This window comes from Rhinoderma darwinii, chromosome 1 (genome assembly GCF_050947455.1).
Source record: "Rhinoderma darwinii isolate aRhiDar2 chromosome 1, aRhiDar2.hap1, whole genome shotgun sequence".
Classification (NCBI taxonomy): Eukaryota; Metazoa; Chordata; class Amphibia; order Anura; family Rhinodermatidae; genus Rhinoderma; species Rhinoderma darwinii.
Window position 1 is genome coordinate 628,389,204 of NC_134687.1, and position 72,089 is coordinate 628,461,292.

A 72,089-nucleotide genomic window follows, 5' to 3' on the forward strand; every position below is an offset into this window, starting at 1 on the left:
CAGGGGGGCTGTATGGAGCTATCTACATGGGGGGCTGTATGGCGTTATCTACAGGGAGGTCTGTATGGCGTTATCTACAGGGTGGCTGTATGGCGTTATCTACAGGGGGGCTGTATGGCGTTATCTACAGAGGGGGACTGTATGGCGTTATCTACAGGGGGGATGTATGGCGTTATCTACGGGGGGTCTGTTTGGCGTTCTCTACAGTGGGGGCTGTATGGCGCTATCTACAGGGGGGCTGTATGGCGCTATCTGCAGGGGGGGCTGTATGGCGCTATCTACAGGCGGGCTGTATGGCGTTCCCTACAGGGGGGCTGTATGGCGTTCCCTACAGGGGGCTGTATGATGTTATCTACAGGGGGGACTGTATGGCGCTATCTACAGGGGGGCTGTGTGTGGCGCCTTCTACATGGGGGGCTGTAAAAAAGGCACTATCTACAAGGGGGGGGTCCCCAGTCAAAAGTTTGCTATGGAGCCCAGTCTTTCCTAGTTACGGCCCTGTATAGCACCATACAGCCCCCTGTATATAGTGCCATAAAGCCCCCTGTATATAGCACCATATATTGCCTGTATTTTTACTGGCTTCTTATATCCGACTTTAAAGTGTCATTACAGCTCGGATTCGCAATTTTTTGCATTCTCGAACTCCCTGTTTTCTACCTCCAGGGAAGTTGATTGATATAGTATACAGAAACTGTTCGATTACTATCACATATGGTTTTGTACTACTGAGCATTCTGTCCTGTTTATGTTTTTCTTGCAAAATTAATAAAAATTGAAGTAAAAAAAAGACAAAATTCCTTATTTTTCCTCCAGTAGAACATTCTGCAGCTGCTCTTTCTTTGACCATGAAACCGGGGGCTTCTCCCTTCATGGTGGCATTCTGGTAATCATGGTGTATTTATAATCTTACATCATTGATACTAAGACCTGTTCCCAGCGGCCTCTACCCATGCGAATACCCCACACCGCTTCTCTGGTCCACTATATCACACAGCTGAAATTACATTGTACTTTAACAGAATGATATTTCTGTATATCTGTCCCTGCGGTCCCAGGTGTCATGCTGGAATATTATAACAGTGATATATATATACGCACAGCAGACTGTCTTATTCATGGTCTATTATATTGGGGTCTCCATTTAAATGAAAGACAGGATTGTATCATTTTAGCCACTTCTCTCTGCAGAATTACACAAAGCCTCCATTCAGCTAATGTGTAAGATACAGCAAATCAATCTTTTCTTCCAATTGTTACTGGAATTGAGACGAGACGTGCGGAAGATGCAGAATTTTATTAAAGAATTAATGAAAAAGAAAAAAAAAAACAAAAGTTGAACCCCTGGTTACCCAAATCTGTGGATTATTATTGATACAGAACATTACACTGGGTCTGAAGCGTAATGTCCTGTTATGGGACTTATCTCTCGTCTTCATCTTTTTGTTCCTGCGTTTCGAATGAACTTCTTATGGATGGTAGAATGTTCTTGTTCACTGAAATAAGAGCACGGAAATATGGCAGAAGCTCAATATAGACAGGACACAAATGTTAAGTGTATATTGAAGAGCATGTAACCCAAAAATAGAAAATGTCCGTCCTTGTGTAGAAGAGCAGCTCTGAATAACTGTAGAAGGGCCGCTCTGAGTAACTATAGCAGGGCCACTCTGAGTAACTGTAGAAGGGCCGCTATAAATTGCTGTAGGTCCATAGAAAAACCTAGAGCACTCTAAGAACACTTGAAATATTGATTTTCAAAATTGCTTTATTTGATTCCAAATAATGTTTTTTTTAACAAGCGATTTTCTAGAACGTTTCGGCCTACTCAAGGCCTTTTTCACAATTGCTGTATATAATGTGAACGAAGATGAATGTAATGGCGCCTACCAGACGCTTCAAGGGGATTAGTCATAATAAGTACATTTCTGTAGCACTCTGAGTAACTATAGCAGGGCCATTCTGAGTAACTGTAGAAGGGCTGCTATAAATTACTGTAGCAGGGCCACTCTGAGTAACTATAGCATGGCCACTCTGAGTAACTGTAGAAGGACTGCTATTAGTAACAGAAGAAGGGTCGCTCTGAGTAACTATAGAAGGACTGCTCTAAGTAACTGTAGAAGAGTCGCTCTGAGTAACTATAGTATGGTCACTCTGAGTAACTGTAGAAGGAGCGCTCTGAGTAACTGTAGAAGAGTCGCTCTGAGTAACTGTAGAAGGGTAGCTCTGAGTAACTGTGGCATGGCCGATGTGAGTAACTGTAGAAGAACCACTCTTAGTAACTTTAGTATGGTCACTCTGAGTAACTGTAGAAGAGTCGCTCTGAGTAACTGTAGAAGGGTAGCTCTGAGTAACTGTGGCATGGCCGATGTGAGTAACTGTAGAAGAGCCACTCTTAGTAACTTTAGTATGGTCACTCTGAGTAACTGTAGAAGGAGCGCTCTGAGTAACTGTAGAAGAGTCACTCTGAGTAACTGTCGAAGAGTCGCTCTGAGTAACTGTAGAAGGAACACTCTGAGTAGCAGTAGAAGGAGCGCTCTGAGTAACTGTAGAAGAGTCACTCTGAGTAACTGTAGAAGAGTCGCTCTAAGTAACTGTAGAAGGAACACTCTGAGTAACGGTAGAAGGAACGCTCTGAGTAACTGTAGAAGAGCCACTCTGAGTAACTGTAGAAGGTACGCTCTGAGTAACTGAAGAAGACCCACACTGAGTAATTGTAGAAGGACTGCTCTGAGTAACTGTAGAAGGGCCGCACTGGGTAACTGTAGAAGGGCCGCTCTGGGTAACTGTAGAATGGCCGATGTGAGTAACTGTAGAAGATCCACTGTAACTATAGAATGGCTGATGTGAGAACATGTAGAAGAGCCACTCAGAATGGCTGATGTGAGAACATGTAGAAGAGCCACTCTGAGTAACTGTAGAAGGGCCATTATAAGTAACTGTATAAGGGACGCTCTGAGTAGCTCTAGAAGAGCTGCTCTGAGTAACTGTAGAAGGGCAGATCTGAGTAACTATAGAATGGCCGATGTGAGTTACTGTAGAAGATCCACTGTAACTATAGAATGGCTGATGTTAGAACATGTAGAAGAGCCACTCTGAGTAACTGTAGAAGGAACACTCTGAGTAACTGTAGAAGGACTGCTCTGAGTAACTGTAGAAGGACTGCTCTGAGCAACTGTAGACGATCCTCTGTAACTATAGAAAGGCTGATGTGAGAACATGTAGAGGAGCCACTCTAAGTAGCTGTAGAAGGACTGCTCTCAGTAACTGCAGAAGCGCCGCTCTGGGTAACTGTAGAATGGCCGATGTGAGTAACTGTAGATGATCCACTGTAGCTATAGAATTGCTAATGTGAGAACATGTAGAAAATCCACTCTGAGTAACTGTATAAGAGCCGTTATAAGTACCTGTATAAGGGACGCTCTGAGTAACTCAAGAGGAGCCACTCTGAGTAACTGTAAAAGGGAAACTCTGAGTAACTACGTAAGGGACGCTCTGAGTAACTGTATATGAGCCGGTCTGAGTAACTGTAAAAGGGCAGCTCTGAGTAACTATAGAATGGCCAATGTGAGTTACTGTAGAAGAGCCACTCTGATTAATTGTAGAAGAGACGAACTGAGTAACTGTAGAAGGACTGCTCTGAGTAACTGTAGAAGGACTGCTCTGAGTAACTGTAGAAGGACTGCTCTGAGTGACTACATTATATTTAGCTCTGAGTAACTGTATAAGATCCGCTCTGAGTAACTGTGGAAGGGTCGCTCTGAGTAACTGTAGAAGATCCGCTCTGAATAACTGTAGAAGGACTGCTCTGAGTGACTACAGAAGGACCGCTAGAAATTTCTGTATCAGGGCCGCTCTGAGTAACTGTAGAAGGTCCACTCTGAGTAACTGCAGAAGGTCTGCTCTGAGTAACTGTAGAAGGGTCACTCTAAGTAACTGTAGAAGAGACAATCTGAGTCAATGTAGAAGGGCTACTATAAATTACTGTATCAGGGCAGCTCTGAGTAACTATAGCAGGACCACTTTGAGTGACTTTAGAAGGGCTGCTCTGAGTAACTGTAGAAGTGCCACTCTGAGTAACTATAGAATGGCTGATGTGAGTTACTGTAGAAGATCCACTGTAACTATAGAATGGCTGATGTTAGAACATGTAGAAGAGCCACTCTGAGTAACTGTCGAAGAAACACTCTGAGTAACTGTAGAAGGACTGCTCTGAGTAACTGTAGAAGGGCCGCTCTGGGTAACTGTAGAATGGCCGATGTGAGCAACTGTAGACGATCCACTGTAACTATAGAGAGGCTGATGTAAGAACATGTAGAGGAGCCACTCTAAGTAGCTGTAGAAGGACTGCTCTCAGTAACTGCAGAAGTGCCGCACTGGGTAACTGTAGAATGGCCGAAGTGAGTAATTGTAGATGATCCACTGTAACTGTAGAATTGCTAATGTGAGAACATGTAGAAGAGCCACTCTGAGTAACTGTATAAGGGCCGTTATAAGTAACTGTATAAGGGACACTCTGAGTAACTGTAAAAGGGCAGCTCTGAGTAACTACATAAGGGACGCTCTGAGTAACTGTAGAAGAGACGATCTGAGTCAATGTGGAAGGGCTGCTATAAATTACTGTATCAGGGCCACTCTGAGTAACTATAGCAGGGCCACTCTGAGTGACTGTAGAAGGGCCGCTTTGAGTAACTGTAGAAGTGCCACTCTGAGTAACTATAGAATGGCTGATGTGAGTTACTGTAGAAGATCCATTGTAACTATCGAATGGCTGATGTTAGAACATGTAGAAGAGCCACTCTGAGTAACTGTAGAAGGGCCACTCAGAGTAACTGTAGAAGGGCCACTCTGAGTAACTGTAGAAATACAGCTCTGAGTAACTGTAGAATGGCCGATGTGAGTAACTGTAGAAGGGTCACTCTGAGTAACTGTAGAAGGGCCACTCTGAATTACTGTAGAATAGCCGATGTGAGTAACTGTAGAAGAGCCACACTTAGTAACTGTAGTATGGTCACTCTGAGTAACTGTTGAAGCACTGCTCTGAGTAACTGTAGAAGAGCCGCTGTGAGTAACTGTAGGAGGACTGCTCTGAGTAACTGTAGAAGGACTGCTCTGAGTAACTGTATAAGATCCGCTCTGAGTAACTGTGGAAGGGCAGCTCTGAGTAACTGTAGAAGAGCCGCTGTGAGTAACTGTAGGAGGACTGCTCTGAGTAACTGTAGAAGGACTGCTCTGAGTAACTGTATAAGATCCGCTCTGAGTAACTGTGGAAGGGCAGCTCTGAGTAACTGTATAAGATCCGCTCTTAGTAACTGTGGAAGGGTCGCTCTGAGTAACTGTAGAAGATCCGCTCTGAGTAACTGTAGAAGAGCCGCTGTGAGTAACTGTAGGAGGACTGCTCTGAGTAACTGTAGAAGGGCCGCTCTGAGTAAATGTAGAAAGACTGCTCTGAGTAACTGTGGAAGGGCAGCTCTGAGTAACTGTATAAGATCCGCTCTGAGTAACTGTGGAAGGGTCGCTCTGAGTAACTGTAGAAGATCCGCTCTGGGTAACTGTAGAAGGGCCGCTCTGGGTAACTGTAGAAGGACTGCTATGAATAACTGTGGAAGGACTGCTCTGAGTAACTGTGGAAGAGGCGCTCTGAGTAAATGTAGAAGGCTGCTCTGAGTAACTGTAGAAGGACAGCTCTGAGTAAATGTAGAAAGACTGCTCTGAGTAACTGTAGAAGGACCGCTCTGAGTAAATGTAGAAAGACTGCTCTGAGTAACTGTGGAAGGGCAGCTCTGAGTAACTGTATAAGATCCGCTCTGAGTAACTGTGGAAGGGTCGCTCTGAGTAACTGTAGAAGATCCGCTCTGGGTAACTGTAGAAGGGCCGCTCTGGGTAACTGTAGAAGGACTGCTATGAATAACTGTGGAAGGACTGCTCTGAGTAACTGTGGAAGAGGCGCTCTGAGTAAATGTAGAAGGCTGCTCTGAGTAACTGTAGAAGGGCCGCTCTGAGTAACAGTAGAAGGGCCGCTCTGAGTAAATGTAGAAGGACCGCTCTGAGTAACTGTAGAAGGACCGCTCTGAGTAACTGGAGACAGGCCACTATAAATTACTGTAGCAAGGTACGCTTTGAGTAGCTATAGCATGTCCATTCTTAGTTACTATAGAAGAAGCCACTTAATAACTATAGCAGGGCCGCTCTGAGTTTTTCCAGAGGTCTGGTACCACATGGATAATGACAGGTTGTCATCGCACACTGTGGAGCTACAGCTTCTGACATGTCACAGAGATGTCATCTGTGGAGTCCTGGCATTAAGAAACCTCTATAGGCTTGAACATAAGAAAACTTGTTCCCTTTTGTGCTAGCGATTGGTGGGGAACTGAGCACATGGACTCCGACAATCACAACATCTGATATGTCTCTATGTTATGTGGTACGATGTATAAAGTATGAGCTAAAGAGAAGCTTATATAACAATTCTCAACTATGCTTTAATTATGGAAAGTACCTAAAGGGGTATTCCTAGAATCAAACAGGATCACTTATCCACTAAATAGGTAATAATTGTCTAATCGCTTGCGGCCTCATCACTGGGACCTCTACCGATCGCGAAAACAGGGTTTTCGAAAGCCCCGTTCCTCTTCCCTGCACATCCCACAGTGAGGAGGAGCTTAAGTGGAGTTGCAGTTAAGCATGTGTCCGCCACTCCAGTCAATATCTGTGCAGGTATATAATAAGTTTGCTATGAATACATGTGTGTGTATGTAGGCTCATATGTAGTTAGTGTGTGCATATATGTAAGTGGTAAATATGTGTATATATGCCAGTGTATGTACAGTATTTGTGTATGTGTGCAGGTATGCATGTGTGTGTGTATGTGTGCTCATATGTAGTTAGTGTGTGTATACATATAAGTGGTAAATATGTGTCTTTATGCTTGTATATTGCGACTGTATGTACTTATATCATACTTGTGGATTGCTGTCATTTGTCAGCCACAGCTTATTTTTGTTCCCAGTCCGATCCTGGATACTGTCTGATGTTGAGTTTCCATATGTGTGAGGATCCTGATGTGTGATGTCTATTTGTAGGGATGTAGCTATAGGTGATGCAGTGGTGGAAGTCACACCCGGGTCCTAGAGCCTAAGAGCCCCTCTGCCAAAAAGTAGAAGGGGGCCCTGCCACAGATTTTGCATTGGAGGTAGAGGGACAACAACATTTGAATGCCCCCTCCCGACATTTACCAGATCCATGAGAAAGTTAGGGTGAGGGCACACTTGCGGCTGAGTTGAGGTAAAATAACACAACTTGCTTGGAAGTACAACTCCCAGAATGTCCTGACAAATAATCAGAGGTGGGACAATGGTACCACATACTATCAGCCACATAAGTAGAAAATGCAGGAAGGAGGCATCAAGACCAGACTGCATAATTATTATAGACCCCAGACCACAAAATAAAGTCAGACCCCAGACTTCTAAATTAATTTAGACTCCAAACCCCTAAATTAATCAGACTCCAGTTCAAACCCCTAAATCAAACCCTAGGCCCCTTAATTAATACGACCCCAGACCAGACTCCAAAATTAATCAGACCTCAGATCACAGTAAAAAATAAATAAACAGGTATTTACTTACCTCTCTTCTCGTCAGGCCCTGACACACAAGTCACACATGGGCACTATAGCTAATATACTATATTATTATATGGGCCCTATACCTAGTATTACATATTTTTATTATATAGGCACTATAGCTAGTATTATATGTTATTATATAGGCAATATAGCTAGTATTATATGTTATTATATAGGCAATATAGCTAGTATTATATGTTATTATATAGGCACTATAGCTAGTATTATATTTTATTATATGGGCACTATTTCTAGTATTATATATTATTATATGGGTATGATCGCTAGTATTATATGTCGTAATATGGGCACTATAGCTAGTGTTATATATTATTATTATTATTATATGGGCACTATAGCTAGTATTATATGTTATTATTAACTTGGCTCTATGGCTAGTATTATGTATTATTACATGGGCACTATAGCTAGTGTTATATATTATTATTATTATATGGGCACTATTGCTTGTATTATATGTTATTAACTGGGCACTATGGCTAGTATTATATATTATTACATGGGCACTATAGCTAGCATACATGACTAAATGAGCACTTTAGCTATAATTTTATGTTACTATATGGGCCCTAGAGCTAGTATTATATACTATTATATGGCCACTATAGTTAGTATTATATAACATTATATGGGATCTATAGTTATTATGTTATGTTATTATATAGGCCCTAAAGCTAGTATTATACGGTATATTATTATATGGCCACTACTGCCAGTATTATATATTATTATTTGGGTACTATATCTAGTATTATATCTTATTATATGGCCACTACTGTGGCCAAACTGTTATTATATGTTACGATATGGGCCAATAGCTATTATTATATATGACTGATATTTGCAATATGTTTAGTATTATGTAAGCAGTGTTGTTGGCATTAAATATATATATATATATACATGCTCTATGTTGGGTATTATGCCTGCTTTAGGGAATTCTGTGGCAGGTATTATTAGATATACACCAGTCCTGGCTCTATTATTGTTCTTTTGGACACCTCGCTGGAGCAGGAGAATCACTGACGCTTGTCATAGGGCCCTATGATTTCTATATATGTCTCCAGACTATATTTCCCTTGTTTGAATTACATGTGATATGTTTCGTAAAATATCAACCAAATAACGTCAAATAACTGCTACCATCTGTGAATATCTGCAGACTTAGGGTATGTTCACACGGCAGCGTCCGCTACGGCTGAAATGACGGGGCTGTTTTCAGGAGAAAACAGCTCCGTAATTTCAGCCGTCATGGCATGTTGAGGCGCTTTTTCGCTGCGTCAATTACGAATGTAAATGGAGCTGTTTTTCCATGGAGTCAATGGAAAACGGCTCCATTTTACGTCTGAAGAAGTGACAGGCACTTCTTTGACGCGGGCGTCTATTTACGCCCCGCCTTTTGACAGCGGGGCGTAAAAAAAATGACCGTCGGAACAGAACATCGTAAGACCCATTCAAATGAATGGGCAGATGTTTGCCGATGCTATCGAGCCGCATTTTCGGACGTAAATCGAGGCGGAAAACGTCCGATTTACGTCCGTAAATAAGCCGTGTGAACATACCCTTACACTTGGCTCATGGTATAAAACAGATTCAGGTCAATATACAGGGTTCTGGGTGGTAATAAATGTCATTATTTGATTCCTGTAACTTTGGAGTATTGGGGGTTCACGTACCCACCCCCCAGGAGAAGGCTGCTCCCTAGCATCCAACATGTCCACCTGACCACCGGGCAATAAACGCCTAATATAATGTGACACTAATCATCTGAATATGAGAAGATTATTTGTCATATAACAGACTTGTATTCTGAACTGTGGATGGCGGATCACAAAACATTCATTTCCAGCCATCTGTCATTGATTTTTTTTATTTAATAATGCAACTTTCTAGTTTCTGGATTTTGCTGTTTATTATAATGATTTTATGCGTCAAAAAAACCTTCCATTGGAGCAAATTCTCCATTGTAAAATCCTGGACCATCTGGATATGTTACACTGAATAATGGGGTCAAGGCAATTCCTCCAGCTCAGAAGCCTCATTATAGAGACGTCTGAGGATTTAGAGGGGACCACGATCACGAGACATTGAATTGTGAAGAATATACTATATATTGTTGTTAAATATTCTGCCAGTTCCAAATTTGAAGACAACAGTTGTTGCTGCCACTAGTGTATGGGCATTAAAAGGGTATCGGTACCCATAGTGTCTGCTACTATGTAGGCACTGCTATACATCTGGCACTAAATAATGGCCCCTGCTATATGGCTGATACTATTTTATGGGTGCTACTATTGTATGAGCATTATGTCGCTGTTTTTGTTTGGGCACTGCTTTATTCCTGGCATAATATTATGGGTACGACTATGTAGCTTGCACTACTGGTTTAGCATTATTGAGATTGTGAGGTCACTGCTATGCAACTGGCACTATATCATGGGCAATGCTGCATGGGTGGTACTATTTTATTGCTGATACTATGCAGATGACACTATTATATTAGCATTATGTGGCAGTTTTTGTTTGAGCTATATTATGGCCACTGCTACATGGTTGGTACAATTTTATGGGTGCTACTATGTGGCTGCCACTATTGTATGATCAATATGTATTTGTTTTAGTTTAGGCACTGATTTTTTTGCTGGCATAATATTGAGGGTACTACTATGTAACCTGCACTACAGGTTTGGCATCATTGTTATTGCGTGGGCACTGCAATTCATTTGGCACCATATCATGGGCACTGCTACATGGCTGATTCTATGTGGCTAATTGTTTGAGCATTATGTGGTTTTTTTTTGTTTGGGCACTGCTGTATTGCTGCCATTATTTTCTGTGTGGTACTACTACTTATCGTGTTATCGTGTGGGCACAGCTGTGTGTCTAACACTTTGTTATGGACACTGTTACATGACGAATGCTATTTTATGGTAATACTATGCTTGAGCTATAATATGGACACTAATGGGTGCTAGTTTGTGGTTAGCACTACCACGTGGCTACTATTAGACAAAACCATAGCACTAATATTTGCCTACTAGATACCAAATTATAGGTAATGGATTTTTGGACACTACTACAAGGTGGCACTAACATTTGTGCACGGTGTGGCCCTGCTGTGAAGACACTGGAGTATGGGGGACATTACTATGTAGGGACAATTTGACTTTCCTGGACATGGTTAGGTCACCCTTCAAGTAGTTTGAAGCCAATGTATATTCATGAAATGTAGCCATCAGGGAACAGGTGCCTTCTCCATTGGCACTGCTATCATTGGACTTTACACCCAATAATTCTTTATCCTTCCATGAAAACAATGTTTGGGTTAATTTCCAATCACTTTTGGACAACTTATTTGAGGCCCTGATTTGACCTTGACTGACCTCTAGAGAGATTCAGAGCATCTACATATAATAATCCAATAAATATCTAATAAAAGCCTTCTCTACACTTCATATATTTCTCTGTAATTTTGCAGCCGCGCTTGTTTACTGCTGTACAAACAAATATGTTAAAAGATGATTCTGAAATAATAGCTCCTCTCAGGACGATGACACAACAACTCCCACCGTCTCCAGGTGAATTAGAAGAAGAAACAGACATCTGTGCTTTTGATGGACCATTAGGGAGAGAGGTTATGCTAGCTCCGTGCCGTACGGCGGGACGGTGATTATCAAAGTTCATCAAATATTTAACATTCTGGTTGCATTAATATGACTGGCGAAATCCATCCACAGGGATAATATCCCCGGCTCCGGCAGGTGGATTCTGCTGATCAAAGCTAGTAAATATTATCAGTGACATTACACAATGTGAGATGAGAAGATCAGTGCGCGCTCCTCTGAATACCCGTCGTAGCTTCTGCTTATATCTGAAGGACTTGAAAGAGATTCATGGTCATGTAGTGTATATTTTGACTATAAAAAATGGAACATTCCCAACTGCGAACATGAAATGCTGAACATTGTCTTGTATTTGCTTTAACTTTTATCCTACGCACTCAATGGCGACACGTCACAGTCCTGTGGTGGAGTGTTTGGGTTTATACAATGCTCTCGAGTCACTTTTGCCTTCCGTACATAGAGGATTATATCTCTAGACTCAAATTTGCTATTTTGGGCACCACAGTGCCTATGGGGCGCTAACAGAGGGTTCCCTAAGACCCTATGAGTCATTCTATCAAGTTAAATGAAAAAACTCTTTTGGTTACCACTAGGAGGGAGAACACTAAATGCGATGGTAGCTGTGTAATCTCTATTATATTATGGCTGTTGAGGCCCCAGTAAAAAAAAATGTAGATGCCCTGTCCTAGACAACCTCTAATAGCCACTTCACCATCCCAACAGGAATATAAGGTTTAAAACCCTAGGGATATTAGATATTAACTCATATTCACCCTACAGCAACAGGGATAAAGGATATCTCTATGAACTCCTTCATTATCTATTAAACTATCAGAGATACTGGGTATTACCAACTAAATCACTGGGAATATTGAAGGAATACTATCACTAACCCCTAAACTCACTAAACCACTGAGTGGACTTAGTAACTTAGACTATCTTGTTCTCTATAGGATCCAGGGCTTCCTGATCTCCTATGAAACCATTGTGATTACATCATTACAGGACTACTTTAACCATCTGTATCAGGCCGCCCACGGCACCATTTTAAACTATATCCACACCCTTAGATCGCGGATACAATTGAAAACAATGGAAGAGGAGAGAGCCATCAGCTCCCTGCCCTGGCATTTACTTTAGCAGGCCACAGGCATCAGTGGCAGGCAGCGCGATGACATCATTGCAGCGTATACCCTGTGCCAAGCTGCTGATAGCACGGAATGTCAGTGGCCCCGTGCAGGCGGTACGAAGCAGTGACATCATCACGCCGCCTGTGCTGGGTCACTGACAGCAAATGCTTACAGAGTTCTCAGCCACTCTGCTTATTGTGAAAATGGGATTAAGTAAGTATTAGTTTTATTATTTTCAGAGCCACTGTGACAGTATGGGGGGAGGGGCCATTTTTGTTGTGTGGGGGTACAAGCAGGGCTAATCATACTGTGTAGGGCATAAGAGGGGCATTGTTACTGTGTGGGGGCACAAAAGAGCACTATCACTGTGTGGAGCCTAAGTGGGGCGCTATTACTGTGTTAGGCACCTAGTGAGTCACTATTACCATCTGAGTCACTATCCATCTGGTACTATGGTTTTCAGGGGCACTATCTGTGTGGCACCGTTATTTTGGGTGCACTATGTGAGTGTCACTATTGTTTTCAGGAGCATTATCTTTCTGGCTCTATTGTTTTTTAGGTCGCTATCTGTGTGCCGCTATTGTTTCATGGTCACTATTTGCCTGGCACTATTATTTTGAGGTCACTAGCTGTGGGGCACTATTATTTATTTCTGCCATACAATATTTGGAGGCACTGTGCAATAAAGCATGTGCAGTAATGGGGAATATGGGGCAAACACTGTCACAGCTTTTGGGGGGTAGCAGCAGAAAGGGGAAATTAGTGTAGAGGGTGGGGATGTGCTGGAAAAGTGGGGAGACAAAGATGTCTGGACAGCAAACTCTGCAGAGACGATCTGTGGCTGGAAAAAGTCTTCATGGCGGTCTAGGCTGGATAGAGAATGAAAACTGACTCCAACCAGAGAAGATGTCTCCTGTGAGTCACAACCTTCTCACTAATGTTTTTAAGAAATTTGTGTCAAAATAGATAGAATTATTCTTATGATGTTTAATTCACTGTGTAGACATCGGAAGATATGGGGGGGGGGGGATTTATAAAACCTACATCATCATTGCTTCCGTGGTGTCATCAAAGTTTCACCCTTTTTTACTAAACAATGTGGCCAGTACCGTCTCACTGTAAAAATGAACCATTAAATAATTATTGAAGATGGTCACCAAAACTATCACAGCTGACTGCAGAGTTTATTGTGTCACTGGAAGTCCATTGGCATAACTTAAAACCAATATATGGTTCCAATGTATGGCTACAGAGAATATCCTCCAGTGTTTCCCCCAAATTCACTCTAGTGAATGGATCCACAATTTGAAAAGTGGTTGTCCAAGCAGGCAACTCCATAAATTGCACATATATTCCTCTATATCCTTCCAGTGCTTGTCACACAAATGCCATTGTGGGTAAAGTTAAACTTGATCTATGTTATGCAGTTAAAAAAACAAATACTTCCACTATTTGCAGAAGGTGTTTTGTAGTGATAATCGCTGGCTGTAAGACTCCTGTCCCTATGGGCTCAGATGTTGCAGTTATCTGGGCCTGGTTTTTGGAATGCATATTCCTCTTCCTGAGCGATAAGGAGGAAAATGTGCAGCTGATGATGTAATTCTCTGAATATCTATTTTGTTCAGTGCTGGAGTAAATGTGATCTGCAGTAACTTGGCAGAAACGTCTACCAAAGACAAGTCGGTCAGATGTCAGTGTGACCGAGATTCTCAGTTCATTGATTTTTATAACTACAGTATTCCAGCGAACAAAACTAAACTGTGTTGTGGTCATTAGATTTAAAAAGGTTAAATCGGCATCCGAGTCATTTGTCGTGTGGCTCAGAAATCAACGAAGGTCCCTGTGACCTGGCAACTGATATGCAAGCAGAATATCTAAATGGGAATTCAAGGTGTGCTTTAAAGATTGTCAGAATTCTCTAATGTCAGAAGATATGTGAAGAGGTTGAAAACAAGTAGAGAAAGAAAAAGAGAAATAAAAGTAGGAAGAAGATGAAGAATAATATTAAGAGAAAGATGAGGAGGAAGAAGAAGAAGAATAGGAAGAGAAAGATGAAGCGAAAGAGCAAGAAGAAGAAGATGAGAAAGAAGATGAAGAACAAGGGGATAGAGCATGAAGAAGAAGGAGTATGAGGAGGTAGAAAAGAAGAACAGAAAGAAAAAGGAAAATAGGCATAGGTAGAAGAAGGAGCATAATACGAAGAGGACGATGAAGAGGAAGATGAGGAGGAAGAAGAGGAAGAAGAAGCAGCTGTAAGAAGAGGTGGAGAAAAAGTAGAAGAAAAAAGAGAAGAGGAATTTAGTTTAGTGGAGTATATTACGGGTGTGACTCCTTCCATTTTGTATGCTATTAATATGCACAAAGAGGAATAGGAAGGAAGAAGAGGAATAGGAAGAAGGCGAAGAAGAAAATAATGAATAGGAAGGAAGTGGGATAGAGAGAAAAGGAAGAAAGGGGAATAAGGAAGGAGAAGAGTAATAGGAGGGAAGAAGAGGAACAGGAAGAAGAAGATAAATAGCGAGAAGAGGAATTAGACGGAAAAAGAACAGTAATAGGGAGAAAAGGAATAGAAAGAAAAAAAGTGGATGAATAGAAAAAGAGAAATAGGAAGGAAGAATAGTAATAGAAAGAAAACGAGAAATAGGGAGAAAAGGAATAGGAAGGAAGAAGAGGAATGGGAAGGAAGCAGGGTTGCACCGTCCATGAGGCGAGATGAGCTTCTCGCCTTAGGCGGTGGCCTGCCGAGTCTCTGAGAGGGCAGCGGCGCCACTGAAACCAACTGCCGCCACCTCCTCCAGCACTATAATTGTATTTGCGTGTATAGGATGCAGATACTATTACATGGATCACTAGCAGTTGCGTCATTGTAAAGGCACTGAATGGCAGGGCAAGGATGTACCTTGCCTTGTCATTCAGCGCCTTTCAATGACGACGCTGCTTGTGTCATTGAAAGGCGCTGATTGGCAGGGCAAGGAACATTAGTAGTTCCTTGTCATGCCAATCAGCTGCCTTTCAATGACACAAGCGCCGCAGTGACATCATTGCACCGCTTGTGTCATTTAGCCCCAGCAGAAATGGTCAGAAGAGACCAGACCTGCCTTGCTAGAGGACGGCACAGGAACGGGATCAGGTGAGTATGTATATATTTTTTTCCTTTCAGATAACAGTGTGAGTGGCATTATTTACAGGAGGGTCTATACACCGGGGGCTCTGGGGGGCAGCATGTACAGGGGGCACTATCTACAGGGGATCTATGCAGGGCACTATCTATAGGGGGGCTCTATGGGGCCACCATCCACAGGATGCTCTATGTGGGGCACTATCTACAGGGAGCTCTATGGGGAGTAGTGTCTACAGGAGCAGTGTCTACAGGAGGCTCTATAGTGGGCACTATGTATGGGGAGCACTGTCTACAGGGGGCTCTATGTGCGGCACTGTCTACAGGGGGCTCTATGAGGGGCACTTTCTACAGGGGGCTCTATGAGGGGAACTTTCTACAGGGCGCTCTCTGAGGGGCACTGTCTACAGGGGCTCTATGAAGGGAACTGCTTAGGAGGGCTCTATGAGGGTCACTCTATACATGGGACTCTAAGGGGGCACTATCTACAGGGTGCACTATATACAGGGGGCACTATCTACAGGGGGCACTGTGTGTGTGTGTGTGTGTTTGTGTATAGTGCTATTTTAATCAGGGACACAGTGTATGGTGCTATTAGAATCAGTGACACAGTGTATGGTGCTATTATACTCAGGGACACAGTGTATGGTGCTATTATAATCAGGGACCCAGTGTATGGTGCTATCATAATCAGGGGCTCAGTGTATGGTAATAATAATATAATAACAATCTTTATTTATATAGCGCCAACATATTCCACAGCACTTTACAATTTAAGGGTTTATGTACAGATGATATCAGACATTACGTAGTGTCAAAACTCATATACAATTTAAAAAAGAGGAGTGAGGACCCTGCTCTCAAGAGCATACAATATATGGTTCTGGTGCTATTATAAACAGGGACATAGTGTATGGTGCTATTATATTTAGGGGTGCAGTATGGTGCTATTATATTTAAGGGCGTAGTGTGTGGCACCATGAGAACTTTATCCTTGTTTATAGGTGCGGAAATGTTTGAAAAGTGAGAAGCTAAAGACATCTGAGCGGCAAACTGCAGAAATGGGCCATGGCTGGGAGAAGTCATCATAGAGGTCTGGACCGCATGGAGAAGAAAAGAGAAAAAGAACGACTAAAATCTGAGAAGACGTCACCTGTGAGTCACTCAATGTAAATGTTCATTCTGACTCTAATCAGTACTGTAGTCACCGTATGATCTGCAGCGAGATAATGGGTGGTATAATTTTTTTATGTGAAACAGAAACTCCCAGCATATCCTTATCATTATGCGGGCCAATCTGGGAGCTGTAGTTTTACACCGTACAAACCTATATGGCAGGGGTTACACTAAATTTGCAAATTATCTTTGTACTGAGCCATATTTGTGCTGGTGCTCTATATATGTACCGAGCTCAATTCTGGTGTTGTATATATGTACCGAGCTTAGTTCTTGGTTCTTGTGCTGTGTTTATGTACTGAGCCTGGTTCTAGTGCTGCATATACATATATATATATATATATATATATATATATATATACACTGAGTTTGGTTCTAGTACTGTATACAGGGGCATTGCTAGGGTCTTAAAAGATCAGGGGCACAAGCCCCGAGACATATATATATCCCCCCCCCCGAAAAATAAATTAATTTTTACATACATATCGGAGACAGCATATCTATAATACTAAGGCTCCTATAGTTACATGATAGGCTTAGATACATGGCCCCACAGACAGTATCACACATGATAGGCTTAGATACATGGCCCCAGCAGACAGTATCACACATGATAGGCTTAGGGCTTATTCAGACTAGCATGAGTCTCGTCCGTGTGCTGTGTGTTGAAACAACGCACAGCATACAGACCCAATGATATCAGTGGGGCTATTCACACATGCATGAGTTTTCACGCAGCGAGTGTCTGTTGCGTGAAACTCACTGCATGTCCTATATTAGTGCGCTTTCACGCACCTAGTCGCCCATTGAAGTCAATGGGTGCATGAAAACCATGGACAGCACACGGACGCACATCCATGTGCTGTCCGTGATTCACTCATTTATTACACTGAAAAAATATAAGTGCTTTTAAGTGCGTGAAAAACACATGCCACATGCAGAGAACATGGATGCAAAAACGCAACGCACACGGACAGATTAACGCACGTTTTTTACGCACGTAAATCTGTCACGCTCATGTGAATCTAGCCTTAGATACAGGCCCTAGCAGTAAGTATCCCTGTACTAAACCTCAGGGGCAAATTTGGAATTTCTGGGGCCCCAAGCAAAGTAAAGTCTTGGGCTCTAATCAAAGACACATGTAGAGTGTTCCGCACACAATGCCCCTGTATACAGTGTCACTACCCCCTGTATGCTTCCACACACAGTCCCCCTGCCATACATCCTCCTTGTAGACAGCGCCATGCAGCCCCCTGCAGGCAGTGCCACATATCCACCTTGTCTCAGCAGACAGTATCATACATGATAGGCTTAGATACATGGCCCCAGCAGACAATGTCACACATGATAGGCTTAGATACATGGCCCAGCAGACAGGATCACACATGATAGACTTAGATACTGGGCCCCAGCAGTAAGTATCCTTGTACTAAGATATGATCACCCCCCCAAAAAATGTGTGCGTGTATTTATGTGTGTGTATATGTGTATGTATGTGTGTGTGTGTGTGTATATATATATATATATATATATATATATAACATCATATCTATAGCACTACGTCCCTATAGCTGTGGATAGGATTAGATACAATGGCTGAGCAGACACTATCACACATGATAGGATTAGATATAGGGCCCAGCTCGCTCACATTGCAGCTCCAGCGCTGGACCCAGGAAAAGTAAGTATAAGAATTGCTTTGCTTTTTTATGTGTTACTAATTTTTTTTGTGTGTTTGTGTTCTTTTACAGGTTCGGTTGTTGGACTACGTCGGATTTGAGGACTACCTCGATTACGGCTTTTTTATTCACAATAAAATGGTTAATGAGGTTGTGTGTTTTTTTTATTTCAATAAAATATTTTTTCTATGTCCTTGTATTTTTTTAAACTTTATTACTACTGCCTTAGTAATGGCCGCTGGTTGATTGGCAGCGTCCATTACTAAGGCGGGGCTTAATGTTAGACGGTGAAAAGTCTAACCCTAACCCCCCATTATTACCCTGGTACCCACCACCACCAGGGATACTGGGAAGAGCTGAGTATGAACCAAGTATCCGACCTTCTATAGTGATGGTCGGGTACTGGGGCGACTGCGGTCGAGTATTATTAGGCTGGTAGAGGCCGGAAACCTTGGTCCTTCCCACCCTGGTAATGCTAGGCTGCTGCTGCTGCTGCTGTGTTGTATCTGGCTGGTTATGAAAAATTGGGGGGGCCCATAAGTTTTTTCCATTTAAAAAAAATAATAATTACGTGGGGTCCCCCCATTTTTGATAACCAGCCAGATACAACACAACAGCAGCAGGCTAGCTTTACCAGGGCGGGAAGGGTCACTGCTTTTGGGCTTTCCCAGCATAAGGGTATGTGCACACGTAGTGACCAAAAACGTCTGAAAATACAGAGCTGTTTTCAAGGGAAAACAGCCCCTGATTTTCAGACGGTTTTTGAGCAACTCACGTTTTTCGCTGCGTTTTTCATGCCGTTTTCGCAGCGTTTTTTCGCCTGTTTTTGGAGCTGTTTTCAATAGAGTCTATGAGAAAACGGCTCCAAAAACGTCCCAAGAAGTGTCCTGCACTTCTTTTGACGAGGCTGTAATTTTACGCGTCGTCTTTTGACAGCTGTCAAACGACGACGCGTAAATTACAGGTCGTCGGCACAGTACGTCGGCAAACCCATTCAAATGAATAGGCAGATGTTTGCCGACGTATTGGAGCTGTATTTTCAGGCGTAAATCTAGGCATAATACGCCTCGTTTACGTCTGAAAATAGGTCGTGTGAACCCAGCCTAATCGTACTACAGATGGTCAGGTACTGGATCGTACCCGGCTCTTCCCTGTACCCCTGGTGGCGGTGGTTACCAGGGTAATAATGGAGGTTAGTGTTAGTTACAGGGCCCATGTGTGATACAGTCTGTTGGACCCTGTATCTAAGCCTACCACATGTTAAGCTTAGCTACAGGGCCCCAGCAGACAGTAATCTTTTACAGTATAAGATTACTGTCTGCTGGGGCCCTGTATCTAAGCCTGCATTGTTGTAGGCTTAGACACAGGGCCCATCAGACCGTATCCTACATGGTCATATGGTAGGCTTAGTTACAGAATCCATGTGTGAATAATAGCCATGATTAAGAACACCACAAGTGTTCGAAACGCGTAGACTCCGAATACCTACCCAAAACTGCCTTATTACCACGTCTGCTTGTTTGTCTGATTTTACTTCTTATACCCACTCAATTTAGGAACATGATTCCTTTTTAAACACAATAACAGTGCTGGATCAACCCTTTTTTGCTTTCCAATTTCTACTTACCGTGGACCATCGCGGAGATACGAGCGAAGTTGGAGTGTCAGACGCTGGACTGGTGAGCTGGAGGCTTCCTCCCCCTCCTTCTTTACTGTCTCTTATATCCTGTATCTAAGCCTATCACAAGGCAGGCTTAGATACAGGATCCCAGCAGGCAGTATTGTTACACTTACCATCCTCTTCGGCTCCGGGTGCAGCGGATGTCATGACACCATCCAGCGCCATGACGTCACGCGCGGCGCTCAGCGTGGGAAGGAGGGTAAGTATTGTGTTATTACTATAGTAAAAGCGGCCCGTGTATTTTATGACATAGGCCCCAGTTACTATTTTTGTAAATGCGGTGCGGGGGTCGCAATATTTCCAAATATCCCCCTGTATGGGTTTTTTCAGATGCAACCAAATCTATCAAATTAACTTTGAAAAAGGTGCACACTATATGCTAATTTCTCATTAAAGGGTCATAGGGTCGGTGCCGCTATCCTGAAGAGTCACATAGTCCTGCCTCCAAACCCACCTTTCCATGCTTGATTGACATCTTCCTGGCTGTTCTACATCACTACCAGTCTCCTCCAACATTCTTAGGTGTGCCATTGCCTTGTACTTCATGGGCAGGCTTTATTTGCAGGCACCGTGCAAGATGTACTCTGCCCGGCTTCATCGCTGCACCGCGCATGCCAGGGGAGTACAAGGCAATGGCGCATCCGCAAGAGTTGGAGGAGGCTGTTAGTGACGTAGAACAGCCAGGGTAATGTCAATCAAGATCTGGCGGGTGCCATTTCAATTTTCGCCTCAGGCAGCAGAAAAGTTAGAATTGACACTAGAAGGAAGAAAAGTAAAAAGAAAAATAAGAGGAACAGAGAGAAGCGGAATAGGAAGGAAGAAGAAAAGGAATAGGAAGGAAAAAGAGAAATACGAAGTAAAGGAATAGGAAGCATGAAGCAGATGATTAGGAAGAAGATAAATAGGAAGGAAGAAGAGTAATAGGAACAAAAAGTTGAATCGAAAGAAAATAAATGAGAAGGGAGAAGATAAATAGGAAGGAAGAAAAGTAATAGGGAAAAAAAGAGGAATAGGGAGAAGCGAAATAGAAAGGAAAAGGAGGAATAGGAAGTAAAGCAATCGGAAGGTAGAAGAAGATGAATAGAAAGAAGAGAAATATGAAGGAAGAAGAAAAAGATGAAAAATTAGAAGGAATGTGAAGAGGTAGAACAAAGTAGAGAAAAAACAAGAAGAGGAAAAGGAAAAAAGGAAGAAGCTGAAGAAGAGGAACAGGAAGGAAGGAAAAAGAAGAGGATTAGGAAAGAGGTAGAATCAGAAGGAATTTGAAGTTGTATAAAAAAAATTAAGGAAGAAAAGAAGGAGAAGAAGCAATAGGAAAAAGAAAAAGAATGATATGGAGTTTATAGTGCCCGGGTTTAGCTTTAGTAACCTTGTGGCACCCGGAGCTAAAAACCCATTGTAATATTATTTCCCCTGATGCCAGACGACCACCTCCGCCCGTTCCTCCCATTCTGCCGCTCAGCCTGGCCATGCCTCGTGATACGACTTAGGATAATTGATTTTACAGTGCAATACATGAGCCCCACAGCAGAGCCTGGGATTTTTCTTTGATTTTCTCTCTGTACAATTTAATCAGGTTCCTCCGGCAATCATTATCATGATCGGAGTTTTTACATTGTTAGATTTGAATTTCTGTCTGACTCACTTTACAGCTATTGAACAATTTGCTTCTATCTCAACTGCTATTTTATTCCCAGGTAAAAAAAAAAACACTAAACCTTTTATCTTCCCTCCCGTGCCTCCGTCTCATAATCTGCTGTATTTCTGCTTCTCCTGATAATTTTGCATTGTACAGAGGGGTTGTCTCTATTTAATGTGTCTTTCCTTTTGATTGCTTTCAATATACGGTAATTAGTCTCTTATTCTTTGTAGTGGACGTGCGCTCTCCTGTCTCCTGCTCTTGTATAAATGTAAATGCCGAGCTCTGAATAGGAATCAACTATTTTGTTGCTTAAATGAGTGTTCCCGGATTCAACATGCATTCCCTATTCATAGGATTAGTGACAAATATTTTGTTGACGGGAGCCCCACTGCTGGGACCTCCACAGATCACTAAAACAGGGGTCCCTAGTCCCCGGTTCCTCCTAACTGCAAGACCACATTGAGGAGAGCTTTGAATGGAGCGGTGGTGAAGCACCACTCTATTCAAAGTCAATGGGACCGATGTAGACAGCTGAGTACAGAGCCCACCTATTTCCGTCATTCCCATAGACATTAAATGGAGCAGCAAGCACATGCTCGCCCTCGGCTCAAGTCAGGTTCCTCCTCACTGCAGGGGGTGCAGTGAGGAGAAACGGGGATGGGGGGCTTGGGACCACCGTTCTGGCGATTGTGGGGTCCTAGTGGTGGGAGCCCCAGTAATCAGACATTTATCACCTATCCTGTGGATATATTATAAATGTTGATTTTGGGAACACCCTTTTAATGTGAATGTCATTGTTGTTTGTACATCCAACATTCTGTGCTGATTCAGTTTTCTGATACGGAGCTCCAAATCCCCTGTATAGACATAGTTAATGCTGCCTGCAGCCACTTCTAGAGGGAGTTTGGGAGCTCACTATGTAATTATTAAGTTCAATGTGTAAGTCATATACAGCAGGCTCCCCCTAGTGGTGGCTGCAGGCAGGCAGAATTTTAAATAGAGTCTATCTTCACATTTTCACCTTCCAAACTGCTAATACTAGTGTATAGGGATAAATGATGGTTTACAAACATACCTATGTTGGCCAAGTCAGTCCATTGCAGACCATAAAAAAAGTCATTTTTCTCCTCCGTATGCACTCTATGATGCTATTATTTTAGCACTGTATGATAGTTTAGAACTCTATGGTGGTATTTAGAGATGAGCGAACTTATGAAAAGTTCGGTTCGGCTGGTTCGCTGAATTTCACGAAAAAGTATGATACGGACCGAACTAGTTCTGACCGAACCTGTAATTTCCGTGCGCCGAGCATGGTACTGCCCAGGGTGCTGAAAGAGTTAATGGGCTGCACTAACTCTTTCAGCAACCTTGACAGTACCATGCTCGGCGCGCGTAAAATCAAATTTTAATGTAATGAAAAAAATAAATAAATACGTTCATACTTACATTCCTCCTGTCCGGCCTCCAGCGATGACGTTTCATCCATGTCGCCGCTGCAGCCAATCACAGGCTGCCGCGGCCTCTGCAGCCAATAACAGGCTGCCGCGGCCTCTGCAGCCAATCACAGGCTGCCGCGGCCTCTGCAGTCAATCACAGGGTTTGTTTGTAATCGGTTACCGTAGAGACACACATTGTGTTTTTAACTGGGCGTGTTTATGTGTATGACGCTGACCAATCAGTGACCAGTCAGCGTCATACACTCCTCAACATCTGCACGCTCCTCTCCTGAAATATTCTGTGCTGCTGTGAACTCTGCTCTTACCATTACGTAGCTCTCAGTCTGTTACCTCTCCTCCACTCCTGTCCTCAATAACACCTTCACATGATTGGCAAGTCACCACCCCACACAAGATCCGCACGCTCATCTCCTGAAATATTCTGTGCTGCCTTAAACTCTGTGGACAGGTCAGGATCCTGTTTCTTTTAAATGCTGCTGGGGAACCCGCTCGATCCACTATATAAGGCTGCACCTCCATCCTCTTCTGCCCCAGTCACTTATTCCCAAGCACTGTAAACTTTCAGATTGGTTGCGCTGTGAATATTCGGAGAACGTGATTGGTTTATGTGCAGGGTAATGAACATAAAGACAAGCAGTAGAAGACTGACTAAGGGCTGAGCATTTCATTGAATTCCGTCTTCTACTGCTTGTCTGTATGTTCATTACCCTGCACATAAACCAATCATGTTCTCCGAATATTCACAGCGCAACCAATCTGAAAGTTTACAGTGCTTGGGAATAAGTGACTGGGGCAGAAGAGGATGGAGGCGCAGCCTTATATAGTGGATCGAGCGGGTTCCCCAGCAGCATTTAAAAGAAACAGGATCCTGACCTGTCCACAGAGTTTAAGGCAGCACAGAATATTTCAGGAGATGAGCGTGCGGATCTTGTGCGGGGTAGTGACTTGCCAATCATGTGAAGGTGTTATTTAGGACAGGAGTGGAGGAGAGGTAACAGACTAAGAGCTACGTAATGGTAAGAGCAGAGTTCACAGCAGCACAGAGTATTTCAGGAGATGAGCGTGCGGATCTTGTGCGGGGTGGTGACTTGCCAATCATGTGAAGGTGTTATTGAGGACAGGAGTGGAGGAGAGGTAACAGACTGAGAGCTACGTAATGGTAAGAGCAGAGTTCACAGCAGCACAGATTATTTCAGGAGAGGAGCGTGCAGATGTTGAGGAGTGTATGACGCTGACTGGTCACTGATTGGTCAGCGTCATACACATAAACACGCCCAGTTAAAAACACAACACACGCCCAGTTGGACATAACGAAAAAAAAACGCCCAGTTGTCCATTTCAAAGCTCATTTGCATATATGCACACGACCGTAAAAACTCCCGTTATTACAGGTCGTAATTACGACCCGTAATAACGGGCTCATAGACTTCTATTGGCCACGGGTACCTTCCCGTTTTCTTACGGGAAGGTGCCCGTGCCGTTGAAAAAGATAGAACATGTCCTATTTCAGGCCGTAATAACGGCACAGACAGCCCATAGAAGTCTATGGAGCTCCCGAAATGACGGGTGACTACGTGTGTGCACCCGTCATTACGGCAGCGTTGCTAGGCGACGTCAGTAAATAGTCACTGTCCAGGGTGCTGAAAGAGTTAACTGATCGGCAGTAACTCTTTCAGCACCCTGGACAGTGAATTCCGATCAGAATATAGAGCAACCTGTAAAAAAAATTAATAAAAGACGTTCATACTTACCGAGAACTTCCTGCTTCCTCCAGTCCGGTCTCCCGGCCGTTGCCTTGGTGACGCGTCCCTCTCGACATCCGGCCCGACATCCCTGGATGACGTTTCTGCCCATGTGACCGCTGCAGCCAATCACAGGTTAATCACAGGCTGCAGCGGTCACATGGACTGCCGCGTCATCCAGGGAGGTCGGGCTGGATGTCAAGAGAGGGACGCGTCACCAAGGCAACGGTGACGCGTCCCTCTCTTGACATCCAGCCCGACCTCCCTGGATGACGCGGCAGTCCATGTGACCGCTGCCTGGGATTGGCCTGTGATTGGCTGCAGCCTGTGATTGGCCTGTGATTGGCTGCAGCGGTCACTTGGACTGAATCGTCATCCCGGGAGGTCGGACTGGAGGAAGAAGCAGGAAGTTATCGGTAAGTAGGAACTTCTATTTTTTTTACACGTTGATGTATATTGTGATCGGAAGTCACTGTCCAGGGTGCTGATACAGTTACTGCCGATCGTTTAACTCTTTCAGCACCCTGGACAGTGACTATCTCCGCCGGGTTCGGTCAAAACGTGTTCGGCCGAACCCGGTGAAGTTCGGATTCGCTGCGAACCGAACTTTTCCCGATGTTCGGACCGAAACCGGGTTCGGTTGTCCCGGTTCGCTCATCTTTAGTGGTATTATTTGAGCACTGTATGGTAGCATTTTTTAGCGCTCTATCACAGTATTAGTTGAGCACTGTATGATAGTTGAGCACTCTATGATGGTAATATTTGATTACTGTATAGTGGCATTATTTTAGCACTCTATGGTGGTATTATTTGAGCGCTGTATCACGGTACTATTTGGGCACTGTATATTGGTATTATTTGAGCGCTGTATCACGGTACTATTTGGGCACTGTATATTGGTATTATTTGAGCGCTGTATCACGGTACTATTTGGGCACTGTATATTGGTATTATTTGAGCGCTGTATCACGGTACTATTTGGGCACTGTATATTGGTATTATTTGAGCGCTGTATCACGGTACTATTTGGGCACTGTATATTGGTATTATTTGAGCGCTGTATCACGGTACTATTTGGGCACTGTATATTGGTATTATTTGAGCGCTGTATCACGGTACTATTTGGGCACTGTATATTGGTATTATTTGAGCGCTGTATCACGGTACTATTTGGGCACTGTATATTGGTATTATTTGAGCACTGTATCACGGTACTATTTGGGCACTGTATATTGGTATTATTTGAGCACTGTATCGTCGTATTACTTTGAAATTGTGTGGCACTGCTAGTTAGGCACTATACAGTATACTATTTTCACAGTATAGCATTGTTATTTAGGCAACTTTATGGAAGTTATTTTTCCAATGTGTGGCACTTATAATTAGACACTGAATGGTTATTTGTACACTGTATGACTGTACACCATATGGGGGGCACCATCAGAAGGAATGGCACAGAGTACAAGGTCTGAACCCCAACAATTTCATATAAACCTCCATGTCCTCGATAATATATTCAAAACACATTTTACCATAAAACCATAACACAAAAAGTTAATTATGCGTCTTACATTCCTCATTAACCCCCGCACTGCCAGCTCTCACAGGACTTTTCCAGGCTGAGGTCCCAGGCTACAGCATTCAGTGGCAGTTCTATTCCGAGAGCCAAACTAAAAGCAGCTTCATGATTTATTGCCCGTGTTCATAGAATCACATTTGTTGCATAATTACATTATGATTTATAGCAGCGGAACAAGATCCCACCGTGGCCTGACAGCTGAGGAATTTCTCATTAACCATACGAGTGTCACCATATCAAATAAATATATATTAAAAAGCCAGCTTAGGAACATTATCTCCGGACCTCAAACCTGCCATAAATCTGGAAGTGTAGAGCAGGTCTGTTGTGTTTTCGTTTAATTCTTGACTTTCTAATCCTAACATGAGGCTCTGCGTGTAGAATATTAACATATTTTCACTTTATTTCCAGTTTATGAACATTGAGTTATAAGATACGTATGAATGATCTCAGCAGCAGCTACAACCCTTGCGTAGAATGGGATTATTTCTATAAGTGCCGTATGGGCCCTGCCTCAAGAATGGATTTGGGCTGGGGGAGGGGTGACAACTCTATCTCTAAGTCACAAATGCACTCTAAGCAATGGTCACTTCCCCTTCTCTATACGGATGTAAGAAAGGGAAGATCTGCACAAGCTTTAAAGGGAACCTGTGATGTCGTCCTATCTGCCAGCAGCATATTATAGCAGGAACTGAGCAGATTGATATATCATTTTATAGGAAAATATTTAGTAGAACTTGTCATTTATTAATGAAATCCCTGAACATTCTGGACTTAGGAGTCAAGTAGGCAGTCCTAAATAACAATTCTGGAACATCTTTTCTTAGAAATTTGCGCTGTGAAGTTCCTCTGTGATTCCTCTAGAAAATGATGAATAAATTAACAACTGGGTCTTACCACTCCCCTTGTCAATGGGGCGTGTCTCTACATAGTCTCACTCTTTCAGTGCTGATTGGACAGTGTTAGACTGTGTAGGGACACACCCTCAACTCGTAACACCAAGGCATTGGTGTAGCGGCCCAGTGCAGTGACTGCCACAGGGTACAGGTGTCGGTGTAGCGGTCCAGTGCAGTGACTGGCATAGGGTAGAGACATTGGTGTAGCAGTCCAGGGCAGTGACTGGCACAGGGTATAAGCATTGCTGTAGCAGTCCAGTGCAGTGACTGGCACAGGGTAGAGGCATTGGTGTAGTGGTCCAGTGCAGTGATTGACACAGGGTAGCTCTTGGTGTAGTGGTCCAGTATAGTGACTGGCACAGGGTAGAGAGATTGGTGTAGCGGTCCAGTGCAGTGACTGGCATAGGGTAGAGACATTGGTGTAGCAGTCCAGGGCAGTGACTGGCACAGGGTATAAGCATTGCTGTAGCAGTCCAGTGCAGTGACTGGCACAGGGTGGAGGCATTGGTGTAGTGGTCCAGTGCAGTGATTGACACAGGGTAGCTCTTGGTGTAGTGGTCCAGTATAGTGACTGGCACAGGGTAGAGAGATTGGTGTAGCGGTCCAGTGCAGTGACTGGCATAGGGTAGAGAGATTGGTGTAGCGGTCCAGTGCAGTGACTGGCATAGAGTAGAGACATTGGTGTAGTGGTCCAGTACAGTGTCTGGCACAGGGTAGAATCATTGGTGTAGCGGTCCAGTACAGTGAATGGCACAGGGTAGAATCATTGGTGTAGCGGTCCAGGGACGCGACTGCCACAGGGTAGAGGCATTAGTGTAGCGGTCCAGTGCAGTGACTGTACAGATGAGTATTACCAGAACCTCCATGTGACTTCCATACACAGAATACAAGCCACCATAGAGAGCAGCTGTACCCTGCGGACAGCACCTGCAGGGATTTCTGTGCTCTATAGTAGGGATGCACGATACATCGAAACTTCGTTACTGTTTCGATAACGTGCACCCTCAAACGGTTCGATTTGACTTATTGTCAGGAGTGGGGCAATGGCTGTATTACACAGCCGCAGCCGCAGCCGCAAAGAAACCTCTCATCTCTGCCGTTATTCCCCTGAATGCTGCGATCAAAGCTGACCACCACTGCACCATTCAGGGGAAAATGAGAAGGAGGGATGCCCCTTGGATCGCATCACAGGAATCCCTTGAGGGACATACCATATATGGCCAGATAGCCCAGGGTCCATTGAAGGACCCCAGGGCTGTCTGACCATATTTCCTGTTGTTAGGGCATGCTTAGGTATGTCCTAACAACTGCCTGTGTACTATCCGTACACAGGCTAATGTACTGGAATATATCTTATATAAGCCAGTACATTAAAGTTTAAAAATAAAGTAAAAACAAAGTAATATAAAAAAAAAATACACATACACTTTTTTTTACAATAAACATTAAAATAAGTTTAATACATAAAATATACACATTCAGTATTGGCGCGGCCATAATAACCTGCACAACAATTTTTTGCATCATTTATGATGTGTACGCTGTAAAAAAATAAAATAAACACTGCTTTCTTTCACTTATTAATGTGAGGCGCGAGGTGCGATGAATTTAACCTCCATGTGCCTCACATTAATAGTAATTAACCCCATCATGTACCTCACACATTAACCCATTATGACTGAGAAACATGATGGGGTTAATTACTATTAATGTGAGGCACATTCAAAATTCATCACACCTCGCGCCTCACATCACAAAATGGAAGAACTTTTTTTTTTATTGCTGTTGGCAAAAGTATCGTTTTGGTATCGAAATCGCAATACTAAACGAAGTATCGGTATCAAAGTCCAAATTCTGGTATCGTGACATCCCTACTCTATAGTGATTGCAAATTGGAGCTAATGACAATAATTCTCCTTCATTGTAATCTTGACTCCTTCTATTATCAGGGATCCCCCACTAATTCCCCCTATATAGATCTCAGTACTGTGTAATCTGTGCAGCTACAGGCTCCGCTGCTGCTTTCACTACAAATGTTTGTGACCCCCCCCTCCCAGGCCAACTAGGATATTTAATATATTCCAGAAACAATTAGGCCTGATACACTGTGCAGGTTAAGCAGCTCTGGCAGAACCTCATTGCAGGTCGTCCAAAGGACAAAGTCAATTTGCTAGAAGTGGTAATGAGAGCCACAGAATCGATGCAGCTGCCGTATCCGGCACAAACATCTCAAAACTGCAAGGATTGTCGACAATCAGGGATGGAGCGAAACCACGAGCCGGACCCCTGACCCGGAGATGTGTCTGCCCCTCATATACAAAACAATACTTATACTCATGTAGTAGATACAAGGGGTCACATGATCGTCCGCCATCAGGATACATCGGCTGCATGGACATGATTCACTCTTGGTGATATGAAGTAAATAATTGGTGAATCGAATCCTTCATCGTTTACTTCTGTCTGATGAATGGACAGATCAAGACAATCGAGGACACAGCAGGGAAGTGAAATGATCCGGGTCATACAGCGAGGAGGTCATCCAGATTTATCTTCATTCTTCTTCTAAAAGACCGTGGGGGGAATTGATCAACTTTCCTACGCGCAGAAAAGTTCCAAATGACGTTAAAAGCGACTTTTAAGGCTGTGTTCACACAGAGTTTTTTGCAGGAGGAAAATTCCTCCTGTAAAAACTGACCCTGGAGGTTTTCATGTTTGATGTGGGTTTTGACGTGGTTTTTGACGTGGTTTTTGAGGCGGTTTTTCAGGCTGTTTTTGCCGAGGTTTTCACATGAATGACATCCTTCTGTCAACGGATCTGTCACCATTGAAATGAATGGTGATGCAAATGGAACTTACTTCACACTTGCCTTTCCGTTGAGGGGTTCCCCTGACTGAAAGCACCGACGGAACCCCTCAGCAGAAACCATGCTGATGTGAACAGGCCCACATTAAAAAAAACATTGTTTTCTGTTTGCATCATCAATGACTTCAATGCTGATGGATCCGTTGCTAATGGGATTCCCTACGCTGCGGTATTGGTTCCATCAAAACGACAGAACCCTTTGCACAACGGGGACAAACAGAAACCATTAGCAACGGATCTGTCACCACTTCACACTTGCCTTCCCGTTGAGGGGTTCCCCTGACTGAAAGCACCGACGGAACCCCTCAGCGGAAACCACGCTGATGTGAACAGTCCCACATTAAAAAAAAAAAGTATACTTACTTCTTGAATCAATTTCCCAACATCAATGTCCATTCGGTGGTACACCTCTGCTGTCGTCATTTCTGTTCCTGAAATGTTACAAAAAAAAAAAATAGATGACATACATGAACAACTGCATAACAAAATGACAAAATTCCCAAAAAAAAATGTAAAAATTTTTTTTACATAAAAATATTTAAAAAAAAATGCACAGCTCCATACATGTATAGCATGTATGGAACATAGGAGCAATTGCACTTACTTGTATTTGGATGCAGGACTTCGGTTTTCTGTATCCCTCAGGGGAGTTCTGTCCACGATGTTTTTCAGCCTCCATGAGCAGACAGGAAATGACAGCCCCTTGCTGGGCTGGACTAGCAGCAGGAGACGACTCCTGCAAAAAACTCCTCCAAAACACTCGGCAATATACTCGTCAGAAAACACCTCACTAGTTCGAGGTGTTTTTTGACGTGTCCCCATTGATTTCAATGCTGTTTTGGACGCGGAAACCGCATCAAGATGGGTCATGTACCTTCTTTTTGCCGCGAGGCGTTTTTTTTACTCGCGGTAAAAAAACGCCTCCGTCTCCCATTGAAATCAATGGGAGTCATTTTGGGTCGTTTTTTGGCGTGTTTTCCGACGCGTTTTCCGCGTCAAAAAACGTGTCAAAAAACTCTGTGTGAACACAGCCTAACTTTTGAGCTATTTACGCCGAACTCCACCTTTCCAAAAGTGGGTGGAGCTTATTAAACGGGGGCGTGTCCATCAGCTGCCCAACAATTTTTTTTATAATTTACGCAAGCAACTGGTGTAAATTATAGCGCAAATCCTACAAAATGTTCCTATTCTTTATTTCCCATGCATTAACAGTACATGTGAATACTTCAAAGTTTGTAATATAACCTGAGTTATTCCTCTCTCCTAAAGTAATGGCATATCACTGACCTCTGGGACCCCGACTTGATCCTGAGGATGAAAGGGCTGCAGCACGAGCACTGTGACCCCTTCACTGTTTTGATAGGGCTGTGACACAGACCTATGCAAAGCCAGTGGCCAAGAAACATTGATGGGGATCCAGTGCTAAAACAGAACTGCGACACCTTCATTCTCAAGATCTGTGGGGATGCCAGAGGATGGATGATACAGGATACCATTACTTTATGAAATTGGAATAGCCTTTTAATAGGGGGAAGTGTCATCTTTCTCACCTCTCGGCAGCAAGTAGCCCCTTCTCCCAGGTCGTAGGATCCCTGTCAATATTCACAAAACGACAAAAAAATCTTTCTTCAGTAATATAGCAAATAGAAGGCGGGGAGAAAAGGAGAGGGAGGACGGGGATGCAGCTGCAGCATCTTCCTCTGTGTGAGACTGCATGCTGTGAGAGAGGAAAGGGCAAAATAAGTAGATAGACATCTCATTGGCTTAAAGCACACAGCACAGCGTTGACATCACACCAGGACGAGCCCGCCCACTCAGCATAGCAGGTGTAGATAAATACAAAATATATTTTCAAAAGGAAAAGAAAAAGAACCATGTTACCCTGCCGTTACAGTGCCCATAACCTTTCCCATTAATGGTAGATTTGGGAACAAAACCATAAATCACCAGTTTACATAGGACTGGAGGTAAATTTATATGAGGTTATCTTAATTTAGGTTCTGAACTCAATGAGTTATAGTATATATATATATATATGTGTGTGTGTGTATATATATACACATATATATGTATATATATACACATATATATGTATATATATATACATACACACATATATATATATATATATATATACACACACACATTATATATATATACACACATTATATATATATATACACACACACACACACACACACACACACACACACTATATATACACTACCGTTCAAAAGTTTAGGGTCACTTAGAAATGTCCTTATTTTTGCAAGGAAAGCACAGTTTTTTTCAATGAAGATAACATTAAATGAATCAGAAATACACTCTATACATTGTTAATGTGCTAAATGACTATTCTAGCTGAAAACGTCTGGTTTTTAATGCAATATCTACATAGGTGTATAGAGGCCCATTTCCAGCAACCATCACTCCAGTGTTCTAAAGGTACATTGTGTTTGCTAACTGTGTTAGAAGGCTAATGAATGATTAGAAAACCCTTGAAAACCCTTGTGCAATTATGTTAGCACCGCTGTAAACAGTTTTGCTGTTTAGAGGAGCTATAAAACTGACCTTCCTTTGAGCTAATTGAGAATCTGGAGCATTACATTTGTGGGTTCGATTAAACTCTCAAAATGGCTAGAAAAAGAGAGCTTTCATGTGAAACTCGACAGTCTATTCTTGTTCTTAGAAATGAAGGCTATTCCATGCGAGAAATTGCCAAGAAACTGAAGATTTCCTACAACGGTGTGTACTACTCCCTTCAGAGGACAGCACAAACAGGCTCTAACCAGAGTAGAAAGAGAAATGGGAGGCCCCGCTGCACAACTGAGCAACAAGACAAGTACATTAGAGTCTCTAGTTTGAGAAATAGACGCCTCACAGGTCCCCAACTGGCAGCTTCATTAAATAGTACCCGCAAAACGCCAGTGTCAACGTCTACAGTGAAGAGGTGACTCCGGGATACTGGCCTTCAGGGCAGAGTGGCAAAGAAAAAGCCATATCTGAGACTGGCTAATAAAAGGAAAAGATTAATATGGGCAAAAGCACACAGACATTGGACAGAGGAAGATTGGAAAAAAGTGTTATGGACAGACCAATCGAAGTTTGAGGTGTTTGGATCACCCAGAAGAACATTTGTGAGACGCAGAACAACTGAAAAGATGCTGGAAGAGTGCCTGACGCCATCTGTCAAGCATGGTGGAGGTAATGTGATGGTCTGGGGTTGCTTTGGTGCTGGTAAAGTGGGAGATTTGTACATGGTAAAAGGGATTTTGAATAAGGAAGGCTATCACTCCATTTTGCAACGCCATGCCATACCCTGTGGACAGCGCTTGATTGGAGCCAATTTCATCCTACAACAGGACAATGACGCAAAGCACCTCCAAATTATGCAAGAACTATTTAGGGAAGAAGCAGGCAGCTGGTATTCTATCTGTAATGGAGTGGCCAGCGCAGTCACCAGATCTCAACCCCACAGAGCTGTTGTGGGAGCAGCTTGACCGTATGGTACGCTAGAAGTGCCCATCAAGCCAATCCAACTTGTGGGAGGGCCTTCTGGAAGCATGGGGTGAAATTTCTCCCGATTACCTCAGCAAATTAACAGCTAGAATGCCAAAGGTCTGCAATGCTGGAATTTCTGCAAATGGAGCATTCCAAGACGAAAGCAAAGTCTGAAGGAGAAAATTATTATTTCAAATAAAAATCATTATTTCTAACCTTGTCAATGTCTTGACTAAATTTTTAGTAATTTTACAACTCATTTGATAAATATAAGTGTGAGTTTTCATGGAAAACACAAAATTGTCTGGGTGACCCCAAACTTTTGAACGGTAGTGTATATATATGTGTATATATATATATAATGTGTGTATATATGTATATATATATATATATATATATATATATATATATATATATATATATATATGTATGTATATATATATATATATATATATATATATGTATATATATATATATATATATAAGATTTAGTAATAAATGCAGCTCGGCGTATAAACCTGCATTGCTATGAATGGTTACCTTCTTCCCTTCATTCATTCTCTCCTACTGCATTGTCTGTGTCAGTCTTGACTGTTGTTCTTGCATTGAATTCATGAACCAGGCAGCTCAGGATAAATATGCCTATAGATCTATAGTGGATGAAAGTGCAGAATAAATGGTAAAATTAATCCGTGACATAACAATGCTGTGTCCGTGGCCAGCATCTATCGGGGGGGGGGGGGGTGTCTTTAAGAAAATAGCATTACCTTAAAGAAGAGATGATATTAGAAAATTGTGATAATACTTGAGGACTTAGCATTTCACAGGGAATCTACTTTGCATATATTAATAGCAAGGAGTGAAGGCGAGTGTCTGATTCATGTGCATAGTGTGACCCGTCGCAGAGCCCCTCGTGACAACGCGCAGCCATAGAACTACCATCATTAATATATTCATAACCGCGTTAGAAGTCGACTTTTCTAATTACTGAAAAGCAATTACTGGATGCCATTAACGATGGAGCGCTCACTGTATCAATTCACTGGTAATTTGTTTTGCTCCCGACAACAACATCTAACTAGATTCCTAATTATAGACGAGGACGCCGCCCTCCTGCGACTCCGGTGGGGCGCCAACGCTTGTCAGCTACAAAACAATGAAAGGATTCCGCTTTTTCATCGTCATTTTAATATGAAAAAAGTTCTCAGCAGACATTCGTTTTGTCATCAAGTAACTCACAAAAAAAAAAAAAGACGGCTCCCCTTCCACTTCTGCGCTGCCGATAGAAGGAGATAAAAGTCATTTATGGTTCTTTTAGAGAAATCGCTGCTTCGCAATAGAACAGCAACGAGGTGGAACGCTGAATTACTCATTCATTAGGTGGCTGCTTCTTCATGGCAGCTCAGGACATGGTTGTTTTTATCAGATTTCTGTTGCAAATTTGCTAAAAAAAATTGAAAATTTACTTCACAAAAATCCTTAGTGCCTCTGACCAGCTCCTATAATTTATCAGGCTTTATAATGTAGGAAAGGAAAAGATAACATGTAAAGATGCTCTGTTATATCATAATCTAGTGTGATGTCATCCTCCATTGCCAGACTCCAATATGATGTCACCCTCCACTCTTACACTCCAATATGACATCAAACTCCACTGTTGTGCTCTATTGTCATATCACAATCCACTATTATATTCTACTGTGATGTTATACTCTACAGTCATACTCCAGTATGAAGTCATCCTCCAAAGTGATGTCACACTCCACTCTCATACTCTATTGTGATGTTATATTTTTATGTGATGTCATCCTCCCCTACTATACTCTATTGCCTTACTCCAATATGATGTTGTACTCCACTGTCATTCTTGTGCTCTCATACTTTACTATTATACTCCATCATGTTTTAATACCGCACTGTCAAACCCTCTTGTGATGTCATACTTAACTGTTATTCTCCATGAACATGTAATAATCTATTGTGATGCCATAATTACTGTCATACTATATTGAGATGTCATCCTCAAGTCTAATGGCATACACCACTCCCATACAATATTGTAATGTCAAACACTTACTGTATATGATTTCATACTCAAATATTGTCATGTTATTCTTTGATGTCATCATCAGCTGGGGTTTTATACTCCACTGTCATACTCCAACAGTCCAACTAGGACTGTGACAGTCCAACCAGGAAATGCCGCTGCTTTGTGGGGATACAGAATAGGAGAGAGAGGACGTCAGACAGAGAGTGAGAGATAGTACAACACAGAATGCAGAGAGATAGTGGATTAGTGTCAGTGAGTGTGTTTCATAGTGAGGAAAAGAGAATAGACACTTAGATTTACAATAATCAGATAGAGGGATAGATTTTAGAGAGACATATGACACAGTGTCAGTGTTTTAGTTAGTCAGGCACAGGCAGCCCTTGCTGTGAATGAGTGCTGCTGCAGCTATACAATTCTTACATTAAATTGTGAATCACCAATCTTTATCACATCATTCACAAATCTTCTTCAATAATATTAATCCTGGAGCTGATAGCGTGCCGCTGCCTTCTGAAACAGACGTCACAGATGTGATATCACTCATTGCTTTGCATTAATCTAATAGTGGCACCAAAAATAGTTGGATTGTTTTGCATCAAGAATTTATACAGCGCCGTTATACTTTAGTCTGTGTCCAAATAAAGTGCTTTAATTTTAAAAAGCATAAAAACATCGGACAGTGCAGTGTGTTTTTTAACAGGCTGTTTGTTACCACCGGCTACCATCCGTTTACCCATAGCCATATATGTTGCTGTCACTTTGACATTACTAATTGTCACGGCACGGGTTGTGGACCCACTGGGCCGTACCGCGTAGTGGGATAGCAGCTGGCCAAACAGGTACAATGCAATGTCTATAGTCCAGAAGGGGTACCTGAGGCAATGTAGACAGTAGCAGTGGATTCAGGCTAAGATGAGGCTCCGACAGTAGACAGACACCCGGCAGGGTGCGACACAATAGATGCAGTGGAGGACACAACACGACTCCAACTCTTGATGGCACAGAGGCACGGTAGTATGGCATACAGGGTACAGGCAGCAGGAACAGGTAACACTGGGAGCTGGAAAACACTAGGAGACCATTTGCAATGACAAACTTAGGTAACACAACAACGCTCAGGCAAGGAACAAGAGGGCAGAGCCACTTTTATAGTCCAGCAGCATTCTGGGCTGATTGCAGACATTCTGCAACTTTGCGCGCCCTGCGTGAGACAGTGTCCGGACCAGGAAGTGAGTGCCGGCGTCTCACACATCCATGGCCACGGCTGTCAGAGGGTAAGTCAGGACGACGGTCCGTGGCCATAGACTTTACAGTATCCCCCCTCTTACACCCCCTCTTCTTGGGACCAGAGCAGGAGAGAAACTTCTTCACGAGGGCAGGAGCATCGATGTTCTCCTCTGGCTCCCAAGACCTCTCCTCTGGACCAAATACCCTCCAATCCACTAAATAAAACATCCTTCCTCCTACTTTCTTGGTGGCCAGGATCTCCCTCACCTCGAAAGTCCCTGACGATCCGCCAGGAGCCACTGCGGAACTAGGAGTCCTGGAGTAGCGGTTCAGGATCACAGGCTTCAGCAGGGAGACATGGAAGAAGTTTGGAATCTTGAGGGTGGGAGGCAGTCCAAGCTTGTGAGAGACAGGATATATTTGCAGCAGAATCTCGAAGGGACCGAGGAACCTGGGGGCAAACTTGCAAGATGGCACTTTCAGCTGGATATTCTTGGAAGACAGCCAGACCTGGGATGGTTCTCGTCTTCTAGTGTCTGCCTTTTTCTTCATGCGGTCGACCGCCAACAGAATAGAAGATCGGGTCCGCTGCCATACCTGCAGAAAGTCCCTGAAAGTAGAGTCAGCTGCAGGCACATGGGAAATAGTGGAAACAGGAAGAGGTATTCGTGGATGTTGGCCGTAGACAATGAAGAACGGGCTGGAGGTGGTGGACTCACTAGTATGGTTGTTATAAGAGAACTCAGCCCAAGGAAGCAGCTGCACCCAGTCATCATGCTGCACGGAGATAAAGTGGAGATCGTTTTCCATAATCTGATTGACCCTCTCGACTTGACCATTGGACTGGGGATGGTAGGCCGAAGACAAGTCCAACTTTGCACCGAGGAGACCACAGAGTGCTCTCCAGAACTTTGAGGTGAACTGGACCCCTCGATCCGAGACAATATGCAGAGGCAAGCCGTGCAGACAGAAGATGTGTTGGACGAAGAGGCTGGCCAGTCAGGAAGCAGAAGGCAGACCAGTCAGTGGAGCAAAATAAGCCATCTTGGAAAATAGATCCACCAACACCCAGACCAGACTGCATCCAGCAGAGAGAGGCAGATCCGTGACAAAGTTCATTGCAATATGTCGCCAGGGGGCATCAGGCACAGGCAGTGGTTGAAGCAGACCAGCTGGTCTGGAGTGGGCAACTTTATTTGCTGTGCACACCGTACAGGAGGAGACAAAGTCCGTGACGTCTTTGGGCAGCGTGGACCACCAGAACTGATGGGCAATCAGGTTTCGCGTCTTACGGGCACCCGTTTGACTGGCCAGCTTGGAACTGTGTTCCCAGCGAAGGATTCTTCCTCTGTCTGCTAGGCGTACAAAGGTCTTCCCGGAGGAATGTCTCTAACTTGCAGAGGGTTGACAGAGATGATGCAGGAAGGGTCAATGATATTCTGTGGGGACTCCACAGTGTCCTCTGTCTCAAATGACCTAGACAAGGCATCGGCCCTCACATTCTTGTCGGCAGGTCGGTAGTGGAAATCAAACTGGAACCAAGGGAAGAACAGTAACTACCTGGCCTGACGAGGGTTCAGCCGTTGGGCCATCAGGAGATAGGTGAGGTTCTTGTGGTCCGTGAAGACCAGGATTGGATGAGATGTGCCTTCTAGTAGATGTCTCCACTCCTGCAGAGCCAGCTTGATGACCACTAACTCCCGATCCCCAATCGAGTAGTTGCGCTCTGCGGGAGAAAAAAGCTTAGAGTAGTAGCCACATACCACAGTCTTGCCTTTGGAACCTCTCTGGAACAGAAGTGCGCCAGCCCCAACAGAGGAGGCGTCCACCTCCAACGAAAACTGTAGGGACACATCGGGATGATGAAAGATGAAACGAGGCGTTTTGCGCTTGCAAAAGGTCCATAACATCTCCGTGTGTCAGCAGCGTATGATGCGCGGCTGTGTGATTTTCGCGCAGCCGCCATCATTATGACACTCTGTTTGTAGCACGTGGTGCTTTTCTGTTTTCATTCATAGTTTATAATGCTGCGGAAGTGCTGGGCGGGATTTTCACGCACCCATTGACTTCAATGGGTGCGTGATGCGCGAACAATGCACAAATATCGGACATGTCGTGAGTTTTACGCAGCGGACACACGGACTCACGCTGCGTGAAAATAACTGACAGTCTGCACGACCCCATAGAGTAACATAGGTCCGTGCGAGGCGCGTGAAAATCACGCGCGTTGCACGGATGTATTACACGTTCGTCTGAATAAGCCCTAACAATAAGGCCCAGTTCACAGAGTTTTTGGGCCTTGATATTGACTCGGACACTGCGTCAGAATCAGCACCAAACAACTTCCAAAACCGCCTCCCATTGATTTAATCTGAAATCAATGGGAGCCAGTCGCGGAAAAAAGAAAAAGCAGCACGTCCTTTCTTGCCGCGGTTCTGCCTCTGACCTCCCATCGAAATCAATGGGAGGCAGAAAATGCATTTTTCGCTGCGTTTTCTGTCTGCTGTCCTCAATCGCCGCAGGCAAAAAACGCGGCAAGATAGTGTGGGCAGGTCAAAATCTGCCTCAAAATTCGGTGCGCGGTTCCAGGCGGTCGCCGGAGCGCATGCGCGGGAGTTTGCGGGTGCGCGCGATCGGTCGCACGGGCGGCGGTGTTTGACGGCCCCCATGCTACCCAGGGCCGCCATCAGGGGGGGTATTAGGGGTACTGATGTGAGAGGCCTGGCCAAACCTAATTGAAAGGGGGGCCCGCAGCTCATGACATTCTTTTGGTGAAAAAAACGGGCCCCATTGCAGGGGCCTGTTTTTTTTCTACCAAAGGCAAGTCGCGGCAGTTTGCCGGGCCCCCCTTTCAATTAGGTTTGGCCGGGCCTCTCACATCAGTACCCCTAATACCCCCTGGGTACCATGATATAGTTCTGGACGGAGTACCGTTAACAGGCGGTGCCACGGTAGGGGGGCCCAGAAAATTTAGCTGTAGGGGGCCCTGAAATTCCTGATGGCGGCCCTGTACGGCGCTGTTGGGCAGGGCTTCCCACAAAGCGCAGTACCATTACGTCGCGGTGGTAGTGCGGGCTCAGGAGTATGTTACAGCTAGCACCCTGAGGTAATGGCCAGGACCGGAGCTAGCATCCGATCCAGCCGAATAACCCCTCAGATGCTGCATTCAATAGAGATCGCAGCATGTGAGGATTTTTTAAACACTGGCATCCCAGCAATGTGATCCCTGGGTTGCCGGTGGCTCCCAGTCAGCCAGCAACGGACACCTCCTATGCCCCGCTCGCCGGCAGGGTCTTAAAGGCTTCTTTTACCATCTGCAAGATGGCACCGGCTCAGCTTCCGGCTCAGCAGTGGGTGTCCACTGTATGTTATAACGGACACCCCACTGTAACGGCAGGAACCGGAGCTAGCTCTGATCCCTGACATTAACCCCCTAGATTCAGCGATCCAAAGCGATCGCTGCATCTTAGTGGTTTGTAGCAAATCGGCAGCCTGCCATGCGGTGGAAAGGATGCCGACTGCTACTATTGCAACAGGAGGCCTAACAATGGCCTCCTGTCTGCCATTACGGAAGCCAATTAGGCCCCGACCGAAGCCTGATCGGCTTGCTGTCAGTGAACAACTGACAGTTCTAATACATTTCACTACATAGGTAGTGCAATGTATTAGAACATCAATCAAACAGTTGGTCCTTCAAGTCCCCTAGTGGGACTAAAGAAAAGTGTAAAAAAAAGTGTAAAAACAGTAAAAGTAAAAGTTGTAAAAAAATAATAAAAGTTTCAAGTAATAACATAAAACACGATCGCCCTTTTTCCCTTATCAAGTCATTTATTATTGGGAAAAAAATAATAAAGCCATACATATTTGGTACCGCTGCCACCGTAACAACCGGAACTATAAAAATATTATGTTGTTTGTCTCGGGCAGTGAATGCCGTAAAAAAAAAACTAAAAAAATGATGCCAGAATTGCTGTTTTTTGGTCACTTTGTCTTCCAAAAATTGAAATAAAAAGTGATGAAAAAGTCGCATTTATCCAAAAATGGTGCCTATAAAAATTATTACTCATCTCACAAAAAACAAGCCCCAACACAGCTCCATCGACGAAAAACGTAAAAAGGTTATGGTTCTCACAACATGGCGACAGAAAAAATACATTCTTTTTACAAAAGTTATTTTATTGTAAATCGTACTGACCACACTCATTTCAAAATGAAAACATCCCGACAATATTGCCTTAGAGGAGTGTTGTTCCTTTTTCTTTCCCTTACCCCCCTAATATTTTATTTTTTCGGAATGTTATATGGTACCTTTAACCCCTTCCCGCTTTTGGGCCTGTCTGTACGTCCAAATTCAAAGTGCATTCCCGCACACGGGCGTACAGTCACGCCCTGTAGATGAAGCCGACACAGGAGATGTGCGCGCTTCATCTTCAGCGGCTGTCAGCTGTCATACACAGCTGACATCCCGCTGCAATGGCTGCAATGGTAGTTACCACCGATCGCAGCCGATTTAACCCCTTCAATGCGGCTGTCAATGGCGTCCGCCGCAATGAAGTGGTTGACAGAGGGAGGGAGCTCCCACTTTAACCCCCGAGCCCCGCTGCGATGGTTGCTATGGAAACCAGGAAGCCGTTGCTACGCTTCCTGGTTGCCCAGGTACGGTAGCCTATTAGGTCCTGCCCGAGGCATGTTGTAATAGGCTAACTGTCAAATGAAGAATGACAGTTACGATCCACCTCACTACATAAGTAGTGCAGTGCATCGTACCGGGGATCAGAAGACCAATTCTTCAAGTCCCCAGGTCAGTGTAATTTAAAAAAGTGAAAATAGTAAAAAAAAATGTGAAAGAAAAATAAATAAATAAAAGTTTTAACTAATAAAAACAACTATCGCCCTGTTTCCCTGATCAACTCCTTTATAATTAGAAAAAAAAATGAAAACATGAAAAAAAAACTATACATAATAGGTATCGCCACATTCGGAACGGCCTGATCTATAAATATATCACATTATTTTTACCGCACGGTGAACACTGTAAAAAATTTTAATAAAAAACAATGACAGCATTTTCTTTTTTGGTCCTCTTGTCTCAAAAAAAAGTTATAAAAAGTGATCAAAAAGTTGCAAGTAATACAAAATGGTACCAACAGAAATGACAGTTCGTCACACATAAAACAAGCCGTCCCGCAGCGATATCAACTAAAAAATAAAAAAGTTATGGCTGTCAGAAAATGGCGACACTAAAACATGATTTTTTTTTTAGAAAAGAGTATTTTTATTGTGGGAACGTAGTGAAACGTAAAAAAACAATATAAATTTGGTGTCGCTGTAATCGTATTGCCCCGCAGAATAAAGTTAACATGTTGTTTATACTGCACGATGAACACTGTAAAAAAAAAAAAAAAAAAGAAACGTGCTGGAATGGCTATTTTTTGGTTTCCTCATCTCCCAAAAATGGAATAAATAGTTGTTAAGGATCTGCCAGGCACAGCTTCTGTATCCACGCCCATAGGTAATCAGTCTGCACCTGCTTCTATGTCTGTGAGACTGACTCCATCTTCCACCACTCAGGATGGCAGGCTTAGGAGTGGGAGAGCCTATCTCAGCCTGGCCAGACGGAGCTAGCTCCCGCCCTCTGTCTATTTATACCTGCCTTTCCTGTTCCTCCTTGCTTGTGATTCTTCTCTGTTGGTTTCCTGGCCCTGCTGCAGCTTCTTGAACTACTTGTCCCTGCTTCGTATTGACCCTGGCTTACTGACTACTCTTCTGCTCTGCGTTTGGTACCTCGTACACTCCTGGTTTGACTCGGCTTGTTCACTACTCTCCTGCTCTAAGTTTGGCACCTCGTACTCAGCAGGTTTGACTCGGCTCGTTTACTAATCTTGTTGCTCACGGTGTTGCCGTGGGCAACTGCCCCGTTTCCCTTTGTTCTGTGTTTCCTTGTCTGTTTGTCTGTCATGCACTTATTGAGTGTAGGGACCGTCGCCCAGTAGTACCCCGTCGCCTAGGGCGGGTCGTTGCAGGTAGGCAGGGACTGAGTGGCGGGTAGATTAGGGCTCACTTGTCTGTTTCCTTATCCCTGTCATTACAATAGTGATGAAAAAATCGCATGTACCCCAAAATGGAACCAATAAAAATGACAGCTCGTTCCACAAAAACGCGCCCTCACACAGCTCCGTCAACGGAAAAATAACACGTTATGACTCTCAAAACGCAATGATGCAAAATGATTCTAAATGACGGCCCAGACTCATTTTTTAGGTCCAGTAGAATTTCACTAAATACCCCACATCGTCATTTGCTGGACCCCACAGGTGGACCCTGTAGATGCAGCGGAGATGAGGAAAGTTTAGAGCCTTGTGCGGCTTATAGGGCTAGTGAAGAAGTCAAAGATTAGGCAACACTGGAGCGCAGATATTTTGTATAATACCCAATAAACCCGGCCGTTGCATAAAGGATTGGTTCAAAGCGTACCACACCAATCCATAGATTATTCATTCACCCCATTATTACATCATCCTATTATGACCTGATGCACTCCGCCCAGCTTACATATACCCTGATGTACTCAGTTTACATATGCCCCCACATTATAAGCTGAAATACCACTAAAACACAAAGCAAAAACTGCACTTCAAAAGCCAAATGGTGGTCCAACTGAGCCTGGCAGTGTACCCAAATGGCAATTCATGACCACATATGGGGTATTACTGTATTCTGGAGGACCCGCTTAACAATTTATGGGATGTGTGTCTACGGTGGTACAAGCTGGGCACAACACATTGGGCACTGAAATGGCATATCTGTGGAAAACTGCAATTTTCAATCTGCAATATCTATTGTTTACTCATTTTTGCAAAACACTTTTGCGGTCAAAATGCTCACTACACCCCTAGATAAATTCTTTGAGGGATCTAGTTTCCAAAACAGTGTAATTTATCGGGGGTACCACTGTACTGGTACTATAGCTCAATGCAACACGGTGTCAAAAAACGAATCTTGTAAAATCTCCACTCCAAATACTAAATGGCGCTCCTTCCTTTAGAGCCTTGCTGTGTGTCCAAATAGCAGTTTATGACCACGTGTGGGGTATTTCCCTACTCTGAAGAAGTTGCTTTACAAATGTTATGGTGCTTTTTTTCCTTTATTTGTTGAAAAAATGAAAAATTTTGAACTAATGCTACGTCTTATTGGAAAATAATGTAATTTTCACTACCCCCCTAGATGAATTCCTCAATGGGTGTAGTTTGCCAAATGGAGTCACTTTTGGGTAGTTTCCACTGTACTGCTACCTAAGGGGCTTTGCAAAACCGACATGGTGCAGAAAAACCAATCCAGCAAAATCTGCTCTCCAAAAGCCAAATGGCGCTCCTTCCTTTCTGAGCCCTGATGTGTATTCATACAGTGGTTTATTACCACATATGGGGTATTTCTGAACTCTGGAGAAGTTGCTTTACAAATGTTACAGTGATTTTTCTCCTTTAGTTGATGAGAAAATGAAACATTTTGACCTAAAGCTACGTCTTAGTGGAAAAAAATGTTTAATTTTTCATGTTTACTGCCCAATTCTAATGAAATCTATGAAACACCTGGGGGGTCAAAATGCTCACTACACCCCTAGTTGAATTCCTCTAGGGGTGTAGTTTCCCAAATGGAGTCACTTTTAGGGGGTTTCCACTGTACTGGTACCTTAGGAGCTTTACAAATGCGACATGGTGCAGAGAAATCAAACCAGCAAAATCTGTACTCCAAAAGCTAAATGGCGTGCCTTCCCTTCTGAGTCCTGCCGCTTGCCCAAACAGCAGTTTATGACCACATGTTTGGTATTTCCGTACTCTGGAGAAGTTGCTTTACAAATGTTGGGTTGCTTTTCCTCATTTACTTGTTAAAAAAATTAAAAATTCTGAGGTAAAGCTACATCTCATTGGAAAATAATGTAATTTTTCATTTTCACTGGCCAATTCTAATGAAATCTATGAAATACATTTGTGGTCAAAATGCTCACTACACCCCTAGATGAATTCCTCTAGGGGTGTAGTTTCCCAAATGGAGTGACTTTTGTGGGATTTCCTTTGTTTTTGCACCACAAGACCTCTTCTAACCTGACATGGTGCCTGAAATATAATTTAAGAAAAGGAAGGCCCGAAAAATCCTCTAGGTACTCCTTTGCTTCTGAGGCCGGTATTTCAGTCCAGTAGCGCACTAGGGCCACATGTGGGATATTTCTAAAGACTGCAGAATCAGGGCAATAAATATTCAGTTGTGTTTCTCTGGTAAAAACCTTCAGTATTACAGGAAAAATGGATTAAAATGGAATTTCTGCAAAAAAAATGAAATTTGCAAATTTCCCTTCCACGTTGCTTTAATTCCTGTGAAACGCATAAAGGGTTAAGAAACTTTATAAATGCTGTTTTGAATACTTTAAGGGGTGCAGTTTTTAAAATGGGGTGATTTGTGGGGGTTCCTAATATATAAGGCCCTCAAAGCTACCTCAGATCTGAACTGTTCCCTAAAAAAATAGGCTTTTGAAATTTTCTTGAAAATGTGTGAAATTGCTGCTAAACTTATAAGCCTTGTAACATCCTAGAAAAATAAAAGGACGTTAAAAAAACAATGCAAATATAAAGTAGACATATGGGAAATGTTAACTAGTCACTATTTTGGGTGGTATTACTATCTGTCTTAAAAGCAGATACATTTGAATTTAGAAAAATGCTAATTTTTGCAAATTTTCTCTAAATTTTGGTGTTTTTCACAAAAAAATATTGAATTTATCGACCAAATTTTTTCACTAACATAAAGCACAATATGTCACGAGAAAACAATCTCAGAATCGCTTGGATAGGTAAAAGCATTCCAGAATTATTACCACATAAAATGACACATGTCAGATTCAAAAAAATGAGGCTGTGTCATTTGGTCCAAAAGTGGCTGCGTCCTTAAGGGGTTAAAAAATACAACCGTCCTGCAAAGAAAAACAAAGCCCTCATATGGCTAAGTCGATGAAGAACAATTTATTTCTAGGTTATGCTAGGACTTGTAGTGCCTCAGTGTTCAAGTGTCTATGTATTCATTTCTAGGTTATGCTGGGACTTGTAGTGCCTTAATGTTCTGGTGTGTATTTTTAGAAATAATCACTCCGCTCTTATCAAATCACACTCTGTGTTAAGCCACTTTCAAAACCACAGCCCCTATTTACCCTGGCTAGTAATTTATAGTAAAAGAAAAGGTGACAATCCTGGACAAGATATTCCGAACTGCAACCTTAATTATATTCAGGACATCTCTATTGATTATGTTCTCTATTACGTTATACCTGTGTTATAAAATAATTTTAGGGAATAATGTCACGAGCACTGGAGATTTTTTTTTACTCTTTTTATTAGCAGTAACCAGAGGTGCCCAAAAAACTAATGACATTTTTAATTCTATTAAATAATGAGAGTTGTGACAACTAATTCAGAACCTGGGGAGTGTAAATTCCTTGTGAATGTCAATCTGACCGTCCAACAATTGTCATAAAAGACAAAAATATTCTAAGGTCCTGAGGTAAGAGCCACAACCCAATGATCCAGAGGAAGCAAAGAAAACCCCCAGAGATCCGTCTCTAAGGCCATGGCCAGACGTGGCGTGTTTCTGCCGCCACTGTCCGCATCAATGCCGCACATAATCTGCGTTGCAGATTCTGTTGCAGCTTTGCCTAAAATGGGCATTAAATTGATGCGGACTAGCCGTTGCGTATTGAGGGGAAGAGGGCTTCCCTTCTCTCTATCAGTGCATGATAGAGAGAAGGGACAGCCCTTTCCCTAGTAAAAGTAAAAGAAATTCATACTTACCCGGCCGTTGTCTTGGTGACGCGTCCCTCTTTCGACATCCAGCCCGACCTCCCTGGATGACGCGGCAGTCCATGTGACTGCTGCAGCCTGTGATTGGCCTGTGAGTGGCTGCAGCCGTCACATGGACTGAAACGTCATCCTGGGAGGCCGGACTGGAGGAAGAAGCAGGGAGTTCTCGGAAAGTAGGAACTTCTATTTTTTTTACAGGTTGATCTATATTGTGATCGGTAGTCACTGTCCAGGGTGCTGAAACAGTTACTGCCGATCGTTTAACTCTTTCAGCACCCTGGACAGTGCCTATCTCCTGACGTCGCCTAGCAACGCTCCCGTAATTACGGTTGCACACCCGTAGTCACCTGTAATTACGGGAGCCACATTGACTTCTATGGGCCTGCCCATGCCGTAATAACGGCCCGTGATTACGGGCGTTTTTACGTTAGTGTGCATGGGGCTTCAGTCTGGCTGTAGACCTAGAAATAGATAGGTCCAGCCAGAATTAAGAAATATCATGTTAGTAAAACCAATACGCAACGCAACACACATAACATCTGCGGATTTCATTGCGGAATTTTGACTCTCCATTGAAGTCAATGGAGAAATTCCGCAATGAGTCCGCAACAAGTCCGCTACACGTCCGCAACAGCCAGTGTATGCTGCGGACACCAAATTCCAAAGTGTACATGAGGCCTTAGGAAATAATAGATTGTACGCTTTTACTGGTTGCCGACACAGGACGAGAATGCTCATCCTGAGCGGCGGGTAGTTAGCGCATTAGGATGAGCATTCTCGTCCTGTGTGACAGCCGTCTCTGCGCGCGATCGAGATCGGGGCAATGGCTGTATTACACAGCCACGGCTCCGCTCTAACAGGGGAGAGAAGAGAAACCTCTTCCCTTGAATGTCGTGATAAAAGCTGATTGCAGCGTTCAAGGAGGGGGGACTGCATGTTGATCGCATCACAGAAGATCACAGAAGATCACTGTGACGGGATCAAAGCCCATAACTTGTATGGCCAGACAGCCCAGGGCCCATTGAAGGACCCCAGGGCTGTCTGAACATATTTCCTGTTGTTAGGGCATACTGAGGTATGCCCTAACAACTGCCTGTGTACAATCAGTACACAGGCTAATGTTCTGGCATATAGACCTATGCGGGACGAGTTGTACTTTATGTAGGTACCATTTTTTGGTACAAATACATTATTGTTTAATTTATATAAATTTTTATTTTGTCGAAAATGCAGAAAAAAAGCAGTTCCGCTGCAGTTTTAATACTTTTTTTTTACACCATACACCGATCATCATCAATAATGTTATACATTTGTTGTACAGGTTGTTACGGTCATGGCGATACCAAATATGTCTATATTATTTAATGTTTTGGGACTTATATTTTAAAAAGTTTATTTATTATAAAAAAAATGTGTGTTTCTGTGTATTTGTTTTACTTTTTATATATTTATTTATCATAATTTTTTTTTACATTCATTTAACTTTTTTTTTCACTCCCATAAAGGGATTTTACATTTTGATTTAGATTTTTTAACTGTAATGTACTGGCATAGGTCTATATGCCAGTACATTAGCCTGTGTACTGATTGTACACAGGCAGTTGTTAGGGCATACCTCAGTATACCCTAACAACAGGAAATATGTTCAGACAGCCCTGGGGTCCTTCAATGGGCCCTGGGCTGTCTGGCCATACAAGTTATGGGCTTTGATCCCGTCACAGTGATCTTCTGTGATCTTCTGTGATGCGATCAACATGCAGTCCCCCCTCCTTGAACGCTGCAATCAGATTTTATCACGACATTCAAGGGAAGAGGTTTCTCTTCTCTCCCCTGTTAGAGCGGGGCCGTGGCTGTGTAATACAGCCATTGCCCCGATCTCGATCGCGCGCAGAGACGGCTGTCACACAGCACGAGAATGCTCGTCCTAATGCGCGAACTACCCGCCGCTCAGGATGAGCATTCTCGTCCTGTGTCGGCAACCAGTTAAAGCTTACAATCTATTATTTCCTAAGGCCTCATGTACACTTCCATCACCGTTTTCACGGCCGTTTTTCACAGAGCCGTGTGTCCGGGATTGTATCAGTGTGGTTCTCGTGTGTACTCCGTGTACACTTCCGTGTTTCCATTTCCGAGTGGAAACTAATTCCCATTCACATTATGCACCCGATATCAGTGCGGGCACAGCGTTTCATTGTGAGTAACGGTACACAGCATGGACAGCGACAAGGTCCTGAAACAAGTAGAAATCTATATTGTGAGCGCCGCGCATGGTACTCACTGTCCAGCAGTAGTCACTGTCCAGGGTGGTGAAAGAGTTACGATCAGTGCTGGATAGAGAGAAGGGGCTGCACTGATCGGCAGTAACTTTTTCAGTAACTACCGCTGGACAGTGAGTACCATGCGCGGCGCTCACTTTATAGATTTCTAATGTTGCTTTCAGAAACCCGCAACAAAAAAAAAGTTTATACTTACCCGGAACTCCCTGCTTCTTCCTCCAGTACGGCCTCCTGGGATAACGTTTCATAACATGTGACCGCTGCAGCCAATCACAGGCTTGAGTGGTCACATGGACTTCCGCATCATCCAGGGAGGTCGGACTGGACGTCAAAAGGGGGATGCATCACCAAGACAATGGCCGGGGTATGTATGAACTTCTTTTTCATTCTATCGCTGCGTTCCGTTGTGGAAACTCTGCCCGAAAGGGTTTCACCTTCTCTATATCCAGCACTGATCGCCAGCCTATTCTCTCTATCCAGCACTAATAGAGAGAAGAGGCTTCCGATCAGAGTTGGATAGAGAGAAGAGGCTGGCGATCAGTGCTGGATAGAGAGAAGGGGCTGCCCCTTCTCTCTATCCAGCACTGATCAGCAGCCTCTTCTCTCTATCAGTGCTGGATAGAGAGAGAAGGGGCTGCCGATTAGTGCAGTGCAATATCTCTCTCTACGCGTACTTCTCTCCGACGCTTTCCGTGTGCCTTCAGTTTTTTGGACAAACCCATTGACTTATATGGGCCCCACGGTCACGGAATCTCGGACCAAAGTAGGTCATGCTCTACTTTTGTCGCAACAGAACAACGGTACCGTAAAAAAATGACGTGTACATGGCCCCATTGAAATGAATAGGTCAGGGTGCTAGCCATCAAAAAAACGGCTAGCACCATGAAGGAATAAACTGAAGTGGGCATGAGGCCTAAGGGTTCCTTCCAATTTGTTTATGAAATATAACATGGTTTAAGATGAGCATGCTATACCACTCCTTCTGACAAGACAGATCCTGCTCTTCTGAGCTTACATACTAAAGGAACGCACCTTGACCTTTACCCTTTAATTACCGCCATTTTTTGTTCCAATAGCATTGTTAAAAAAATCCTGCAGCTGCATGCAGGCCATGAGTGGTGTAAGGCCCCAAAAGAGAGGGACCACTGCCTTAAAAAAAAAGTGGCAAAGTCTGAAAATGCTGCAGACTAAAAAGTGCCGCAGAAATAATGTTAGCAAAAAGTAACTTTAAAAAAATAATAATTTGGATTGTTTTTGTAAATCACAAAAAAATGATGGACTATAAATTGGCTAATGGTGTAAAAAAAATGTGAGCTGTCATTAAAATGTTAAACCCTGCTCCTAGGAGCTTACAAATGAAGGATACATCCAGCACCCAGGCAAAGGGTGTATGCTGTGCCTTCCACTCCGGCTGAGCGTTATCACGTGCATCATGGATCCTAGTGATCTTCCTCTCTACAGTTTCCTAGGAGCTTACAATCTAAAAGGAGAGACCCTCTAAATCCAAAAGGTATTTTCCCACAAACAATTTTTTTTAGGTGATGTCTGATTCCTGGAGATCTGACCGCTAGGACCTCAGCGTTCACGTGTGTGAATGGAGCGATAGTTCGCAGGAGTGACCACTGTCCCTTTCATTGCCCAGAGACCATGAACGGAGCAACTTGGAAATCTCCCACTGTCCCTCGACTGCGAAGTGAGCACCTCAGCTCTGCTGCAGTCTGGACAGTAAATGGAGCAATTTGGCTATCTCTCTCGGTCCCATTGACAGTCAATGGAGCTGTGGTCACGCGTGCGTTCTAACACTTCATTTACACTAGGGAAACATAGAGCTCCGTTCTAGTGATCACTGGGGTCCCAGCGGTCGGCCTTCCAGCAATCTGACAAGTATCACCTGTCCTGTAGGATAAGAAAATAGGACATGTTCTATTTTTCAACGGACCCTTCACACGGTCTGTTGAAACAACGGGCCTGTGTACGGCCCCATTGAAATAGATGCGTCCAGGTGACGGCCGTTGTTTTAAGAGCTGTCACACGGACGTATTCTACGTTCGTGTGAATAAGCTTTTAATCTAACCTAACCTCTATGTCTTGACTGTGCCTTGCGATGATGTCTTTGTGTCTGTGTCTCACAATCTCTATGTTTAACTGTTGCTTTGGCATGCGATGACGCCTTTGTGTCTTTGTCTACATAAATCTCTATGTTGTGACTGTATCTTTGTCTTGTGCTGATGTCTTTGTTTTTCGATGTTTTTCTGTGTGTCTTTGTCTTTTGATGTGATGAGATTTTATGCTCAAGCTAAAAAAAAAATTAAAAAATCCCTCATTTCAGTTCTATGTTCACTACAATTCCATAGTATACACATCAGCCAGTATATATATCACCCAGGATACATATCATCCAGTATACAAATCATCCAGTATACACATCACCCAGTAAATATATCTCCATTTTTACATATAACCCAGTATACATATCATCCAGTATATATATCAGCCAATATATATATAACCCAGGTATACATATCACCCAGTATACATATCACCCATATAATTTGCAAATTATAGCTCAAATATGGTGTGTGGGGAGGGCAAGGTATAGCGGGAGGACCAGGGCCTTCAGATTTACCATTACTTATGCCAGAAATTGATGTAAACTATGGCACAAATGTACACCTGCTCATAGTAGGTGTAGATCTCAATTTCGTGCGCGTGTCTGCTGACAATTTTGGCCCATTGTACTCCAGTTTAAGACTGTTGTTTAAAATACCAGTCTTAGTTAAATCCACCAACTGTGTTCTGTTAAGGCAATGTAACTACAGACATTTTTTGGGCATTTTGTACATCTTAGCAGGTATTGTTCAGTGTCTTCCATGGTGCAGTGAGGGGATTTCCTAGCAGCATATCCGCAAAATGGCTTCTGTGTGAAGCCATAGACTTGAATGGGCGGCACGGGTCCACAAAAATCGACAGGGATAGGACATGTTCTATAATTTGCAGAACGGAACAAGAGATCCGCAAATGACACTTTTATGTGCATGGCTGCTAGAAACTAATGGGTCAGTTTGCTATTTGCAAAAAATGCAGAAAACTATGGTTGTGTGCATGAGGCCCTAATCTCGAGTGAATAGGAGAAGGCTGTACTACTGTGAACGGCCACTACAAGTGTGTCAGCGATTCACGGTATGAGCAGGTAAGAAATGAAGGGGAAGCAGCGTTCGCATGAGCGACACGGCTCCTTTAAAATGACTGTTTGGCAGGTGTGATGGGAGTCGGATCCCCACCAATCAAATATTGATGGGCTATCCTGAGAATATGTTATACATTTTTTAAGCCTTGAAAAACCCCTTAATACATAATCCTTAAGTAAGGCCCTAGAAACTTTTTAAAAAAAGGTGGCACTGGGGTACTCCCCATCATGGTATAATTCTAATCTTAAAGAATTTTTAGATATTTAGGGGATATAATTTTCGGAAAAACAAGGTATTATTGGTAATGCAAACGGAAGCAATAGTTTCCGTTCGGCTTTCAAGTCATCGCTTCCTCCAACGGAAAGTTTGAACGGAAACCAAATGCTGATGTGAACAGGCCCTAAGGGGGGAATTTCTTTTATAAATAGGTGATAATAATGCTTCTTAAAAAAAATGAAGTAATAATTAGAGATGAGTGAATAAATTCTACACAAATAGAATTCAGTTCATTTTCCAAAAGTTTCGGATACAGCAAAATTGCAGCAAAATTTGGATCATACGACCTAAGGAGGGTTTCCCCATAATGCCTTGCAGGCAACCTTCTTAAAATACACTGTGGCTATCCCTCGCTTTAGCATAGTCAATCATGAGGTGGATGACTCATACCCACTATAAAAAGCCCAAGCAGAAAATTCTATGGCTTTGAAGAATATAAATAGAAGACCTCAGAAAGTCAGACACAAGTTTTCAGGGCAACCGGGGCACTTGCGATTTGCAATAAATTCATTCGGACAGATGCGTATCGGACGGCCGATTTGAATGAATTGAACTCTAAACAAATTTCGGAAAATTTGCACATCTCTAGCAAAAATTTTATATCAGTATCATATGATTACTCAGTTGACCTTGAATCCATGAATCCAAACAATATGACAAATATGCACTGAAAGTGAACATCGGGGAGGGGGTAGATACTTTTTCACAGCACTGGGAATAATTTATTTGGAAAAAGCCACAGATTTATCATGGGATTCTTAAATACCCAAAAGATGAAATACATGAGAACCTCTATACCATACAAGTATCTATGAATAAGGTTGGAGAACATGGTAAGAACAGCCATGTTATCGGGTTATATATAGGTCACTGCTACTGTATATACAATATAGGGATCAATAACCATTGACATTTATATCTCATATAAACAACACTTATAAATTACAGAGCCTTCCCTTTACAGCTCTGCTATTCCCAGGAGCTTCTCTCTACATACTCATACTTCAGCAGACATGGAAGCAAAAATAAATAAAAAATACAATAATAATATTAATCCATTTTTGCTGTAGTGACAGTGTTTTCCTAGTGCAGTCTCCTGGGTGGCCTCCAAGTGTAATGAAGATTTTTATGTATTTAAACAAACAGGTTTTATTTTCCCAGTGGATGTGACTATGAAATGTAATGACTCCCGGCCTGTGTACAAAGCATGTAGATGTAGTATTGTTATCTGATCCATTATCCCGAGGAATATGCCACTCTCAACAATAAAAATAATTACAATATTACTATAATACTGAAACCTGTATACAAAAATACAAATCCTATAATACTGTCCCTATAAACAAGAATATAACTACTATAATACTGCCCCCTATGTACAATAATTTAACTACTAGAATACTGATCCTATATACAAGAATATAACTACTATAATACTGCCCCCTATATACAAGAATATAACTACTATAATACTGCCCCTATATACAAGACTATAACTACTATAATACTGCTCCCTATGTACATGAATATAACTACTATAATACTGCCCCCTATGTACAAGTATATATCTACTATAATACTGCCTCCTATATACAAGAATATAACTACTATAATACTGCTCCCTATATACAAGAATATAACTACTATAATACTGCCTCCTATGTACAAGAATATAACTACTATAATACTGCCCCCTATATACAAGAATATAACTACTATAATACTGCCTCCTATATACAGGAATATAACTACTATAATACTGCCCCTATATACAAGAATATAACTACTATAATACTGCTCCCTATATACAAGAATATAACTACTATAATACAGCTCCTATGTACAACAATATAACTACTATAATACTGCCCCCTATGTACAAGAATATAACTACTATAATACTGCCTCCTATGTACAAGAATATAACTACTAAAATAATGTCCCCTATGTAAAAGAATATAACTACTATAATACTGCTCCCTATATACAAGAATATAACTACTATAATACTGCTCCTATGTACAATAATATAACTATTATGATACTGCTCCTATATACAAGACTATAACTACTGCTCCTATGTACAATAATATAACTACTATAATACTGGCCCCCATATACAAGAATATAACTACTATAATACTGCTCCTATATACAAGAATATCACTACTATAATACTGCCCCCTATGTACAAGAATATACTTACTATAATACTGCTCCCTATGTACAAGTATATAACTACTATAATACTGCTCCTATATACAAGAATATAACTACTATAATACTGCCTCCTATATACAAGAATACAACTACTATAATACTGCTCCCTATATACAAGAATATAACTACTATAATACTGCCCCAATATACAAGAATATCACTACTATAATACTACCCCCTATGTACAAGAATATACTTACTATAATACTGCCTCCTATGTACAAGAATATAACTACTATAATACTGCCTCCTATGTACAAGAATATACTTACTATAATACTGCCTCCTATGTACAAGAATATAACTACTATAATACTGCCTCCTATATACAAGAATATAACTACTATAATACTGCCCCTATATACAAGAATATAACTACTATAATACTGCCCCCTATATACAAGAATATAACTACTATAATACTGCCCCCTATATACAAGAATATAGCTACTATAATTCTGCCTCCTATATACAAGAATATAACTACTATAATACTGCCCCCTATATACAAGAATATAGCTACTATAATTCTGCCCCTATATACAAGAATATAACTACTATAATACTGGCCCTAAATACAAGAATATAACTACTATAATACTGCTCCTATATACAAGAATATAACTACTATAATACTGATCCCTATGTACAAGAATATACTTACTATAATACTGCTCCTATGTACAAGAATATAACTACTATAATACTGCACCAGTGACCCAGCCAGTATCTGTGTATGCACCTGTAACGGGCCAACTCAGGGTAAGGAGGGGCAAGGGCATCGAAGAGGGAAAGAGGGAAGAGGGAAAGCTTCTCTTCTAGACGACGCGCAGAGTAATACCACAACTTGGAAAGAAAAAACACCAGACTGTTGTACCTGTCGAATATTCAACATTCACTCTTTTGAGGCACAACTCTTGAAGGTCTTCCAATGGGTGCAGTTCATTAACGTTAAAGAGAACAGTTCAACACACGTTATGGTGTTCTGTACACAGGCATAATACTTGAAAGTTACAGTTCGAGACGGCGGATATGGAGGATGGGGCCTCATCCAGCTTGTGGCACATGGATGGCTCATCTGCCCTTAGTCTGCAAAAATAAATTCAGTCCCCGCAGTACAGTTTTGCAGTACTGAACTTTCCCTTCCCAGTTGTCTGGGGGTAGCTTCTCTTGAGGACTTGAGCATTGTCCAATAAGCGCCTACTCGCACTTTTCCTTTAACAGTACTGTTAATACAGCCTCCATTTTGGCAGCTCTTGTCAATGCAGCCAATAATCTGACTCCAAAAATCAGGATTGCAGCTTGGCCTGGTTAGCTGGTCTGGCTCAGGGCTCTCACTAGTTTGTAGTCTGGTAAACCAGCACCAACTTGACTTCTCCCATTGGCACCAAAACACTTAGATATATAACCAATGGTGTAATTACCGCTGTAGTAGCCATAGCGGCTGCTACAGGGAACGTGGCATGAGGGGGCCCATGCCGCTCACCGGACGCCACATTCAATAGTATCTGTGCAGTGTCCCGGTACCCTCTCCCAGCTGCTGTATGTTAGTTGTCGGGTGGCTCAGGAGTTCTCTCTATGTAATCCCCGTGTATTTGCTGGGTACCGTGAGTTCCAAGCGTGTAATAATATGCATTTCCTTTTATCTGCTGCAAATCTCATGTATACCCTAAATGTGATGTTGTGCAAGGGTTAAAATATTCTCACTTTGTAAAGGAGTGAAATACATGGTCACATGCTACTCCTCAGGCTTCTACTTGAAGCCAATAAGCTAGCTCCGTGGGAGGAGTTAGAAGTTCCATCCTCTCTCCCGAGAGGGCAGAACCAGCTAAAACCAGTTTTTGAGTAGCGAGTGGACTGCTAGCTCAGCCATGAGGTGAGACAGACATGCTGTCTGTTCAATCAGCCAACTTTAGCTTAGGCTAGAGTAGGCCACATATGTTCAGTTCCCTATCTACAAGCAAGATTCGAAGCCTGGCGCTGCCAGTGAACTCACCAGTATTCGGTTGTCAAAACCTTCATCTGTTTCCAGCCTTGGAGTGTCCGCAGTGTTGCACGGTACCGTGAAGTATTACAACGGATCCAAACCTGTTCCAGTCCACACCAGGAAGGCATCTCTTTCTATGTTCTACAGTGAAGGAAATAAGTATTTGATCCCTTGCTGATTTTGTAAGTTTGCCCACTGTCAAAGTCATGAACAGTCTAGAATTTTTAGGCTAGGTTAATTTTACCAGTGAGAGATAGATTATATTAAAAAACAAACAGAAAATCACATAGTCAAAATGATATATATTTATTTGCATTGTGCACAGAGAAATAAGTATTTGATCCCCTACCAACCATTAAGAGTTCAGCCTCCTCCAGACCAGTTACACGCTCCAAATCAACTTGGTGCCTGCATTAAAGACAGCTGTCTTACATGGTCACCTGTATAAAAGACTCCTGTCCACAGACTCAATTAATCAGTCTGACTCTAACCTCTACAACATGGGCAAGACCAAAGAGCTTTCTAAGGATGTCAGGGACAAGATCATAGACCTGCACAAGGCTGGAATGGGCTACAAAACCATAAGTAAGACGCTGGGTGAGAAGGAGACAACTGTTGGTGCAATAGTAAGAAAATGGAAGACATACAAAATGACTGTCAATCGACATCGATCTGGGGCTCCATACAAAATCTCACCTCGTGGGGTATCCTTGATCCTGAGGAAGGTGAGAGCTCAGCCGAAAACTACACGGGGGGAACTTGTTAATGATCTCAAGGCAGCTGGGACCACAGTCACCAAGAAAACCATTGGTAACACATTACGCCGTAATGGATTAAAATCCTGCAGTGCCCGCAAGGTCCCCCTGCTCAAGAAGGCACATGTACAGGCCCGTCTGAAGTTTGCAAATGAACATCTGGATGATTCTGAGAGTGATTGGGAGAAGGTGCTGTGGTCAGATGAGACTAAAATTCAGCTCTTTGGCATTAACTCAACTCGCCATGTTTGGAGGAAGAGAAATGCTGCCTATGACCCAAAGAACACCGTCCCCACTGTCAAGTATGGAGGTGGAAACATTATGTTTTGGGGGTGTTTCTCTGCTAAGGGCACAGGACTACTTCACCGCATCGATGGGAGAATGGATGGAGCCATGTACCGTCAAATCCTGAGTGACAACCTCCTTCCCTCTACCAGGACATTACAAATGGCTCGTGGCTGGGTCTTCCAGCACGACAATGACCCGAAACATACAGCCAAGGCAACAAAGGAGTGGCTCAAAAAGAAGCACATTAAGGTCATGGAGTGGCCTAGCCAGTCTCCAGACCTTAAACCCATCGAAAATTTATGGAGGGAGCTGAAGATCCGAGTTGCCAAGCGACAGCCTCGAAATCTTAATGATTTACAGATGATCTGCACAGAGGAGTGGGCCAAAATTCCATCTAACATGTGTGCAAACCTCATCATCAACTACAAAAAACGTCTGACTGCTGTGCTTGCCAACAAGGGTTTTGCCACCAAGTATTAAGTCTTGTTTGCCAAAGGGATCAAATACTTATTTCTCTGTGCACAATGCAAATAAATATATATCATTTTGACTATGTGATTTATTTAATTTTTTTTATATAATCTATCTCTCACTGGTAAAATTAACCTAGCCTCTCAAGAAATTATCCACAGTGAGCCAAGCTATGAAGGCCCTACCCCCGGTAGATTCCATAATACTAATCTTGTAACAACCGAGTTGGTGTCTCTTTACTGCAGACTTGCATCCTGACAAAAGCTGTGTGAGTTCAGAGGTAGAGACCCAGGTTCGGCCATGCCACCCGTGACATAAATGTGATATTTGTGGGACCACAAGTCCCAGCTAGCCCTGCTGCCACTCATTGACTCATCCTGAGGCTTTATTCAGACGAACGGGAAATACGTCCGTGCAACGCACGTGATTTTCACGCGCGTCGCACGGACCTATATTAGTCTGTGGGGCCACGCGGACATGTGCGTGATTTTTACTCAGCGTGAGCCCGCTGAAAAAAAGTCACGACATGTCCGTTCTTTGGGTGTTTTTTGCGCATCACGCACCGATTGAAGTCAATGGGTGCGTGAAAACCACGCATGCCGCACGGAAGCACATCCGTGCATACTGCGTGATTCGCGCAACAGCTGTCAAAAGGATGAATGAAAACAGAAAAGCACCACGTGCTTTTCTGTTTACAAACATCCAAATGGAGAGTCATAATGATGGCGGCTGCGCGAAAATCACGCAGCCGGGCATCATATGCTGCTGCCACACGGAGCTGTTAAGTGGCTTTTGCGCAGGCAAAATGCTGCGTTTTTGTGTGCGCAAAAACGCCACGCTCGTGTGAATCCAGCCTTAGGACGCAGATACTATTGAACACTGACAGAGCAGGGAAGTATTTCCTTGCTCTGCCATTGGCTACAAGCAGGATCACATCGGTCACTGGATCACACCGGTCTGTGCAAGGATCCCATCAGCATTAAGGAGGCCTGTGTAGAAGCTACGTTCAGCGCGGGAATGTGACCTAGGTGAGTATAACTTTTTTTGTTTTATTTGTTTGGGGGGCGTTATCTACTGGCGGGTGGGCTGTATGGTGCAATCTACAGGGGGCTATATGGCAGTATCTACAGGGGGAAGGTATGGCGCTATCAATAGGGGCGCTGTATCGCGCTATCTACAGGGGGCTGTGTGGCGCTATCTACTGGGGGGCTGTATGGCGCTATCTACAAGGGGGCTGTATGGCGTTATCTACAGTGGGGCTGTATGGTGCTATCTACAGGGGGGCTGTATGGCAGTATCTACAGTGGAGGATGTATGGCAGTATCTACAGGGGGCTGTATGGCAGTATCTACAGCGGGAATGTATGGCACTATCTACAGGAGGGGCCATCTACAGTGGGGAGGTTGGGGCGCTGCTTACAAGGGGGACTGCATGGCACTATCTACAGGGGTGCTGTATGGCAGAACCCATGTGGGGCACAATCTACAAGGGGGGGGCTGTGTGTGGCACCCAAGGGAGGGGGGGCCCAGTCAAAAGATTGCTATGGGGCCCAGTCTTTCCCAGTTACGCCCCTCTATATAACTAATATTAAGCACCTCCCTGGAAGCATCATGATGCTGTGAAGAGCGTCCGTACATACCCTGGTTCTAACGGGCACCATGACAGAGTCCAATTTAACAAAATATACTCATTAATAAATATATATATATATCATGTTACATTGCCACCTGTAAAAAAGAGAAACACACCAAATCAAGCAGCAACATCGCTCCAGTAGGAAATAACCAACATGTTATTTAAAGTGACTGTATGACAAACAGTCTTCCACCTCTTACAAACAGATATGAAGTGCAATAAGGTGCAAGGAATGTGGGTGATACTGATGAATGAAGTGATCAGATATTTGAGATAGTGGTGTGAAAAGGAAAGGAGTCCGAATAGGGAATGTGATAGGCTTGCCTAGAAAAATGTGTTTTCAGGGCACACTTAAAACTGAATGTTGCCAATTAATTTAACCCCTTCCCTCTTTGGCCACTTTTGACCTTCCTGACAGAGCCTCATTTTTCAAATCTGAAATGTTTCACTTTATGTGGTAATAACTCCGGAATGCTTTTACCTATCCAAGCGATTCTGTTTTCTTGTGACACATTGGACTTTATGTTACTGGCAACATTTGCCAGATACATTCAGTATTTAATTGTGAAAAACACCAAAATGTAGTGAAAAATTGCAAAAATTAGCATTTTTCTAAATTTATATGTATCAGCTTGTAAGACAGATAGTAATACCACACAAAAATGTTGCTAATTAACATCCCCCATATGTCTACTTTAGTTTAGCATCGTTTTTTGAACATCCTTTTATTTTTCTAGGACGTTACAAGGCTTTGAACTTTAGCAGCAATTTCTCACATTTTCAAGAAAATTTCAAAAGGCTATTTTTGCAGGGGCCAGTTCAGTTGTGAAGTGGCTTTGAGGTCCTTAGATATTAGAAACCCCCAATAAGTCACCCCATTTTAAAAACTGCACACCTCAAAGTATTAAAAACAGCATTTAGAAAGTTTCTTAATCCTTTAGACATTGCGCAGGAATTAAGGCAAAGTAGAGGTGAAATTTACAAAGTTCATTATTTTTTTCCAGAAATTAATTTTGAATCCATTTTTTTTGTACCACAGAAGGTTTTACCAGAGAAATGCAACACAATTTTTATTGCCCAGATTCTGCAGTTTTAGGAAATATCCCATATGTGGCTTTAGTGCGGTAATGGACTGAAGCACCGGCCTCCGAAGCAAAAGTAGCACCTGGTGGATTTTGGGCCTCCTTCTTATTAGAATGTATTTTAGGCACCATGCCAGATTTGAACAGGTTTTGTGGAACTAAAACAGTGGAAACCCCCCAAAAGTGACCCCATTTTGGAAACTACACCCCTCGAGGAATTTATTTAGGGGTGTAGCAAGCATTTTGATCCACCAGTTTTTTTGCAAAAATTTTTGGAACTAGGCTATGAAAATGAAAATCTACATTTTTTCCAAATAAAATGTAGGTTTAGCTAATTTGTTTTCATTTCCAAAAGAACTAAAGTACAAAAAGCACCACAACATTTGTAGAGCAATTTCTCCCGAGTAAAACAATACCCCACATGTGGTAATAAACGGTTGTTTGGGCACACGGCAGGGCTTAGAAGGGAAAGAGCGCTATTTGGCTCTTGGAGCTCAAATTTAGCAGGAATGGTTTGCGGTGTCCATGTCACATTTGCAAAGCCCCTGAGGGACAAAACAGTGGAAACCACCAACAAGTGACCCCATTTTGGAAACTACACCCCATGAGGAAATTATATAGGGGTACAGTGAGCAGTTTGACCCCACAGGTGTTATACCGAACTTATTGGAATTAGGCCATAAAAATTAAAATCTAAATTTTTTCAAAGAAAATGTAGGTTTAGGTTTTTTTTTTTCATTTCCACAAGGACTGAAGGAGAAAAAGCACCACAACATTTGTAATGCAATTTCTTCAGAGTAAAACAATACCCCACATGTGGTCACAAACATCTGTTTGGACACACGGTAGGGCTCAGAATGGAAGGAGCACCATTTGAATTTTGGAATGGTTTCTGGGCGCCATGTCACATTTGCTGAGCCCCTGTAGTACTAGTACAATGGAAACACCCCAAAAGTGACTCCATTTGGGAAACTGCACCACCTGAGGAATCATCTAGGGGTATAGTGAAAATTTGGATCCCAAAGGTTTTTTGCTGAATTAATTAGAATTAAGCCATGAAAATTAAAAAATATTTTTTTTTTCCAACAAGATGTAGTTTTAGATCAAAATTTTTCATTTTTACAAGGAATAGAGAAGAAAAAGCACCCCAACATTTGTATAGTAAGTTCTCCCGAGTACGGTAACACCCCATATGTGGTTATAATCAGCAGTTTACATATATGGGAGCATTCAGAAGAAAAGGAGCGGTATTTATCTTTTGGAGCGTAGATTTTGCTGGAATGGTTTGCGGACGCCATGTTGCATTTGCAAAACCCCTGATGTACCAAACAAAAGTGACCCTGTTTTAGAAACTACACCCCTAAAGGCATTTATCAAGGGGTGTAGTGAGAATTTAGACTCCACAGATGTTTTTCAGAAATGAATACGCAGTGGATGGTGCAAAGTGAAAATTGCAATTTTTCCACTGATCTGCCCATTCACCGCACAATATGTTGCGCCCCTAGAGAATCTTACCCCATAAATTATTAAGCAGGTTCTCCCGGGTATGGTAATGCCTTACTTGTGGCCATAAATTGCTGTTTGGGCACACTGTAGGGCTAAGAAGGGAAAGACTGCCATTTTGTGCATGGATTTTGCTTGGTAATAGTTCTGTTTGGGGTTTTGCTGGTATTTCCGTTTATAATTTGGGGACATATGTAATCTGTGTGGAGTACATCAGGGTATATGTAATCTGTGCGGAGTATATCAGGGGTATATGTAATCTGTGAGGAGTACATCAGGGTATATGTAATCTGTGCGGAGTACATCAGGGTATATGTAAGATGTGCGGAGTACATCAGGGTATATGTAATCTGTGCGGAGTCCATCAGGGTATATGTAATCTGTGCGGAGTACATCAGGGTATATGTAATCTGTGCGGAGTACATCAGGGTATATGTAGTCTGTGCGGAGTACATCAGGGTATATGTAATCTGTGAGGAGTACATCAGGGTATATGTAAGCTGTGCAGAGTACATCAGGGTATATGTAATCTGTGCGGAGTACATCAGGATATATGTAATATGTGAGGAGTACATCAGGACATATGTAATATGTGAGGAGTACATCAGGGTATATGTAATATGTGAGGAGTACATCAGGGTATATGTAATCTGTGAGGAGTACATCAGGGTATATGTAAGATGTGAGGAGTGCATCAGGGTATATGTAAACTGTGCGGAGTACATCATGGTATATGTAATATGTGCGGAGAACATCAGGGTATATGTAATATGTGCGGAGTACATCAGGGTATATGTAATATGTGAGGAGTACATCAGGGTATATGTAATCTGTGAGGAGTACATCAGGGTATATGTAATCTGTGCGGAGTACATCAGGGTATATGTAATCTGTGCGGAGTACATCAGGGTATATGTAATCTGTGGGGAGTACAACAGGGTATATGTAAGCTGTGAGGAGTACATCAGGGTATATGTAATATGTGAGGAGTACATCAGGGTATATGTAATCTGTGCGGAGTACATCAGGGTATATGTAATATGTGAGGAGTACATCAGGGTATATGTAATATGTGAGGAGTACATCAGGGTATATGTAATATGTGAGGAGTACATCAGGGTATATGTAATCTGTGAGGGGTACATCAGGGTATATGTAATCTGTGAGGAGTACATCAGGGTATATGTAATCTGTGAGGAGTACATCAGGGTATATGTAATATGTGAGGAGTACATCAGGGTATATGTAATATGTGAGGAGTACATCAGGGTATATGTAAGCTGTGCGGAGTACATCAGGGTATATGTAATCTGTGAGGAGTACATCAGGATATATGTAATATGTGAGGAGTACATCAGGATATATGTAATATGTGAGGAGTACATCAGGGTATATGTAATCTGTGCGGAGTACATCAGGGTATATGTAATCTGTGAGGAGTACATCAGGATATATATAAGCTGTGAGGAGTACATCAGGGTATATGTAATCTGTGCGGAGTACATCAGGGTATATGTAATCTGTGCGGAGTATATCAGGATATATGTAATCTGTGAGGAGTACATCAGGGTATATGTAAGCTGTGAGGAGTACATCAGGGTATATGTAATCTGTGAGGAGTACATCAGGGTATATGTAATATGTGAGGAGTACATCAGGGTATATGTAATATGTGAGGAGTACATCAGGGTATATGTAATCTGTGCGGAGTACATCAGGGTATATGTAATCTGTGAGGAGTACATCAGGGTATATGTAATCTGTGAGGAGTACATCAGGGTATATGTAATCTGTGCGGAGTACATCAGGGTATATGTAATCTGTGAGGAGTACATCAGGGTATATGTAAGCTGGGAGGAGTACATCAGGATATATGTAATATGTGAGGAGTACATCAGGGTATATGTAATCTGTGCGGGAGTACATCAGGGTATATGTAATCTGTGAGGAGTACATCAGGGTATATGTAATATGTGAGGAGTACATCAGGGTATATGTAATCTGTGAGGAGTACATCAGGATATATGTAATATGTGCGGAGTACATCAAGGTATATGTAACCTGTGCGGAGTACATCAGGGTATATGTAATATGTGCGGAGTATATAGAGGGTATATGTAATCTGTGAGGAGTACATCAGGGTATATGTAAGCTGTGAGGAGTACATCAGGGTATATGTAATCTGTGAGGAGTACATCAGGGTATATGTAATCTGTGAGGAGTACATCAGGATATATGTAAACTGTGCGGAGTACATCAGGGTATATGTAATCTGTGAGGAGTACATCAAGGTATATGTAATATGTGCGGAGTATATAGAGGGTATATGTAACCTGTGCGGAGTACATCAGGGTATATGTAATATGTGCGGAGTATATAGAGGGTATATGTAATCTGTGAGGAGTACATCAGGGTATATGTAATCTGTGAGGAGTACATCAGGGTATATGTAATATGTGAGGAGTACATCAGGGTATATGTAATCTGTGCGGAGTACATCAGGGTATATGTAATCTGTGCGGAGTACATCAGGGTATATGTAATATGTGCGGAGTACATCATGGTATATGTAATATGTGAGGAGTACATCAGGGTATATGTAATCTGCGGAGTACATCAGGGTATATGTAATCTGTGCGGAGTACAACAGGGTATATGTAATATGTGCGGAGTACATCAGGGTATATGTAATCTGTGCGGAGTACATCAGGGTATATGTAATCTGTGCGGAGTACATCAGGGTATATGTAATATGTGCGGAGTACATCAGGACATATGTAATCTGTGAGGAGTACATCAGGGTATATGTAATCTGTGCGGAGTACATCAGGGTATATGTAATCTGTGAGGAGTACATCAGGGTATATGTAATATGTGAGGAGTACATCAGGGTATATGTAATCTGTGCGGAGTACATCAGGGTATATGTAATCTGTGCGGAGTACATCAGGGTATATGTAATATGTGCGGAGTACATCATGGTATATGTAATATGTGAGGAGTACATCAGGGTATATGTAATCTGCGGAGTACATCAGGGTATATGTAATCTGTGCGGAGTACATCAGGGTATATGTAATATGTGCGGAGTACATCAGGGTATATGTAATCTGTGCGGAGTACATCAGGGTATATGTAATCTGTGAGGAGTACATCAGGGTATATGTAATCTGTCAGGAGTACATCAGGGTATATGTAATCTGTGAGGAATACATCAGGGTATATGTAATCTGTGCGGAGTACATCAGGGTATATGTAATCTGTGAGGAGTACATCAGGGTATATGTAATCTGTGCGGAGTACATCAGGGTATATGTAACCTGTGAGGAGTACATCAGGGTATATGTAATCTGTGAGGAGTACATCAGGGTATATGTAATCTGTGCGGAGTACATCAGGGTATATGTAACCTGTGAGGAGTACATCAGGGTATATGTAATCTGTGCGGAGTACATCAGGGTATATGTAATATGTACGGAGTACATCAGGACATATGTAATCTGTGAGGAGTACATCAGGGTATATGTAATCTGTGCGGAGTACATCAGGGTATATGTAAACTGTGAGGAGTACATCAGGGTATATGTAATCTGTGCGGAGTACATCAGGGTATATGTAATCTGTGCGGAGTACATCAGTGTATATGTAATCTGTGCGGAGTACATCAGGGTATATGTAATCTGTGAGGAGTACATCAGGGTATATGTAATCTGTGCGGAGTACATCAGGGTATATGTAAACTGTGAGGAGTACATCAGGGTATATGTAAACTGTGAGGAGTACATCAGGGTATATGTAATCTGTGCGGAGTACATCAGGGTATATGTAATCTGTGCGGAGTACATCAGTGTATATGTAATCTGTGCGGAGTACATCAGGGTATATGTAATCTGTGCGGAGTACATCAGGGTATATGTAAGCTGTGCGGAGTACATCAGGGTATATGTAATATGTGAGGAGTACATCAGGGTATATGTAATCTGTGCGGAGTACATCAGGGTATATGTAATCTGTGCGGAGTACATCAGGGTATATGTAATCTGTGCGGAGTACATCAGTGTATATGTAATCTGTGCGGAGTATATCAGGGCATAATAAGAGGGTATAATCATGGGGTAAATAATACAATTATCCATAGGTGTGTGTTACGCTGTGTAGCGATCCGTTATGCGCAGGCCGGTGTTACACTGATAAACGGTTTTCTTTCTTATCCCTCCTTTGTAACGCTCTGCACCTTTTGGGGACTTTTTCTCCTTCGTAGTTTGGGAAATATTACTGGGAAAGTTTTGCGCTGATATAATACGGGCGCCCTCGCTTCCAGCGGATGTGCGATGTCCTTTCCCTTTCCTAGTTCCTAAATACTCGGGCCCTGAAACTGCAGGAATGTTCCCCTCCGGCCTGCGCATTGAGATGCTTTTTCATCACCGCATTACTAGTGCCGTAACTTTTTTGTTTTTCAGTTGATTGAGTGGTGTGCGGGCTTGTTTTTTGCGAGACGGGCTGTAGATTTTATTGGTACCGTTTTAGAACACATACGACTTTTTGATCACTTTTTATTTCATTTTTTGGTAAAGGAAATTACCAAAAACAAGCAATTCTGGAATAGTTTTTTATTGGGGTTTTTTCAGCATCCACAGTGCGCCCTAAATTACATGTTAGCTTTATTCTGCGGGTCGATACGATTACGGCGATACCAAATTTATATAGTTTTTTTTATGTATTGCGGCTTTTGCACAATAAAATCACTTTTTTTTATAAAATCTTTTGTTTTCTGCGTCGCCATATTCTAAGACTCATAACTTTTTTATTTTTGCGTGCACAAAGCGGTGTCAGGGATTATTTTTTGCGGGACGGATTGTCGTTTTTATTAGTACTATTTTGGAGTAAATGTGGCTTTTTGATCACTTTTTATAGCATTTTTTGGAAGGTGATGTGACCTAAAAACAAAGATTCTGACGTTGATTTTCATGTTTTTGTTACGGCGTTCACCGTGCGGGATAAATTACATAATAGTTTTGTAGTTTGGGTCGTTACGGACGCGGTGATACCAATTATGTATAGTTTTTTTTAATTTTTACTGTTTTTCCCATAATAAAAGACTTACTATGGGAGAAAAGTCAGTTTGGCTTTATTATTTGAAACGTGTGTGTTTTTATTATTTTACCAAATTTTTATTAACTTTTTTTACTTTTTTGACTTGTCCCACTAGGGGACTTGAGGGCCTGATGCCCCGATCGCTACTCTAATACACTGCACTACATACGTAGTGCAGTGTATTAGCGCTGTCAGTTATTCACTGACAGCAAGCTTATGAGGACACGCTGCAGGCAGGTCCTCATCGGCTCCCGTACAAGGCAGACTCGGACGCCATTTTCTGGCGTCCGATTGCCACAGCAACCCAGCGATTGCGTCACTGGGTTGCCGGTCGGGTTAACACCTATCAGATGCCGCGCTCTATTGAGGGGTTAATCAGTCGGATCGGAGAATAGCTCCGGTCCTGGCAGTTACAGGAGGGTGCCAGCTTTATAATACAGCTGTCACCCCGCGGTGATGGTGCCGGCTCTGCTTCTGAGCCCGCACCATCACTGCGACGTAACTGTACTGCGGTTTGCGGGAACACCTTCCCGGCAGCGCCGTATATATATGGCGGATGTCGGGAAGGGGTTAATTAAAAATAGAAAAAAGTGATTGCAAAGGTTCGCTCACCGCGTTTCCACTGCGCTAGTTCATGCGTTAGTTGATTCCACGTCTTGAATGATACAGGTGCTCGAAAATATCCCAAGAAGAATCCTGAATCGTCAGCAGGTATACAAGGCAATGAAGAAAGACAAAAATGGTGTATCCAGCACTCTAGTAAAAAAAAAAATCGGCTTTATTTGGTCATTTTAAAAAAACAGAACAATTAAAATGAAAATCCCGGGACCACGCTTATGCGTTTCAAACCTCTGGGGTTCTTAATCAATTAATTTGATTGTCTGGGGTAGCACATTCCAGAGGACTGGTGCAGCGCAAGAGAAATCTTGGTGTAGGAGTTTCGGATTATGGAGAATGTTAGTCTTCAGTCATTGGTAGAACATAAAGCAAGGGTAGGTTGGTAGACAGAGATGACGGAGGAGATGTAAGGAGGTGCAGCACTTGGGAGAGCTTTGTGGGTGAGAGTAATAAGTTTAAATTGAATTCTATGGATGGACAACCAGTGCATTGACTTGAACAGAGTAGGGGCATTGGTGTAGCGGTCCAGTGCAGTGACAGGCACAGGGTAGAGGCATTGGTGTAGTGGTTGAACAGATAGATGAGCGTGACTGCTGCATTCAGGATAGATTTGAGAGGGGAGAGTTTGGTGGGGAGAAGACCGATTAGTAATGAGTTACAGTAGTCAAGATGCAAATGAATCAGGACAACAATAATAGTTTTGTCTGTTTCCTTGGTAAAGGTGGATTCTAGAGTTGTTTTCGAGGTGCAGATGACATGAACGTGCAAGTGAATGAATATATGGGGTAAAGGAAAGATCTGAGTCGAACATAACCCCAAGACAGCGGGCATAGATTTGGCCATGGTTCCACCAGTGTTACCAAGAGAATCAATTATCAAAAAGTCACCACGCCCCAAAATCCTAGAGCTAGAAGAGTGCAAAGACCCAAACCAAAATAATAGAAGCAGAGGGTCTTATTAGTGAAGGGTGTGATCCAGTTGAATGCAAAGAATTCAAATTCTCCCAGATACCAAGCAAAACAGGTGAAGAAGGTTTCATGACAATGGGAAGAGGGATTCTCCGCTCGACTAATTAAAACTTTTTTTTACTTATACTTTGCATGATCCCTACCTTACCCACCTGTAATACAGTAAAGACGCAGACTACATTCGACTGGGTTTAATGGCCGCAGCAGCCGTTTATTAACGCAATAAATGAACATACATACAATACTAATGTCGCTAACCAGGACAGTATGGCCTTCTCAGAACAAGAACAGGCAGTTTATATAACATCAGCAACCAAAGTTATAAATGTATTACAGAAATATAATTAAGCATGAATAAAAACACAGTTACCTCATTATCCAAGCATAACCTATAAAAATTGCACCTCTCCCTGTAGCATAGGTCTCAGCAAGAAGCATCAAAATTTCACCAATTTCCCCAGCTGCACAGTGCCACCTCGGGGCAAACTTATTTTACGTCATTAAGATTAACCCACAGGAGAGGTCACCGTACCTATGATGGGACCTTCTTACACAAAAATCATCATCAAGCCTCCCTCTAAGACCTATTCACATGGCACAGACTTAGGTGTTTGACAACTTATGTACATGAGTCTCACTAGACCGCCGCAGCCCGTTTCACACCATCACGCAGACCCAACATCGCCAAACTTGTGCCGATAGCATTAGGGTGGGCACCGTCCTGATGCAAAAGTTCTGCGGAGGAGGCTTCTAATTTTCTGTGACTGACAACAACTCCATCATTCCTTGCTACCTCTTTGCTAACTTCTATCCTCACTTTGTTCAGGTGCTCCACAGACCTGGTATGGTGCCAGACCAAATGAGGTACAATATCCAACCACAGGACAAATAAACAAGGGTAAGATGGCCTCAATTCAAATAGGTTCCCTAGAGGACCTAAGACCCAAATCCTTCCCTGCATTGTTCAGCAACATCCCAACCGGTTGGCTGATTCATGCTGCAGTAATAATGAAACTAAAAGAGCACTCCACTCCAGACCGTACCATGTACCCGATCCACCGCACTAGTGCAGTCTCATGAGATAGGACTAATTGACCACCTTTCAGACATACATTGGCTCCCAACGCTTCCCAGAATATGTATGAATGGCCAAGGATTCAAATCAAACAAACATCTAAAAGAGAATAAGAAGGGAACACACAACCACCAAACACTCAAAGTCATCAACACCACCAGTACACTCGCTTTGAACTTTTTTTAAAAACAAAACGGACAAGCATCTAATGAGACAGTAAATGTGGATGACTTTAGAAATGGAACACGAATGATGCCCAACGAACAATGCGCCTCACCACATCACCTAGACCCCATTGAGACACCTCTGTGGCAGCGCTCATAGAAAAGAATGGGACCCATACTCCCCAGGCAGCTCCCCCACATGAACCAAATCTTTTTGGAAGGGTCGACAGCGCTGAGCCATCCGCATTCACCAGCAAAGAACCCAACATACCACCAGACGTCTCCGGCCTGGCTGATCAATTCTTAAACCACGTAGACAACACTTCACTCCATACTTAATAATTCCCACATCAGACAATTAAAGGCCTCCCCGGGCACCACTAACTAACCTACCGATCTGAGAGATCATATAAAATGCCAAAAGAAACGCGGCACAAAACTTTCCTGACTTGAAAAGAGGCTCAAAAACCCAAGAAGCCTCATCAGACAAACTCCAGGATTTCATTGCACTGAGTTCTCCTCGCAGACAAACTTCAATCTTGTAACTCAAAGGCTACGATTAATTACACAATTACATGGAGGTCTCTGATCTGATTTGTGGGCTTCACGTTCAACCACCTCCTCCAGGAAAACATCAAGCGGATTTCTTGGTTTTACGAGTGATCTTTACAAGAGTTCATTGTCAGAAGGGCAAGACTCAAGATTAGCGTCTGAAGAAAGAGAAAATTATTTATTGCAACAACTCATCAAACGTAACCGATTTACATCAAACCTAATGAGATCATGTATTCCAAGTCAACCGGGATCCATATTATTTATGCAATTTAAATCCATCAACATCTTAAAGGGGTTTTCCGGTTTTATGTAAATGGAACATTCTGCATCTTCCCAGTATGCTTTGTGTTTCCTTTCCCAACCATTTACAATATCTGCTTGCTGCCAGTGAATGGAAAAACGTTTGTTAACATCCAGAGGCTGAAAACCCATCCTGACCTAATGCTTCTCTGAGCTGAGGGTTTGTTACAATTCTATTTAGACAATCTCCTGTGAGCTTAACTCCTTCCCTACGCAGCTATTTTTCGCTTTTTCATTTTCTCCCCACCATCCAAAAGCCATAACTTTTTTTATTTTTCTATCAACATAGCCGTATGAGGGCTTGTTCTTTGCGGGACGAGCTGTCGTTTTTCACGACATTATTTATTGTACCCAGGGCCGCCATCAGGAATTTCAGGGCCCCCTACAGCTAAATTTTCTGGGCCCCCCTACCGTGGCACCGCCTGTTAACGGTACTCCGTCCAGCACTATATCATGCTACCCAGGGCCGCCATCAGGGGGGGTATTAGGGGTACTGATGTGAGAGGCCCGGCCAAACCTAATTGAAAGGGGGGCCCGGCAAACTGCCGCGACTTGCCTTTGGTAGAAAAAAAACAGGCCCCTGCAATGGGGCCCGTTTTTTTCACCAAAAGAATGTCATGAGCTGCGGGCCCCCCTTTCAATTAGGTTTGGCCGGGCCTCTCACATCAGTACCCCTAATACCCCCCCTGATGGCGGCCCTGGGTAGCATGGGGGTCGTCATGGGGGCCGTCAAACACCGCCGCCCGTGCGACCGATCACGCGCACCCGCAAACTCCC